General features: G+C 46.2%; 1 protein-coding gene and 1 long non-coding RNA gene across 3 annotated transcripts; one reads left to right on the forward strand and one right to left on the reverse strand.

Moving 5' to 3' along the window:
• Nucleotides 1-2,395: 2,395 nt before the first annotated feature.
• Nucleotides 2,396-20,661, reverse strand: LOC309673447. Its single transcript, XR_014269316.1, has 4 exons — nt 20,451-20,661; nt 12,830-12,878; nt 9,070-9,168; nt 2,396-3,160 (listed from the first exon to the last, which is right to left on the reverse strand). It is a non-coding gene; the product is annotated as an uncharacterized lncRNA (long non-coding RNA).
• A 128-nt stretch (nt 20,662-20,789) lies between these two features.
• On the forward strand, nt 20,790-59,648 carry LCMT2 (leucine carboxyl methyltransferase 2). Of its 2 annotated transcripts, XM_082498699.1 has the most exons (15): nt 20,790-20,847; nt 21,174-21,298; nt 22,873-22,954; nt 23,283-23,463; nt 27,098-27,254; nt 27,978-28,167; nt 28,596-28,703; nt 30,607-30,697; nt 32,892-33,149; nt 37,091-37,321; nt 49,691-49,788; nt 53,780-53,967; nt 54,057-54,192; nt 56,922-57,128; nt 59,626-59,648. In XM_082498699.1, exons 1-14 carry the CDS (start codon nt 20,809-20,811, stop codon nt 57,087-57,089), a joined length of 2,052 nt encoding a protein of 683 aa, XP_082354825.1. In that variant the 5' UTR covers nt 20,790-20,808; the 3' UTR covers nt 57,090-57,128; nt 59,626-59,648. The 2 variants fall into 2 exon arrangements, with proteins under 2 accessions (XP_082354825.1, XP_082354824.1); XM_082498698.1 differs by lacking the exon at nt 59,626-59,648 and having other exon boundaries at nt 56,922-57,306.
• The last annotated feature ends 7,318 nt before the right edge of the window (nt 59,649-66,966 follow it).

Raw genomic sequence — 66,966 nt, forward strand, 5'->3', positions numbered from 1 at the left:
GACTGTTAGAGGGGCACGTTCTGAAGTAATAACTGATGATTCCTCCAGGAAAAAGAAAAATGCAGATGGTCTGACCTTTTTGCCTTTGAGAACTTAAGTTTATCATCCACAACCGATGTACACTGGGATGCAACAAGCTATCCCACAAATACACTATACTCCTGTATGTGCCAGCAGGCAAATTGGCAACAAAGTGCACACCGACCAAACAGTCCATGCTAAATATGCTGCATGCATGTATAAGATCTGAATGGCACTAAATGTACCTGCCACAAATAGACAAAGGAAGCTGTGGTTCTTAAACTAGAGAGGATGACACACAAACACACAGACACCTCAGCTCTCTCTCTGCCCCCAAGGAAGGAAGGAACGAACTCGTATGACATATCTCCATCTAGTGGGAGTTTATGTATTACACAATCTCAATCTCAGGAATATTAGTTATTTGTGTTGTAGCATTGCTTATGAGTTCCAGACACAGACCTGTAAGCATGCTAAACTTACCGTGGATTGTGGATGCCCCATATCTGGAGGTGTTCAAGGTCAGGTTGGATTGGGCTTTGAGCAAGCTGATCTAGTGAAAGATGTTCCTGCCCACGCAAGGGGGATGGGACTAGATGATTTTTAAAGATCCCTTCCAACCCAAACCATTCTGTGATTGTATGACTCGCTGAAAGAGTTGGGGCCGTTCAGCCTGGAGAAGAGATCTTATTGCTGCCTTCCAGTCCCTAAAGGGGGCCTACAGGAGAGCTGGGGAAGGACTTTTTAGTAGGGCATGTAGCGATAGGACAAGGGGGAATGGCTTTAAACTGAAAGAGGGCAGGTTCAGATTGAACATTAGGAAGAAATTTTTCATTTTGAGGGTGGTGCGTCACTGGAACAGGTTGCCCAGAGAGGTTGTTGAGGCCCCATCCCTGGAGGTGTTAAAGGCCATGCTGGATGTGGCCTTGGGCAACCTGGTCTTGTGGGAGGTGTCCCTGACTGTGGCAGGTGGGTTAGAACTCCATGATCTTCAAGGTCCTTTCCAACCTAAACCATTCTAGGATTATATGATTATTTCATTGTTAGCACAAAAATATCTTCCTTAAACTTGACATCAGGTGTCCCTGCCTACGGCCTCATAGGAGAGGTGCTCCAGCCCTTGGATCATCCTCGTGGCTCTCCTCTGGACACGCTTCAGCAGGCCCATGTCCTTCTTATGTTGGGGACTCCAGAGCTGGATGCAGTGTTCCAGGTGGGGTCTCATGAGAGTGGAGTAGAGGGGCAGAATCACCTCCTTTGACCTGCTGGCCACACTTCTTTGGATGCAGCCCAGAATACGGTTGGCCTTCTGGGCTGCAATCGCACATTGCTGGCTCATGTTGAGCTTCTCGTCAATCAGCACCCCCAGATCCTTCTCCTCAGGGCTGATCTCCAGCCATTCCCCACCGAGCCTGTATTTATGCTTGGGATTGCCCCGACCCAGATGGAAGACCTTGCACTTGGCCTTGTTGAACTGCATGAGGTTGGCTTGGGCCCACCTCTCCAGCCTGTCCAGGTCCCTCTGGATGCCATCCCTCCCCTCTAGCGTGTCCACCTCGCCAAAGAGCTCTGTATCCCCTACTTTATATCGGGCCATCAGTTCAGGAAAACCTGAACTGATGGCCCGATATAAAGTAGGGGATACAGACAATCTGGATTGATCTGAAATCCCAGCAGCATTTGCATTTCGCCCTGCATCAATGCAAATTGGTAATACTACCTTGAACTGCTACTTGTGCATGAAGAGCTCTCTCAGAAATCACAGACAAGCTGTCTGTTGCTACTTGGGACAGATAATAGACATGATCATCCCACATAAATCCCATTATCACAATTATCTACATGATGTGTTCTTGATTTCCAGCTTTCTCCTCATCTCACATACCAAATCACTGAAATATCACCACACCACTTACCAACAGCCATATCACACCAATACTGCCCTCCCAAACAATGAAAGCTTTCACATGGTTGGTGGATTCTAGCGCATTGGCTAAGGTGTTTCTTGGTATTCCCTTTGAAGCTAGAGCACTCTCTCATGCAGTGTTACAGTACTTCAGGACTCTGAATCCCATTCCATGTTTTAAGAATCTAAAATTTCAAGCAGGTTTTTTGCTTTGTTTGTTGTCATTGTTGCTGTTGAACTGAGCCCCAGTATGATGCTTTCATTGGCTAAGGCACCAGACTTCCCTGTATGAATAACTGCTTGAAAAAGATAATAAAGATAAACTTAGAATCTATAAAAATGGAAAAGAGGTTCATTTTTACACCTGAGAAGCATGGTTTCAAAAGGACATGTGCTAGTAGTAATAAGGATATGAAAATCCTTATTTCTCATATAGAAACAATTAGCATTTAATTTTAATTTGGTTCTTATATTGCCTCTGCATCCCAGAATGGAAAGAATGGGCATACGTACCTGCATCAATTGATCATGGAAGCAATTTTTAACCAATTCTAGCAGATTAGAGGTGAAACATTTAGTAAATATCTAATCCAACACCTATATTTAGGAAGAGATTTCTTCAAAAGTATTTTGAACAATTACAGGTCTGTTAGCCTGATTGTAACAGAATGCAAAATGGTCCTGGACAGAGTTTTATAGAATAGATCAATTCAACTCAAAAGCAGGATACAAACTTTTAAGAGCCCAAGTAATTAACAATATGAACAATTTAACTAATGATATTGTGAATTTCTGGTCATTGGTAACTCCTGAATCAAAATGTGTGTGTGTGTGGTTTTGCTTTGTTGTTGTTTTTTTTTTTTTTTTTTTTTTCCCCCAAAAGTTTATTAGTAAGTCAAGGAAAATATAAATCAGGGAAGTTCTATAGCATGTATTTTACAAGATGACAGACTGATTCACAGTACTCCTTTGGTGGTTTTATGATTTATGAATGCTAGCAACTGTATCCCAGATTAATTTGAATTGTACTGTTCTGAGGATAAAACCCACGGTTACAATTAGACTATAGATCTTATAATTGCAACACAATATAACAAAAGGGTCGACAAGATTCAAGGCTTTCAAGGATAAGAATATTCAGTGTTACTTTACCATGAATTGCAAAAAAAAAAAAAGCAGCTTTAATTATGGGAACATATCTGCTTATCTGCTTGGCAATGTCAAATCTGTATCCTGCAAATAGAAAAAGAGACAATTGGTAAGGGGAAATAGATAATTTCTAAGTGACATAATTCCTAGGTCACGTAAAACTGAAGCCAAGGGAAAAAGAAAGAATAAAACCCTGACATGAATAAAGATAACAAAAATGGTACACTTTTGTTTTTGAAGAAAACTAAGAACACAAGAAATCCAGCATAGGGCAGACTGTTACCTGGAGACAATAAATAGTTGGTCAAAATTCTCTTTTGTATGTGTGAGACACAAGATGAAAACATTAGGTGACAATAAACAGTAGACTAGCAATAATAAATGTTTTTTAAATCAATGGGCCAAATTGATTTGCACCTATGAGTCTAAAGAAGCTTACTGAGGAGATCTATAGTTCACTGATCCTGCATGAGCATGGGGCTTGGACAAGATGACTTCAAAAGGTCCATTCTGTGCACCATTCGGTGATTCTGTGTTTTTGTGATTATCACAGAATGGTCTGGGTTGAAAGGGACATTTAAAGATCATATAGTTCAACCTCCTTGCCATGGGCAGGAACATCTTTCACTAGATCAGTTTGCTCAAAGTCCCATCCAACCTGACTTTGAACACCTCCAGGGATGGAGCATCCACAATTTCTTGGGGCAATCTGTTCAAGTGTCTCTCCACTCAAAGAATTTCTTGCTTAGATCTAATCTGAATCTACCCTGTTTTAGTTTAAAACCATTACCCCTTGTCCTGTCACTACAGGCCCTTGCAAAAAGTCTCTCTCAGTCTTTCCTATAATCGCCCTCTAAGTATTGAAAGGTCACAATAAGGTGTCCTTGGAGCCTTCTCTTTTCCAGGCTAAGCAGCCCCAACTCCCTCAGCTTTTCTTCATAGGAGAGGTGATTCAGCCCTCTGATCATTTTTGTGGCCCTCCTCTGGATCCACTCTAACACATCCTTGTCTGTGTTGTGCTGGGGAACCCAAAACTGGATGCATTGCTCCAGGTGGGGTCTCACCAGAGCAGAGTAGATGGGAAGAATCACCTTCCTCAACCTGGATATCGTATCCTTGACCAGGATACGATTGGCTTTCCGGGATGCAAGCGCACATTGCTGGCTCATGTGCAATTTTTCATCCACCAGTGTTGCCAAGTCCTCTGCAGGGCTGCTCTCAATCCAGTCATCCCCCGGTCTGTATTGATATTGTGTCCAGTTCTGGGCCCCTCAGTTCAAGAAGGACAGAGAGCTGCTGGAGAGAGTCCAGCGTAGGGCAACTAAGATGATTAAGGGAGTGGAGCATCTCCCTTATGAGGAAAGACTGAGGGAGCTGGGTCTCTTTAGTTTGGAGAAGAGGAGACTGAGGGGTGATCTTATTAGCGTTTATAAATATATAAAGGGGGAATGTCATGAGGATGGAGCCAGGCTCTTCTCAGTAGCGACCAGTGATAGGACAAGGGGTAATGGATTCAAGCTGGAACACAAGAGGTTCCACTTAAATTTGAGAAGAAACTTCTTCTCAGTGAGGGTGACAGAGCACTGGAACAGGCTGCCCAGGGAGGTTGTGGAGTCTCCTTCTCTGGAGACATTCAAAACTCGCCTGGACGCCTTCCTGTGCAACCTCATCTAGGTGTTCCTGCTCCGACAGGGGGATTGGACTAGATGATCTTTTGAGGTCCCTTCCAATCCCTAGCATACTGTGATACTGTGATACTGTGATACTGGGGATTGCCCCAGCTGAGGTTCTGTGGTTCTTTAATAAAGGCAAAATATGATTTAACCAACTTAAGCATTCTCCATTCATCATGGAACTGAAAATCCTGCAAAAGTGTTCAAAGTAAAATCATGTGAACAGGGGTCACAACTGTAGAGGAATCAGAAAACCCCAGATTTTTTTTGGCTCTGTTAGATGATAACTCATCTCTGTAATTCCACTGGCAGTTTGAGTATCATTTCTATCTCTTCAGAAGTGTGTTGCCATAGCAAGTGTAACTCAGTGAAGCTGCACTGATTTCATTAAAACAAACACTTTGTTCAAGAAATGGTTGAAACTTAGCTTTCAGGGGTTCTTTCTCCCCCACCATCCTCAAAAATCAGTATTATTTCAACAGCCTATATTTACACACTAAGCGTCTTTCTATGATTCGATACAGACACCTTTTTTTTTTTCCTGGAAGATGAGATGTCTTATAAAATAAAAACTTCACAATATTTCTCAAGAGCATGAGTGTTTGTGTTATACAAAAAGGAGAGCTGGCAAACTCTTGGAGTGTTGCAAGTCCTTACATCTATCTATTCAGTTCTAAAATTGCAGGCAAAAAAGCCCTCCAGTAAACCAACAATACCCCCCAAAGAGCTGTCATGTTCTCCATCAGTATCCAAAAGAGAAAAAAATGCCTTAGAAAAAGTACTGACAAAGCTAAGAGGTGTGTATGGGGTGGTGGTGTGTATGGGATGGTGGTGTATATATGTATGTTTATATAGAAAAATTATAAATATATGTATACAAATATATATTATCCTAATATATATGTATTGTAACATATACATTAGAATAGTCATGGTATGTTAGGCCAAAGATCCATCTAGCCTAGTGTCCTCTCTTTGACAGCACATACCTAGAAAAACACAAGAAAAGAGGAAGCATATCATGACACTTCCTCAGAATGCCATTAGCAACTTTCTACACAGACTGGAACACCTTTTCTTTGTTTTATGAGAAAGTGAAATATAATTTTCTTCTATCTTAATTTTTGAAAAAAAAAAAAAAATACTGAGGATTTGGGCATAAAATTTCTCACATTAAAAGTTTTTCTTTTATTATTGCCATCAGTTTAAGAAATGCCCACCACATGTATATAGAGGGATATGAAATGCATACCCATAAATGAAGACATCAGTTCAAAAGGTAAAACATCCAATGTGTCTATTCTTGATCTGGAGGCTTTGAGCTGGTATTGTGCAGAGGGAGGGCAAGATTTAATTTTGTGGGTGTATCCTGATCATCACTGAGTAATGCTCAGCTTAACTCTGATGATGCTGCAGGTATTACAGTAGTTTCTTTGCAGCAGGTTACAGAAACATTTGCTAGAGACAGAAGAATGCACATTGGCCAGCGAATGATGCCTACTGTTAATGTAGGGTGTGCTGCTGTTGCTAGTTCAGATGCTTTTGAGCTGCATCATAGAATCCTGTAGCAAGTCACCTTCTAATGCTTCACAGCCCTTCCCCTTGCAAGAGACTCTTTTCTAACACTTCTTGTTTTTCTCTCTATTCTTGTGCCCTAATTCCTCTTGTTATAATTCTATGTGAATCTGAACTGTGTGGGTCTTTTTCTTAGAACAGCAACTCTCCAAAAGTTGCCTGTTAGCATGTTGTAGAGCAAGAATAATTTTTACGTACTCAGGTATTGATCTACCAGGAGGCAGGGCATTTAAGAGCTCTCCTGCTTTCTCTCTCATTAAGGCTGACTTGTGCAGCTGACTTGAATATTACGTGCCACTGTTACAATTGTGAGGCTTTTGATCTAATGTTAGCATGGCTGAGAAAATGGGTGGGTGGTAAGGAGGCAGAATAGTGGATGGCCATCACTGTTCATTTGGAATTCATTCCTGTGTGAAGTATCTCTCTCCAGGCTTGGACACCAAGGGAGAGACCTTGCTTATGCCTTTGCTTCCTGAAGTATGATATGTAAGCTGGGTGCTTCCTGATTTCATCTGGCCCTGGCATGCTCTACTTCTTTCTTTCATGCACATTGAAAGATGTTTGAGACTAGACTGAAGTTTTCAGCACTCTTGTTTCCTATTCTAGATGGGCTGCACCAATTACCTCTAATGCTGAAAGAGGACTTACAGAATGCTTTCCATGATTTTTTTGCCTCAGTCTTTAATGCTAATGATAGACCTTGGGCTGACTGGTCCTCTGAGTTGGAGGAACGCGACTGTAGGAACAGTGACTTTCCATTTGTGGACACTGAAATTGTAAGGGACCGGTTGTATCAGTTGAATGTTCACAACTCTATGGGGCCTGATGGGATTCATCCCAGAGTACTGAAGGAGTTAGTGGCTGTTACAGCAGGACCCCTCTCAATCATCTACCAGAGGTCTTGCGAGCCTGGGGAGGTCCCTGCTGACTGGAAGTTAGCCAACGTAATTCCACTTTAGAAGGATGAGGGAAGACCCAGGAAACTACAGACCTGTTAGTCTAACCTCAGTACCTGGAAAAATTATGGAGAAGATCATACTGGGTGCTACTGAAAGGCATTTAAAGGACAAGGCAATTATCAGGCACAACCAAAATGGGCTCACAAAGTGAAAGTACTGCCTAATTAATTTGATACCCTTCTATGATAAGGTCACCTGCCGAGTGGATGAAGGTGGTGAATGCAGTTTTTCTGGATTTTAGTAAGGCTTTTGATACTGTCCTTCACAGCATCCTTCTGGTCAAGTTGCCCAACTGTGGGATGAGCAAGTACACGGTGCGCTAGATGAAGCACTGGCTGAACAGCAGGGATCAAAGGGTTGTAGTGAATGGAGCTACATCTGGCTGGCAACTGGTCACCAGCGGTGTTCCTCAGGGCTCAGTCCTAGGGCCACTTCTGTTCAATACTTTTATCAACGATCTGGATGCAGGAGTTGAATGCACCGTTAGTAAGTCCGCTGATGATACTAAACTGGGAGGTGCTGTTTACTCTCTTGAGGGAAATGAGGCCTTGCAGAAGGATCTAGATAGATCAGAGCATTGGGCAATCATCAATGGCATGAAATTTAACAAAAACAAATGCTGGATTCTGCCCCTAGGATGGAGTAATGCAGGACACAAGTATAAATTGGGAGAGGAGTGTCTGGAGAGCAGCCCTGCAGAAAGGGACCTGGGACTGCTGGTTGGCAGCAGGGTCAACATGAGTCAGCAGTGTGCCCTGGCACCGGCGGGGCAAACAGCATCCTGGGATGCATCAAGCACAGCATAACCAGAAGGTCAAGAAAGGGGATTATCCCGCTGTATTTACTGATGGTGTGGTCTCACCTCACTGTGTGCAGTTCTGGGCCCTGCAATTTAAGAAGGATGCTAAGGTACTTGAATGCGTCCAGAGGAGGGCATCAAAGCTGACAAAGGAGCTGGAAGGCATGTCCTCTGAGGAGCAGCTAAGGACTCTGTTAAAACTAAGGACTCTGGGTTTGTCTAGTCTGGAGAAAAAGAGACTGAGGAGCAACTTCATTGTTCTCTACAGCTTCCTGAGGAGGGGACATGGAGAGGGAGCTGCTGATCTCTTCTCCCTGGTATCCAGAGACAGGACATTTGGGATTGGCTCAAAGCTGCATCAGGACAGGTTTAGACTGGACATTAGGAAATATTTCTTTACAGAACAGGTGGTCAAACTCTGGAACAGGCTTCCTAGTGAGGTATTTGGACAGTACCCTTAATGCCTTAATGCTTCAACTTTTGGCCAACTCTGAAGTGGTCAGGCAATTGGACTAGATGATCACTGTAGGTCCCTTCCAAGTGGAACTATTCTGTTCTAATCTAGAACAAAAATAATATTTTCTGGTTTTATTACTGTCAAAGGCAAAAGACTCTTCTTAGCACTTTCCCAGGTCTGTTCCATTCAGTGTCCAGATCTGCACTTAGAAAGACAACATATCCAACATCACTCACCTAAGAAACATTGGGATGTGCAGTGGCTTTAGCATCCTCTGCCACAGCCATCTGACAGAATGAACAATATGCAGCTTTTGGAACCCTGTAATTCTGAGAAACATTATCCCTCACCTACACTACACACAACTACAGGTCTTCTGTTTTATGCTTACTATTGCTTCTTTATTTCTCAAATAAATAAAGAAGCAAAATATAAGGTTTAAGTGTAATTTACAGAAAATTAATACATCTCACAGCATTTGCTGTGTGCCTGAGTGATTTTGAGCATCACAGGTTTTATGTCTCACTCACATTGTATACTGTAGCCTTGGAGGTTGACGTCCAGAGCCCATTGTGCTGCAAACTCAATATTCGTTGTAAAAGTACCATCTACAAACTTCATCTTCCTTTCTAGAGCAAAAGATGAGAGTCACATAATTGCATTTGAAATACTCAGAACGTGTTACCTGGGATTATAATAACAGAATAAAGTAGGTAAGAAATTTCAGCATTTGTGATGGGGAGAAGAAAGTGAAGAAGAATGAAAGCAAGGCAAAGAGAAAGAAGAGGTTATTTCTTGTTCCTTTCCTGTGGGAGGAAGCAGAGAGCTCTTACAAAGAAAGAATTGAAAGCAGGCGGAGGAAAGAGTTTGACGAATGAGCTAAGACAAGCTAAAGGAAACTGAAATTGAGGACAAGGGAGTAAGTAAAACTTTGAACCTTCCTATTTTAAACTAGGATGATGGAAAAACAAGACTGGGAGGAAAGGCAGTGAAGTGGCAGAACTCAGCCTATTTATGACAGTTTGTTAGTAACAGTGCAGGAGGTGAAAGACATCCCAGGAGTGTGTAAGGGCTGAGGACTCAACTGACAGTTGAGTTTGTAATGGAAGAGAAGGGGAAAATGAATCAAGGGTAGAGGACAACAGAGCATGAAGAGAATTAGCCAGTGGAGAAGTGTGAGCAATGACTGTGAGCAGAAGAGAAAGAGCAAGAAATTGAAAGAGAGAAAGGCTGGCAGGGTGGACCTGGTGACAGCAACACAAAAGCTGAACACAGCACTGCTCTGAAGAGGAAAAGAGGGAAGGAAGCAGGGTAGGGGAAGAAGCGGCACTAGAAAAGCAGCAGTGCAGCATTCCCTCACAGCACCTGATTCAAGCAATATGATCCATCAGGAGTTTAGACCTTGAGAAATGTCGAATAAAGGCATTGAAGTCTCTGAAGGACTCAGGACATAGGGAGGCCATGAAGATGCCAGGGACAGATGCATTTTTTACACAGGGCATTTTAAAACAGCAGGAGAAGGCAAGGTTGTGTTAAAATCAGCAACATGACCTGATGAGTAAGCAGAATAGATGGAAGGAAATATTAATCAAACTAAGGGTGAGGGAAGGAACTAGCAGCTCTTGCAATAGGGATACAGGATTTAGATTTATACTTACAATCGTAAAGCAAAAACAAGGCAGAGAAAGGATCTAGCAAAGGTAATGTGAACCACTAACAGATAAGAGTAACAAGATGGAGAATTAGCATCAGCAAGACAGGAGGAATAAAAAAGTATGAAGGGCACATAAACAAGAACCCTCCCTCAAAGCATTTGAAAAATGCTCAGCAGATAATTTTCATAGCAGGACCCCAAAGTGCTGGCCTGTACCAGGCTACCCTGGAGGTAAAGAGCATGATTGCAAGGCAAGGCATAAAAACGAAGACAAGAACATATTCCACATTTGCAACATTCCCTGCTAGGTTATGAACAGCAGTAGCCCAAGCTCTACATTAGTCTTTAGGACAGCCTAGAAGGACAAGCCCAGAGTGCCATTCTCCATAGTACAATGTCACCTCAAGCAGAGTTGCGAGATGGGACAAAGGTGACAAAAGCCTGTTGTGCTTCCCTTCCATTTCTAGTTGGTGTTTGCTTTACTCTGTTTCTCTGAGTCTGGCAGAGGGAGCCCTCTCGACTTTGGGAAGAGCTTCATTCTGGATCTTACTAAGAATTGGTCTCATCCTCCAACAAGAACCCCTTTCCTATGGGGTAATAACAGGCTCTATTCCTGCAGTCCTTCTCACTGTAATAGACTGTACTGGGACTGTAGTGTTCATCATCTCCTGCAACTGCAAGCAGCCTGGCCGCTCTGCACTGATGGGACATAATTAAAACCTTCCTTGGTACTGCTTTCTCCATTCAGAATAGAAGGGTGCCTCTCTCTCCATTATGAAACCCAGCCCCAGCCCAAAACAAAGGCTAGAAGTTTCTGGCAAGTACAGATCTCACCACAAGAAAGCCGGGGCCAGCATAATTTATATTGTTTCCTCCCTTGCCATCTATGTGTGGGGCCCCAAAGTGATGACATTGTGGCCCAGATGCTATAAACAAGGCCAAATTCATGGACCAGAGACTCCCTGGAGACTGGTTAGATGTCTGTGTTAGGTTATGAGTTCTTGGGAGCAGAGATAATAGCAAGATGAAGCTGAGAGAATGGGAAGTTGCAGAACTGGGGGTTAGGACACTGGAGAGATACTTTCCCTTTGGTAGTCTTGTTCATCTGAGCCTCCTAGGAAGAAATTGGTGACTGTGATTCTGGTTTTAACATCATGTGCATGGGGAATTCTAGTTTGGGGAAAGCAGCACTATGTCTGTTGGCAAACATGGCGATCTAATACTGGTGATCTTTGAAACATCAGGAAATTGGTAAGAAATAATGTCACCTGCCAGAAGAACACAGAAGGCATCACATACCTGGGACCCTGACTAAATTTACTCACAGTCCAAATACAGACAGGACTTCATTCTTTGAAAGTCCTGTTGTAGTTCCATGCTGGTTAATTTTACAACCATTTTAAAATTTAAGAGACTCTGTGCCTTCAATCACAGAATCACAGAATGGTCAGGATTGGAAGGGACGTCTGGATCATCTAGTCCAACCACCCTGACAGAGCAGGGTCACCTACAGCAGGTTGCACAGGACGGCACCCAGGCGGGTTTTGAATGTCTCCAGAGTGGGAGACTTCACAACCTCTCTGGGCAGCCTGTTCCAGTGCTCTGCCACCCTCAAAGTAAAGAAGTTCCTCCTCATGTTAAGATGGAACTTCCTATATTCAAGTTTGTGCCCTTTACTTGAATAATACTTCAATCTCTGAAGGTAGGAGAGACCTCAGACCAGAACTCCTTTCAACTTGTAACCAGAATGGGTTTGAAATGCTGATCCCAGAACACTGACATTATGCCAGTAATCATTATACTAATGAAATATACATATGTAATACCAATGCTTTTCAGTTGGACTAGATGATTGTTGTAGGATCCTTCCAACTGAACTATTCTATTCTATTCTATTCTATTCTATTCTATTCTATTCTATTCTATGCTATTCTATTCTATTCTGATATTGTCCTTTTTATATACTCTTCAAAATACCTTTTGGTCTAGCTATTTCATCAAACTGAAAACTCATATACTATTGGTCATCTAATGCAACCAATAAATCCTTTCATTCCTGCTTTCCAAGACACAGCCACCAATCTGTAACTGTGATCTGCTCTGTGGAACTCTTCTAGAAACAACCCTGCTGACTGAAAATCATTTATTGTAAAATACAGTGAGTTTAAGTCAAAAGTTGGTGAATTACTGCTCAGTGTTTAATCAGCTCTTCATGTACTGCTGACAAATGCCTTACAGAAATCCCTTATGTCTCTGCGATGTGCTAAAATTCCCTTTTTTTCCTCATGCTTGCCCCCTTGGAGGTATGAAATTTGGTTTTATCCCCATTTTACAGACAGGGAATTGAGACAGAGATTTGAGAAGGAAACAATATAAGAGCCAGGTTTTTGAAGGCTTTGAAGTCACCAAAGAAACTATGAAACAGCCAGTGTATAGTTTTTGCATTTGGAGAGAAGAACAAGGCAGGGTCTTTTTCTCTAAAATGCAATGGGAGCCCTGGGGAGGGAGGCTGGAGTCTGCTGATTAAAGCAGCTTAAGGAGCAGCACCCCCATACATCAGGCCCTTCAACACAGGCAGAAAGGTTACTTTTCAAACTTCCCTCAGTGGAAGTTAAAGGCTCCTATCTTGCTCATACCTCTTTGAAAAAAGTCCACACTGAACAATAACTCAAACTGGAGTTCGACCTGTTCAGAGAGAAAAAGCAAATTGAGATGATATGATAAGGTCTTTGAATAGCACGAACATAAGTGCAATACAGCATGACATGCCATATCAGTTTATCAGAAGTATCACGGGTGCTTTACCCCAACTCGTGCTTATTCACAAAATGCAGAGAATCACTGAATATAAATGCAATGGATACATTTGGTAATGTGTTAAAATGTGGAAAGCAGCAGGTAGTACAGGAACTCTGTAGTGGGTAAGGAGATGAAGAGTGCCTCCCACCAAGCAGGTGAAAGGCAGAATGGGAGTCGGTATCACTTGATGTGAAGCGTATGAGGACCCTCCTGCAAGCAGACTTTAAGATATTTTTCGGAATGCTCTGGTAGTTTTTCAAAAAGAGCTGATCATAGCAGTGCCTAATGTCAAGCTCTTGTTCTTTAACATGGAATGGACAACATTATTTAATGAAGTTCTGAATTATTAACAAGGATATTTTAAAAGACCACAATATTGTGTGGGAATAAAACAGGGAAGCAAACCTCCTAAGATATCAACATATATCCACTGGTGGTGTTCCAAACAGACATATAATTATCTTGCTCAGAAATGTATATTGGTTGTATAGTTAATAGCAATCATCACTCCCTCTTACATCGTGTGGTCAACCCTTCTACTATTTTGCCCCGGGCTGATATTGTATTAAGTGTCCCAACAATTCCACAAGACATATCCTTTTCATCCTATAAATATCAGTGCACTGGTAATTCCCCAAGATCCTTTGGTCCAAGACCTCTGCAAAACAAAAACAAAAGAAAAACAAAACCCCACCTCAACATTCTTTGTCCTCACATCTCCTCAGCTGGTTCTTTTCACCCTCCCTGTTGGTTCACAAATCTAAGTCCATTATAATACCAGTGCAAATGTTATCCCTCCGGGTTAGTATTTTAGCCATATCCTTACCTCAGTTCCCCCTTCTCTACTGCACAGTCTCTACAAGGCAATAAAACAAATAACTTCTTTTACCTTTTAGAAGTCCTTACAACTGTTTCCTGCGCTTCCTAACTTCTGTGATAAGCCACAGGATGATTGTTTCTTCTCTCGACTTCCAATGTCACTGCCACTAGTATCTAAGGATATCTTCTAAAGTTCCTTTCCATCACTCTTTTTGAAGGAGAAAAGATTCCATTGAACACCAAAGAACGAGAAAATCACAGTATCTGCCTTGACAGTGATGGATTTTTTAAGATGTTTACATTCTTACCAATGACCAGGAAGTTGGTTCCCATGGCCGTGTTCAAAGTCAGGTTGGATGGGGCTTTAAGCAACCTGATCCAGTGAAAGATGTCACTGCTCATGGCAGGGAGGTGGAGTAGATGACCATTAAAGGTCTCCTCCAACCCAAACCATTCTATGGTTGTATCTTGTTTTGTCAATTAGAGCCTCTTTAATGGCACAGATGTATTTTGTGAAGTATTTAGGTTGTTCACTCAAGACTTCCATGTTAGCCTGTCAAGGCCTTGCCTTGTCACTGAGGCCTCTCTGTGGTATTACATTACAATAACATTATCGAGATCTGCGACTCATACCATATGTTCTCCTGGATCCAATTCTTACCACATTGTCCTAGATCAGCAGGTGAAACTAGCCCTCCACTCTTGCAATGACTCAGAGCAACAGGACAATATCAGTAGCGTTAGAACCAAATATTTCGGGCAGCAGTATTTTTAAGGCACAGTCCTACTGCTTAGCACAACACAGATCTGTAACCTTCTTATCATTCCTAGAACTGTTTTCCAGGTACAGGCGGATACAGAGACTGTACTGCAACTGATAACCTTCAGCATGCATCCAAGTGGCTAAGAAAGCAGAACAGGTAAGGGAAAATACTTGTAGTAGAACAGAAGCACAGATTTTGTGTTGCTGAGTCAGCCCATAGAAAGATCTAAACTTCTTTGTCCCACCTTGAATTGAAGCCAGAGTCTTGATGCTGTGGATACAGAGTACCCTTCTGTGGGAACAATACCTCCCATTTTATCTCTTCTCTCATTTAGTGATGCTGGTGTCTCACCTTCCATGCTGGGTAGCCTGGCTGTGCTTCTCTCTCTGGAGCACTCCCTGTTATTCATTTGGGGTTCTCTGACGTCAACTCTGAGGTCAGGCAGGCAAGGCCACGCCTGTCCCTTGCCTGCTCCCAAACACAAAAGACTATAGATAGCTGCTGCAGCAAATGCTTTTCATTATGTACTCCCCTCTCCTCAGACCGCCCGCCCAGTTAGGGGTGGGAGCAGCATGGGGCCCCTAGATGCCTGTGCTGCTCTGCTATGTGTTTTCTGTTATTTGGGGTGAGCTGTGCATTCCTCACACGCTTTGAATGTCGTGCAGAGCCCCAGGGGAATCCTCAGAGGAGTGGGAGGAGAGAGCAGGCAGGGGAAGGTTGCCCACGAACACCAGGCAAGAGGCATGCCCTCCCCCATGTCAGCCTGTGAAGATGTCCATACCAGAGAGAAGTGCCAGGTCTGTGACAGCATACCCTCTGCACACAGCATCCATCGCCTCTCAGAAATGTATTTAAAAGCTTTCTACTTCCCACTAGCAGAACTTGCTTAGCTAGCCTTAGTCTGGCAAAACACAGACCAAGAGGTGATAAATCTGTCTGCTTGTACACTTGGAGTCAGTGACAGAAAGGTAAAGGAACAATTTCAGAATAAGACTAACTGTGAATCAAGAATAAATGGATATAAATTGGCCATTAATACATGCAACAAGAAATATGGAGATTTCTAGGTATTACAGCAATCAGGCTCCAAAACATCCTCCCAAACTAAGAAGGATATAGAAGCAAAAATCCCATCTGCTTCTAAACTAGAGCCTGATAAAATTATGAGTGATTACAAGGTTTTCTATCTGTGACAGCTAGGGACTGGACACGCAGACCCAAGAATGGCTGCACACCACCTTCTCATCCTTCACCAAGGAAATCTGATATAAAGACTCCCTTCCTGGAGCACCCATGTGGTGCCTTGCACTGAGGACAGGAAACTAACCTCCCAGCAACCCCACTTCCAAAAAAACCCCAGTTATTTGGGTCTGTTCTTGTGTTAGATCCGAGATGCCTATTTCATGTCTCAGTGTCAGCTCACAGAGTTTGCACAGAAGATTGTTATGGATATAGAAACATAGGACTGGAAAGGACTTCCTGGGACAGCCGGATGCAGTGAGTTCAGTGGCTGCTCCCCAATTTGCTGCCATGTGTTTTCTTCCATCATGATTCTCAGGATGCTAGTGTAATTGGAAATTCTGCAGGATCTGAAGTGCCAGCAGGATGGGCTAGCATTCTCTGTAAGTCTTAACCTGTAACTAAATCAAAACATCATTTCCAGATCCCAGAAATGTGACAAGATCAACAAAATGATGAACAGCAAGGAAAAGGGAGCCTGGAGGAAAAGGAAGCCTTGATCTCTGCAGAAACTGTGCACACATCTAGAATACAAATAGAAATATAGGAGCTACCATAATGTACTGTATCCTGCGCACTAACTGCAGCAGCTAGGACTAGGTACTTCAGGTATGCCAGGAACCACCTTAAAAGGCAACACTAATAAAGTACACCTCAGACAAAAATTTTCATGCTGTTGTTGATAAAATGCTAGCGCTGGTCTGAGGATTGAGCTTTATGGGTCCCAGTTAGAAATATGCATACTGCCTATTCTCTGTAAAAGTGACATTTTGAGATTGTAACTTATTTAATGCACAATATAGTAATTTGTGTCGTGCAAGATGTGTAGAGACACTGAATAGGACAGTAAGTGTAGTACTTGTGACATCTTACATAGTTCAGGCTACCATGGCTCCTCTACAACTCCTAGTACAAATCATACAGAGAAATAACTTGAAACATTCACCTCTTCTACCACAGATACTCCCATGGCCCTGCCTGTTTGTACTCAACACTGCCAGCTTGTCCCAAAACACACGCAGTCACCAGTCCCTGCAGCACAGAGAGCAGAGTATGGGCAGAACTACTGTGGATCCCGCTGCACAGAGTTCTGCATGCCTCCACTGAGCTCTGCACACCACCAGGGAACAGCATCATGCCCTGGAGCAGCTCCACACCCTGGCTGGGAGATGGGCACCCTGTCCCGGGAGATGGGCACTCTGTCCCAGGAGATGGGCATTCTGTCCTGAGAAGATGGGCACCCTGGTCTGGGGGAATGGCACCCTGTCCCAGGAGATGGGCACCCTGGTTGGGAGATGGGTATTCTGTCCCAAGAAGATGGGCACCCTGTCCTGAAAAGATGGGCACCCTGGTCAGGAGATGGACACCCTGCTCAGGGAGATGGACACCCTGTCCTGGGAGATGGGCACCCTGGTCAGGAGATCACGAAATCACGTAGTTTCAGAGTTGGAAGGGACCTCTAGAGATCATCTAGTCCAACTCCCCTGCTAAAGCAAGATTGCCTAGAGCACATTACTCAGGACTGCATCCAGGTGCGTCTTGAAAATCTCCAGAGAAGGGGACTCCACAGCCTCCCTGGGCAGCCTGTGCCAGTGCTCTGTCACCCTCACTGTAAAGAAGTTTTTCCGTGTATTTGAATGGAACTTCCTATGTTCTAACTTGTGCCCATTACCCCTCGTCCTGTCACTGGGAACCACTGAAAAGAGCCTGGCTCCAACCCACCCTTTAGATACTTGTAAGCATTAATAAGGTCTCCCCTCAGCCTTCTCTTCTCCAGGCTAAAGAGTCCCAGCTCTCTCAGCCTTTCCTCATAAGGGAGATGCTCCAATCCCTCCATCATCTTAGTTGCCCTTTGCTGGACTCGCTCCAGCAGTTCCCTGTCCCTCTTGAACTGGGGAGCCCAAAACTGGACACAGTATTCCAGTTGCAGCCTCACCAGTGCAGAGTAGAGGGGGAGAATGACCTCCTTCGACCTACTGGCCACACTCTTCCCTGTGCAGCCCAGGATTCCATTGGCCTTTTTGGCAACAAGGGCACATTGCTGGGTCATGGATAATTTACTGTCTACTAGGACCCCCAGATCCTTCTCTTCAGAACTACTTCCCAGCAGGTCCGCCCCTAACCTATACTGGTGCTTTGCATTCTTCCTCCCCAGGTGCAGGACCTTGCACTTGCTTTTGATGAACCTCATTAGGTTCTTCTCTGCCCAGCTCTCCAGCCTGTCCAGGTCACGCTGGATGGCAGCACGGCCCTCTGGGGTGTCAGCCACCCCACCCAGTTTGGTATCATCAGCGAACTTGCTGGGGATACACTCTGTCCCCTCATCCAGGTCATTAATGAATACATTAAACAAAATTGGACCAAGTATTGACCCCTGGGGGACACCACTGGTTACAGGCCTCCAACTAGACTCCGTGACGCTGATCATAACCCTCTGAGTTCTGTCACACAGCCAACTCTCAATCCACCTCGCCGTTGCCTCATCTAGCCCACACTTCCTCAGCTTCCTAATGAGGGTGTTACGGGAGACAGTGTCAAAAGCCTTGCTAAAGTCAAGGTAGATGACATCTACGACTCTCCCCTCATCCAGCCAACCAGCTATAACATCATAGAAAGCTATCAGATTGGTCAAGCATGATTTACCCTTGGTAAATCCATGTTGACCACTTCCAATAACTTCCTGTTCCTCAACGTGTTTGGAGATGACATCCAGAACGAGTCGCTCCATTACCTTCCCAGGGACAGAGGTGAGACTAACCGGTCTGTAGTTCCCTGGGTCCTCCTTCTTGCCTTTTTTGAAGATCAGAGTGATGTCAGCCTTCCTCCAGTCCTCTGGCACCTCTCCTGTTCTCCATGACCTTTCAAAGACGATGGAGAGTGGTCTAGCAATAACATCTGCCAGCTCTCTCAGCACTCGCGGGTGCATCCCGTCAGGGCCCATGGACTTATGAATGTCCAGCTTGGCCAAGCGGTCTCTGACCCGGTCCTCCTCAACTGAGGGAAAATCTTTCTCTCTCCACACCTTCCCCTTTGCCTCCAGAGTATGGGATTCGTGAGGGACAGCTTTAGCAGTGACGATCGAAGAAAAGAAGGCATTCAGTAACTCTGCCTCCTCTGTGTCTTCCACCACTAGGGCACCCGTCTCATTCATCAGTGGGCCTACATTTTCCCTAGTCTTCCTTTTTCTATTGATATACTGAAAGAATCTCTTCTTATTGTCTTTAACTGCAGTGGCCAAGCTGAGTTCTGACTGAGCTTTGGCCCTTCTAATTTTCCCCCTACATAGCTTTGTTGTATCTTGATAGCCCTCATAAGGTGCCAACCCCCTTTTCCAGAGAATGTAAGCTTTCCTTTTTTTCCTGAGGTCCAGCCAAAGCTCTCTATTTAGCCAGGCTGGTCTTCTTCCCCGTCCGCTCGTTTTTCGAGACATGGGGATGGCCTTCTCCTGTGCTTCTAAGAGCACCTGCTTGAAGTATGCCCAGCCTTCCTGGGCACCTTTGCCCTTCAAAAGTGCCTCCCAAGGGACACTCTTGACCATGCTTCCAAACAGGCTAAAGTCTGCCCTTCGGAAATCCAAGGTGGCAGTTCTGCTGGCTCCCCACCTTGCTTCATCAAGAATTGAAAATTCTATCATTTCATGATCACTCTGCCCAATATGACCTCCAACCTTTACATCCCCCACAAGACCTTCTCTGTTAACAAACAGTAGGTCCAGTAGGGCACTTCCCCTAGTTGGCTCCTTCACCAGCTGTGTTAGGAAGTTGTCTTCCACACACTCCAGGAACCTCCGGGACTGTTCCCTCTCTGCTGCGTAGTATTTCCAGCAGACATCTGGGAAGTTGAAGTCCCCCACAAGAACAAGGGCAGATGATCGTGAGACCTCTGCCAGCTGCTTATAGAATACTTCATCGGTTTCTACATCCTAATTAGGGGGTCTATAACAAACTCCCATCACGATGTCTGCCTTATTGGCCTTCCCCTTAATTCTTATCCATATACACTCAACACTGTCATTCACACTGTTAAGTTCCAGACATTCAAAACTGCCCCTAACATAGAGGGCCACCCCACCACCTCTCCTTCCTTGCCTACCCCTTCTGAAAAGTTGGTAGCCATCGATTACAGCACTCCACTTGTGTGTGTCCTCCCACCACGTTTCTGTGATGGCAACTATATCATAGCTTCCTTGCTGTACAATGGCCTCCAGCTCCTCCTGTTTATTCCCCATGCTGCGTGCATTAGTGTAGATGCACTTCAGCTGGGCTAATTGTCCTGCCACTTTCTTGGGGGGACAAGCTCTAATTCGCACCTGTTCATGCTCGGACATCATGCTGTGTTAGGAAGTTGTCTTCCACACACTCTTCCCTATGCAGCCCAGGATTCCATTGGCCTTTTTGGCAGCAAGGGCACATTACTGGGTCATGGATAATTTACTGTCTACCAGGACCCCCAGATCCTTCTCCTCAGAACTACTGAGAAGATGGGCACCCTGTCCTGAAAAGATGGGCACCCTGGTCAGAAGATAGGCACCCTGTCCCGAGAAGATGGACACCCTGTCCCGGGGAGCGCCGCGCCCTCCGGGCAGCGCCGCAGCCTGCTCCTGACACAGCCCTTCTCCCACCGCCCCTCCGCTTACCGCGCGGAGTCAACCCGTTGCCATGGCGACGGGGTCCTGGTCCTCCCTCGCGACCGGGCCCAGGTACAGGACTGCGCTGGCGGGTCCGCCGGGCCCGGCGGCGGCAGCGATGTCAGCGGTGCCGCCAGGCCGGGACTCCGGGGCCGGGATCCCACGCCGCGGTGGACAGTCAGGGCCCGTCGCCCGGGGGCGTGACCGGCATGGGGGGAGGCGGGGCGGGCCCGGGGGCGCGCTCCACTGGCAGCTCCCCGCCCCTGGCGATGTCGAGCCGGACGTCGCGCGCAGTGCGTCATCGTCTGCGTCCGGCCGTGCCCTCGGCCTTCCCGCCGCTGCCGCGCGGCGTGCCGGTGCGCGCAGGATGGGCCGCGGGCGTCCGGGAGGCCCGCGCCCCGCCGCCGTGAGTGATCCCCGGCCGGGCGCTGGCGCCCCTCCGCTCGGGGGACCCGTCGGGTGTCTCTGCGCAGGCGGGCCCCCGGCCCGGGTGTCGGAGCCTGAACTGGCTTCGGGGAACGAGGGGAGGCAGAGGCGGGGGAGGGAGGCTGGGTCGTGAGCGGTGTTCGGCGGCGCCGGGGGGAGCTGCCCTTCCCTCCCTTCGGGGCGCTCTCCGCGCTACCCGGCCCCGCCGTCCCGCCCCAGTAAGTCCGGGCGCTTCTGGGCCCGCGGTGCCGGTCGAGAGCACTGGCGCCGGGGTCTCGCGCCAGCGCTGTGTCCTTGTTCCGGCAGGTCCAGGGCACCGGCGGCAGCAGCGCCGTCAGCAAGTGCTCGGCGGCGGCGCGGGGCTACATCCAGGACCGGTTCCTGCAGCTCCTGGTGGGGCGGCGGCGGCGGCGAGCCCCTCTTGTCCACCGGTGAGGAGCAGGCGCTGCGCGGGGCTCCGGTGGCTGCCGAGCCCCGGGGTGCCTGCGCCGGCAGGCGGGGCCCGGCACGCGTGGGGGCGCGCGGCCCCCCTCCTGTCGGGCGGCAGAGGGGCCCGAGTCGTTCCCCGGACCTCCGAGTTGTCACTGCTGTTTAAGGCACAGGTGTTTTAAATGCGTTTTAAGGAAAGTATGTGTAGTGACAGAGTAGCACCTTGCAGAGCACAGTCTCTCAGTAATGTCACCTTTTCAGACTGTAGTATAATTTTACGTGGCTTGTGGGCAAAAATTGAAAGCTTTGTCCTGAGTAAAATATGTCACCGGACTGGTTCCTACCTCTAGTATTCAGTGCTGCTGAAAACTACTTCAGATAAGATGTGAAGACTAATGTGCTAAAAATGTTAGTACGTCAGTGCTTTTCGTATTAATTCTCAAGAGCGTTACAATTTCGGTAAGGTATTTGGTGGCTTAGGGAAGCAATATTATCTTTTGAATCAGTGGTGTCTGACCAGTGGGTCTTCTCTGGAGCTTTGCAAGACACAAGCGTGTTTTGAAGTGTGTGTGTAGAGTCTTCTATGCTGATACAGTAGTGGAGTTTATGTAATATGAGGCTAACAGTTTAATGCAATCAAAGTGACTGTGAATTGCCAAAGGAGTTTCATTCAGGGGAAAAAAAAAAAGCAGTATTCAAGCTGAAGCTTGAATGACAAGCGTTGCTTGTCAGGTCAGGAAGCTGAGCCTGTGTTGGCTTGTCCTATGACGTTTGCATGCCAAACTAAATTCATAGAAAGAGTTATGTATTGCTGTTGTCAACATTGTCATAATGAATTTTGGGACATCTTAGAGCATCTAGTGAGATCTTTAGTGACTGGGAGGCATGGGGATGATATCAGCCCTTTTAACAAGCATGTTAGGAACTGGTAAGCCTGATGGCGACACGATGAAACTAACAAAGAGAATGCCAAGGAAAAAGAGGCACCAGTCCGTGCCAGACTAGGCAAATGGTAAACACTTTCCAGAAGTTAGACTTACTTAGTTCCATTCATTCAAAAAACAGAGAATTAAATTCCTTTCCTGATCGTGCTTCTCTTATCTTTTTTGTTCCCCTCTCACTGCATTTGCACACACTGATATTCTTTTTGTTATACCTAATAGCCCCTTGTAAGTAGAGGAGTTAATTTTGTATTGTTACAGCATCTGATTTGGGGCAGGAACTATTGGCCACCCACATTGTAGGGGAGCATCCTAACTGTCTGGATTCATACTTTTTCATCCAGTGAATATTTATGTATGCAAAGCGGAACAGGTTCAGCTAGGGTATGTACACAGTTTCTCTGGGTTATCCATAGTCTTATTGGTTAATACACTTACTGACTACAGGAGTTCTGTATTTATTAGCAAGCTGTTGATATGACAGAATCATCAGACATCTCCCAGTGGAGGTCTGTAAATGTGGGGTTATTGGGTAGAAGCTGAGAGAGAAAAAAAAGTTTTTTTGAAACTGAGGATGCTAGTGCTGCAGAAATAGGATTCCTGGACAGTGATTACAACTGAATTTCATTCCACAGGGGTTATTACATCCGCGCACGTGCTGTAGATCACTGTGTTCAAGACTTCCTGCTGAAAACCCAGACCCACCCTAGGACACAGGTGCATTTTCTTTGTCTGGGTGTACTGGCAGTTTCCACTACATGTGTGAAAAGTCTTTATGGCATCTTGGCACTGCAGTAGCTTATTAGTGCCTCTGTTGTGATCCTTTCCCAGAAGAGCACAGACAGTCTGGCTGGCACTACTGTGGCTGTCTGTCACTTTGACAGAAATATCTGGGAGGGGGGAATGCCTACACAAAATTCTACTTCTTGCAGGAGATTGCCTGATTTTGTCACTCTACAGATGATGTTATTGAATGTTTTTCACACCTAGATGCTCAGGTTGCTTCTAGAGTTGAGTGTAACTTTTTCTGATACTTCCTCTGCAGATCGTGTCTTTAGGTGCTGGCTTTGACTCCTTATACTTCCGTTTGAAGGACATAGGTCTTCTGCGTCACACTGTGGTATATGAGGTGGATTTCCCAAATGTGGCATGCCAAAAAGCTGCTCTGATCAAAAGAATGAAAGAGTTGTCAGCACTGGTGGGAGATATCAAAGGCGAAGGATTAGGTATGATATTTAGGGAAGGTTTTCTAGATACTAAATGTTTAGAAGAAGCAAGCATAACTTCAGCCTTTAAAAAATGATATATGATGATAGAGGAATATGAAGTTGTAGGTGAAAAGCATGCTTATTTCCTGAAAATTTTTGGAACAAATAAATAATTCATAAACATTAGGAGATAACAGGAAGAGACAACTGGGTATGTTCAGCCTTAAGAAGAGGAGCTTGGGAGGGAGGGAAGTGAATCTCACTGCAGTCTTCAACTACCTAATGGGAGAGTGTAGAAAAGGTGGAGCCAGACTTTTCTTGGAGGCACCAAGCAAACAGTCAAGGGGCAATGGTTGTGAGTTGCAACAAAGGATATTCTGGTTACGTATAATGAAAATGTTTGAGTTGGTGGTTTGTTTTTTGGTTGTTTTTGTTGTTGTTGTTTTGTTTTGGTTTTTTTTTTCTGTCACGTGAGTAGTTTAAAAACAGGAACAGATTGCCCAGAAGGGTGGTGGAAACTCCAGCCTTGGTGATAGTTAGAGCTTGACTGGACAGAGCCTTGAGCAACCTGATACAGGTAACTGCTGTGAGCAAGGAGTTGGACCAGATGACCTTCAAAGACCCCTTCCAACCTAAGTTATACTGGGATTTATGGGCTTCATGGGTAGGAGAGAAGGTATGACTGTTAGGTATCTTGACTAATAAAAGATTAGTCATTATGTTACCTGATTTTATTTTTCCTTTTCCAAGGCAGGAAAAAATGAGCCTTATGAAACTACTGTAGAATATAAGCAGAGCTGAAAGGATTATTATTCCAGCTAAGTACTGAGGGGCAGTTCAGTCGTAAAATCATAGAATAGTTTGGGTTGGAAGGGACCTTAAAGATCATCTAGTTCCAACCCCCCTGCCATGGGCAGGGATGCCTTCCACTAGACCAGGTTGCCCAAAGCCCCCGTCCAGCCTGGCCTTGAACATCTCCAAAATTGGAATTTCCCCAACTTCTTGGGGCAACTTGTTCCAGCACCTTACCCCACCCACAGAGTGAAAAATTTCTTCCTCATATCTAATCTAAATCTCCCCTCTTCCAGTTTAAAGCTATTCCCCCTTGTCCTATCACTACACTCCCTGATAAAAAGTCCCTCTCCATCTTTCCTGTAGGTCCCCTTTAAATACTGGAAGGCTGCAGTAAGGTCTCCCCAGAGCCTTCTCTTCTTCAGGCTGAACAACCCCAACTCTGTCAGTATGTCCTCGTAGGAGAGGTACTTCAGCCCTCGGATCATTTTTGTGGCCCTCCCCTGGACTTGCACCAACAGGTTCATGTCAGTCTTGTGTTGGTGGGGCCCAGAGCTGGATGTAGGACTCCAGGTGGGGTCTCACCAGAGCGGAGTAGACGGGCAGAATCCCCTCCCTCGCCCTGCTGGCTGTGCTGCTGGAGATGCAGCCCAGGATGCGGGTGGCTTTCTGGGCTGCGAGCGCACATGGCTGGCTCATGTTGAGCTTGTCATCAAACACCACCCCCAAGTCCTTCTCCTCAGGGCTGCTCTCAATCCATTCTCCACCCAGTCTGGATTTGTGCATGGGATTGCTCCTACCCTATATGCAGAAGCCTGCACTTGGCCTTGTTGAATTTCATGAGGTTTGCACGGGCCCACCTCTCAAGCCTGGCCAGGTCCCTCTTGATGACAAAATGGATGAATGTAAAGTATGAGGTTCACTAGAGGTTTCTCCAGCATCTGATTTCCTTCAAGGTTTCCATTAATGTTCTAGATGATAGGCTATAGAAGGTGAAAATGTAATAAACCAGCAGGAAACAGGGAGAGTTGCAATATGGTGGATGAGACTAGCATTTTGACAAAGTACATGAGTGGTCTGGAAAACATGGAATGAAATACAATAGGGACATATGTAAGTTGCTATGTTTAGACTGTAATAATGAATTTAAATGCCGATGGAAGACAGCTACAGAGCTGGGTGCAGAACATAAGTCCCTGGCTCCTGTGAGCCATTGAACATGTCTTTGTGAGTAGCTCTTCCATGAGCTTGTTCAGTTTCCTCTTGTATCCGTTTTTAATATTGGCGGCATCCTGTGGCAAAGAATTCTGTCCATACCAATAATCTTCAAGTACTTCAACTGAAAGGCAGGTGTCAAAAGTGTTGGGAATACCCTGTTCTCTGTGTTCAGAGTGCAGGAAGCAATGGATAGACAAGTGAGTTAGGAAAAATTAACAGGGAACGCTGGCATGGGCTTGTGAAGTCCCCAGTAATGGATGCCTTTGATAACAGTGTAGATTAACAGTTTTCAGGACAGGTATAATTGTTGGACTGCACTGGTGCAGAGACAGACTAGGAGATTTCTAAAGGTATTTTTGCTTTTTTATGATTTGGTTTTCCTTGAAACAGGTCAACAAGCTATATCTTGTGATATTCTTATGGACTACAGAGGTATGCCATGATAATGCTTGCAAATCATAAATTGGAACTTATTTATGAGAACAGTGATCTGTGAGACTAGTCCTGGTCTTTGCAGAGAGTTAGAAGTGCCATTTTACAGAAATCTATTTAAAAAATAAACAAACAAGCGAGCCCCCCAAAACTTGAAAATGGTTTTATGGTTGTGAGGCAAACCATTCAAATTCTATCAAAGCAATGGTAGCTTCTTAGCCTAAACTGAAAGGTCTATAAATGACAGCCCTTAGGATTTGATTCTGAATTATAGTAGTTCTATTAAAATGTTGTTAAAGTAAATATGATAAAGTTTTGTTGTTATAGTACATGTGATAATTGTATGAGAAATCTGTAGGTGATATTTGGATTAAGAATAATGGTGTTTCAGACCTGCATTTAATGGATCACTTCTTGACACTATCCCTTTATGGTTCATTTAGTGATGGGGATTTTCTTGTATGTTTCCTGGAGAAATTGAGTTGATGGGAACAGCCTTGTGAGCGATTACCTGTGGGGTTGATTTTCCTGTTTGTCCCTTTTGGTCTCAGTATTGCCAGTATTTTGGTTTTAGGTGGCCAAGAAGACCAACAGCATCCTGGCCTGTATTAGGAACAGTGTGGCCAGCAGGACTGGGGCAGTGACCGTCCCCCTGTACTTGGCACTGGTGAGGCCCCACCTCAAACACTGTGTCCAGTTTTGGGCCGCTCACAACAAGAAAGACATTGAGGGGCTGGAGCGTGTCCAGAGAAGGGCAATGGAGCTGGTGAGGTGTCTGGAGCACAAGTTTTGTGAGGAGCGGCTGAAGGAACTGGGGTTGTTCAGCCTGGAGAATAAATAGGAGGCTGAGCGGAGACCTTCTCGCTCTCGACAGCTCCCTGAAAGGAGGGTGTAGCGAGGAGGGGTCGGTCTCTTCTTCCAGGTCGCAAGTGATAGTACAAGAGGGAACGTCCTCATGTTGCACCAGGAGAGGTTTAGATTGGATATTAGGAAAAGTTTCTTCACCAAAAGGGTTGTCAAGCATTGGAACAGGCTCCCCAGGGAAGTGGCGGAGTGTAGATGTAGTGCTGAGGGACATGGTTTAGTGGTAACGTGGCAGTGCTAGGTTAATGGTCGGATTTAATGATCTTAAAGGTCTCTTCCGACCATAACGATTCTATGATTCTGTGCATCAGCACTGTAGTGAGGTTTTGTCGTTTTTGTCTCCCAGGAGTCATTACCTTTTCTGGAGAGGATTACAAATTACTGGGAGTGGATTTATCAGAGCTGTCTGAGCTGGAGAGAGCCCTGGAAGAAGCAGGACTGGACAATGAAATCCCCACCCTCTTCATGGCAGAGGTGGTGCTCACCTACATGGAAAATAGCAGGTCAGTTTAGTTATTCTGTTAGCTAGGTGGTAGAATGAAAAGAACAAGCTTCTTTGTAGGAGGATGGAGCCATACTCTTTTCAGTGGTTCCCAGTGACAGGATGAGGGGCAACGGGCACAAGTTGGAACATAGGAAGTTCCGTTCAAGTACAAGTTAAAACTCTATGGTGAGGGTGACAGAGCACTGGCACAGGCTGCCCAGGGAGGTTGTGGAGTCCCCTTCTCTGGAGATTTTCAAGACCTGCCTGGATGCAGTCCTGAGTAATGTGCTCTGGGCAATCCTGCTTTAGCAGGGGAGTTGGACTAGATGATCTCTAGAGGTCCCTTCCAACTCTGAAAGTTGCGTGATTCCGTATGTCACCTGGGGCTGGGAAGACCTGCTGTCTTATAACTGAAGCCTCAGAAATTCTGTGGAAGTCCGAAACAGCTCCTTACATCATTATTGGGGCGGGGTAGTTGATGTTCACAGGACATCCTAAAAGGGAGGAAAAAAAAGAAGAACCTCGAACAAGTGTTTTTGAGTTTTTTGTTCTTCTCATCCCCTGATTTCTCTGCACAGATGGTGGAGGAGGTGTTCATAAGTCCCCAGCACAGGATTCTCTTTTGTGTTTTACCTCAGGATGCCTTAGTGGCATGCTTTATGGTGTTGCAGGAAGATATATTGCCTCTGCCGTATGATAGGTGGGCCCTCGTTTAATTTCTTATGCACAATCTGCCTGACAGGTCAGATGCCTTGATTCAGTGGGCAGCAGAGCATTTCTCTCAGGCATGCTTTCTGCTGTATGAGCAGATGCACCCAGAAGACCCCTTTGGACGTGTCATGCAGCAGCATTTTAGCCAGCTGAACTCTGCACTTAATTCTTTGGCACAGTACCCTGATTGTGAGGCACAGCAGAGGCGCTTTTTTGAAAAGGTAAGTACCTGCAGCTCTAGGACACACAATGAAGCATGATTTACCTGGGAAAGATGGTAACATTAAATAGTTTTGGAAGTCATGAGCTGTGTCAGTTATGGGTTGAAGCAGACAGGGCCAAGGCTGAGACACTGCCTTCTATAGTAGCATGACTAGTCATTTGAAGGTCCTTCCAACCAACTTGCAGCCTACTTTCTGGTGTGGGATTAAGGCAAGATGGGTTCTTCTGAGAATTTTGATATAATAAATTAAGTTCTTAAGAGCTTTACATATAAGAGACCTATTTTCACCATATTCTGGGCTGCTGCTGTTCCAGCTAGACAGTCTTAAAGGCTCATGCAGGTGTTTAATTTAGGGTCTTTGTTTTCTTGTGGGAAGTGAGTCTCTATTATTCCAGAGATAATAATTTTGAGGGACTTCTGTTTTAGGGCTGGACTGGGTGCAGCGTCATGGATATGAATGACTTTTTCATCTGTTGTACGCCAGAAGATGAGCAGCGAAGAGTGCAGGCTCTGGAGCCTTTTGATGAATATGAGGTAAACCTTCTTTATTCTGAACACCAGTGACCTGGCTTTGGTATGATAAGGTGTCTGCAATTTCTTATGGTCACAGTTCTGTACAAGAGCTGCTGAGGTGTTCATGCAGGCAGAAAGGATTTTGAATAAAACTTAGTTAATGCAGAGCCCACAGGAAACTATGTGAAGTATCATTGGAAGAAGGCTCTCTTTGGTGTAGAAAAGCTTTCTGGTCCTTCCTCAGTGAGCTGTCTCTCAGGGAGACAGTCTTAGCATAGCAAACTAGCTGGTAGTATAAAAGACGTTGTAAATGCTAAAAGTTTGCATGGGTTCAAGGGGCAATTATTTTAATGAAAGAGAAATCTATTGAGGATTACTGAATACCTAAAAATACACCTGATGTGAGATTTCTGACTGCAAATGGTTGGGAGCACTCCCAGGGGAGTGGATGTGTGTGTCCTGCTCTATTGTATTTCTGTAGGCTATGACTGTTTGTCATGGTTGGATACAGTTTCAGATATTTTTTGATCTGACTTTGTACAGCCATTCCTGTATTAACAATTGAAATTTAACTATGACTCTGCTCTTTGCCATTTTTATGTTAACTGCTGGCAAAGTTTACAACTATTTAAAGTCTAGAAGAGAAGTCAAAGATACTGAGTAATTTTGAGATAAATATTCTGTAGGATACTTACTAGAAGTTTCCCTTTCAACTTTGTCATTCTCTGTTTATAATTCTCTCTAGAAATCTAACAGTCTGCAGTGTGAAAACAATTTAATGTGCTTGCGTTTATTTTGCCAATATGCAGGATCTGCTCTACTACATGAATACAAAAGTGATGACTGAAGGATGCTGGCAGATTTGCAAAGTGGTGTAGAAATGTAGAATTATTGTAGGTCAGAGCAATTCCTCGTACTGTGGGAAAGTAAAGGCTTTTTATCATTTTCCTTATAGAGGAGGTTAACATGTACACAAGTCCAGGCTGAAAAATGTGCATAGAAGTAGGATATGTGATAGCAGATAGCTCCACAATTAGCCTTTGAGACAGAGATAAAGTAAGATCCAGGTCTTACTGGAAACAAGCTTGATCCACAAATAGTGGATTTTTCCATTTTCAGTATTTACATTAATTTTTGGATATCCTTTTTCAAAAGGTGCTTTTTGCTTCTGGTAGAAGTTGGGACAATAATGCTAATATTGTGGTTTCCTGTGCCTTTTAGATTCATATTTATGCCTTCTAGTCATGTAGTTGGCTGAATATATCCCACCCTATGAGAATGAACATACTCAATTCCCTAATGTCCATAAAAGCCAGGGTGGACTCTAGTATTGCTATTGACTTTCTGTACAGTCCTCTTGCCTGTGCTTCTGCCTCCGAGTGATTCCAGGGCCAGACTGGAAATCATATTTATGTATTATCGGCCAGTGGAGACCGAGTTGCACCTTTGAACATTTGTGATTTCTTTGGGATCACTTATATTCCTTTGCCTTTAAGAAACCTTAATCCCTCTTTTCTATGATCAGAACTGGGAAGCATAAAGGGAAGCAACATATAATTAAACTATGGAATTCATTGCCACAGCATGTTACAGATGATAAAAGTTTATGTGAGTTCTAAGAGCAACTGGATAGCTTTATGGATGAGAAATCCATCAAGGATTGTTCAGTACAAAGACACAGCTTCTTGCTTAGAAAAATCCCTGAGCTGTAAATTTTTGAAGGTTGGGGTGAAGAAGGTATTTACACACTTGCTCTTTCTCCAGTTCAACTTGTCTTCTGATTTTGGCCACTGTTGGAAACAGTGCTAGGCTAGGTTGGTCTTTGATTTGATCACTCTGACCATTCTGAGATCCTTACTACTGCTTGTTCTAAGATTTTGAGGAAGATTGTTTGCTTTTGTTTTTTCCTTTTGGCTTGCTACAGGAATGGCATCTGAAATGTTCTCATTACTTTGTCTTGACTGCATCAAAGGGGTTGGAACCTTCCTGGACTCCATTGTTATCCAATATGACAGGTACATACTGACGAGTTTTCATAGTATTCTTTTATCTCATGCGGGCTTCTCTGAGAGATTTTAGGAGACAGTAAAACCCTGGAAGGATCAGATGGGATACTGCCATCTGAATAGCTTTCTCCATCCTTCTAACAATGGTTCTGCTGTCCATAGCAAGGCCAGGGCCATGTTCTGACTGTGGTGGTTCTGATCAGTTTAATTCTTTCAGTTTATTGAACCTTCCGGTCTGAACAGCACTTCCTTCTGTTTACATATGTTTACACTCCAGTGTATGGCTGCAATGCCAGTCTACCTTTCTCCTCCTCCTATATTTGGGATCCCACAGACTCTCCCTCTTCAATTTATTCCTACTTGCCTGCATACATGGCTTTCTTAAGCCGTTCTATCTTTCCAGCTCCCCAAAAGTTATGTTTTACTTAACACTTATTGCACTATCAAAGTACTGTTCAGCAGAGTACTCAGCGTGTCACAAAGTTTGTGCTTCATTTTGTTATCCGCTGTGTGTGGAATTGTACATGTAGTATTTGTTCCTGAAATGCTTTTAAATCTGTATGTTGCTTTTTTTAGATGGGGAAAAAAGTGGTACAGCTGGGGAAAAGCCAAGACCAAGACTATGTTTCCATGATCAAAAAGGTCATGCTTGGCAGCAGTAGCAGTCTGAGAAATTCCTGCTTTTGGCTGCTTGCTTCCTTTTTCAGGGTGGAAAACAGAAGGTTATTTTTAACCTGTTTCAAATCATTAGACTTGTTCACAGTATAGCACCACAAGTAGTTCTATCTGCAACTGAAAGTCAAAATCTGCATTCTAGGGAGCAGAAAAAACAGCTGGAAAAGGATAAGGCAAGATGGCATTCTTTAAACCAACAAGGCCGCTGAATCCATTGTGTTGTGTCTTGATTAGGTCTGAAAATATGTAGTGAAATCGAAGCTAAATGAGTGTGCGGGTTAAATATACTGTGTGATTGTCACTGGTCCTTATGTTAAAACCTTAAAGGCTTCTAAACACGTAGGATCTATCCTTAAGTTAAGAATAAATTTGACATTTGCTTAACTGACAGTAACACAGTGAAGACAGTTCATTAGAGACAGAAATAGGATTTTTTAGCTGCTGACTCTTGTGTTCAAAACTGCTATCAAGAGCCTTCAAAGTCTGGTAAATTATCCATTCTTAGATATTTTTTACTGGGAATGGCAAAAGGTATGTCTCAAATACCAGTAGGTGCCCCCAACTATCTTCTCAAATAGATTTGGGTCCCTGTTCAAGAGAGTGCAAGTACTAAATCTTACAAACAGAGTATGGTAAGTGTATTATCTGTAATGAAAAAAAAACTCAGTCTTAAAAAGGCCCATCTGTAAAAAGACATTTAAGCGTAAGGAGATGAAATTGTTTACTTCCTCAAACAATAGAAAGTAGGATCTTGTACTAAACAACATTCAGTACGGGCAATTTTTCTCAGTATGGCATACAAAAAATAGACTGAGAACTGCTTCTCTTACACCTCATCATCTCTTATAGCACAAGAATAAGGTACTTGATTAAAACAAGACACAAATTCAAAAGTGATTGAAAGAAAACAACTTGTACAATGTGTAGGTGAGCTAGAGTCCTTTGTTGAAAGCTTGTTTCATACCAAGGGATATAGAACTTAGAGAGAAGATATTTAGATAATGGAAAATACTCTTATAATAGGACCATTGGAATTAACAAAGATTATTCATTATGCTTTAGAACTTTATTTCAATGCTTTTGTGATGGAAGGATCAAAATCTAGCAAGAAACTGAAATCCAACTGCCAGATGTTTGTCCTTTTTCTGCTGTTTGCTATTTAAGTAGCTAAAAACCATCTTCATCGGAAAGGTACTCCTTTTGAAGGTATTGCAATGATTCCTATCTTGCCACAGCAGTCTAAGACACTGTAGTCTCTTAGTCAGTCTTACCTCCACTCCATGAAAGCAGTCTCAGAACTGTGTCAGGAGTTGGGGAATAGTAAGCAGAAGTTGAAAGTTGGCACAATGGTAGTTTAAACCATTACAGCTTGATTTTTAGGGCATGCGAGATTGTCTGCGTGCTCTGTCAGCTTGCTTCACCATTTTTTCTTCTTGAAAAGCTGAACAGACTTGTTTAATCTGTCATTTGAAATGTAGTCCTTGGTTTTTGCTTGTGCATAAGTTTTTTCATTCTCTTTGGCCTACAGTTCCTCTTCATGATGGTCCTGTCAGGTTATCTGGGAGTATCACTGCAGCTGTGTGTGCAAGGCACTCCGAAATTTTTGGCCTGAGACGTTATGGTCACCGCTCTGTTCTTTTAAAACCCAATGTGATTCTCACCACTGGAGGCTTTGGGGAGGAGGATGGACATCACTGCCGTATGAGAAATTTTCATGTGCTAATTAAACATGCAGGCTACTGGAAAGCTGGCTATGTGAAAAAGGAAAATCCTCATAAAAGATGGGGTGAGTTCCCATAATGATGTCAAGTTTAAGGAAGATATTTTTTGTGCTAACAATGAAATAATCATATAATCCTAGAATGGTTTAGGTTGGAGAGGACCTTGAAGATCATCGAGTTCCAACCCCCCTACCATAGGCAGGGACACCTCCCACTAGACAAGGTTGCGCAAGGCCACGTCCAGCCTGGCCTTGAACACCTCCAGGGATGGGGCCTCAACAGCCTCTCTGGGCAACCTGTTCCAGTGCCGCACCACCCTCAAAGTGAAAAACTTCTTCCTGATGTTTAATCTGAACCTGCCCTCTTCTAGTTTAAAGCCATTCCCCTTCGTCCTATCGCTACATGCCTTACTAAAAGTCCTTCCCCAGCCCTCCTGTAGGCCCCCTTTAGGGACTTGAAGGCTGCAATAAGTTCTCCCCAGAGCCTTCTCCTCTCCAGGCTGAACAGCCCCAACTCTTTCAGCCTCTCTTCATAGGAGAGGTGCTCCAGCCCTCGCATCATCCTCATGGCTCTCCTCTGGACACGCTCCAGCAGGCCCATGTCCTTCTTATGTTGGGGACTCCAGAGCTGGATGCAGTGTTCCGGGTGGGGTCTCACGAGAGTGGAGTAGAGGGGCAGAATCACCTCCTTTGACCTGCTGGCCACACTTCTTTGGATGCAGCCCAGGATACGGTTGGCCTTCTGGGCTGCAGTTGCACATTGCTGGCTCATGTTGAGCTTCTTGTCAATCAGCATCCCCCAGGTCCTTCTCCTCAGGGCTACTCTCCAGCCATTCCCCACCGAGCCTGTATTTGTGCTTGGGATTGCCCCGACCCAGATGGAAGACCTTGCACTTGGCCTTGTTGAACTGCATGAGGTTGGCTTGGGCCCACCTCTCCAGCCTGTCCAGGTCCCTCTGGATGCCATCCCTCCCCTCCAGCGTGTCTACCTCACCAAACAGCTTGGTGTCATCGGCAAACTTGCTGAGGGTGCACTCAACCCCACTGTCCATGTCACTGACGAAGATGTTGAACAGTACAGGCCCCAGTACCGACCCCTGAGGAACACCACTTGTCACTGCTCTCCACTTGGATATCGAGCCGTTGACCGCAACTCTTTGAGTGTGACTGTCCAGCCAGTTCTTTATCCACCGAGTGGTCCATTTGTCGAATCCATGTCTCTTCAATTTCGAGACCAGGATATCGTGTGGGACAGTGTCAAAACGCTTTGCACAAGTCCAAGTAGATGACATCAGTTGGTCTTCCCTTGTCCACTGCCGCTGTAACCCCTTCATAGAAGGCCACCAAATTTGTCAGGCATGACTTGCCCTTGGTGAACCATGCTGGTTGTCACCAATCACCTCCTTGTTTTCTATGTGCCTCAGCAGAGTTTCCAGGAGGATCTGCTCCATGATCTTGCCAGGCACAGAGGTGAGACTGACTGGCCGGTAGTTCCCTGGGTCTTCCTTGTTTCCCTTTTTGAAAATAAGGGTTATGTTTCCCCTTTTCCAGTCAGCAGGAACCTCGCCAGACCGCCACGACTTCTCAAATATGATGGCTAGTGGCTTAGCGACCTCATCTGCTAGCTCCCTCAGGACCCGTGGATGTATCTCATCAGGTCCCATGGACTTGTGCACCTTCAGATTCCTCAGGTGGTCTCGTACTTGATCTTCATCTACAGTGGGCGGTTCTCCATTTTCCCAATCCTCGTTTTTGCATTCTGCTTCAAGGGTAGTGTGGCTGCATCTTTTGTCCTTGCCAGTGAAGACTGAGGCAAAAAAAGTCATTGAGTACCTCAGCTCTGTCTCTGTCCTGGGTAACCGGTTCTTGCGTTTCCTTCGGGAGAGGGCCCACAGTTTCCCTAGTCTTTCTTTTCTCGCTGACATACTTAAAGAAGGATTTGTTGTTTGTCTTAATGTCCCTGGCCAGATTTAGTTCTATCTGGGCTTTAGCTTGTCTAACCCAATCCCTGGCTGCTCGAACTATTCCTCTGTATACCTCCCAGGCTACCCGCCCCTGTTTCCACTCCCTATAGGCCTCCTTTGTCCTTTTGGTCATGTCCAGGAGCTCCTTGTTCATCCATGCAGGCCTCCTGCCTTTTCTGCCTGCCTTCCTCTTTGTAGGGATGCATTGTTCCTGAGCTTGGAGGAGGTGGTCCTTGAATATTAACCAACTTTTTTGGACCCCCTTTCCCTCCAGTGCTTCATCCCATGGCACCACACCAAGCAGATTCTTCAAGAGGCCAAAGTCAGCTCTCCCAAAGTCAAGGGTGGTCAGCCTGCTGCGCGCCTTCCTCACTGCCTCGAGGATCTCAAACTCGACCATTTCATGGTCACTACAGCCCAGGCTACCCTTGAGTTTGACACTGTCTACCAGCCCCTCCTTGTTGGTAAGAACAAGGTCCAGCATAGCTCCTCTCCTCGTTGACTCCTCAACCGCTTGGAGAAGGAAGTTGTCCTCAATGAAATCCAAGAACCTCCTGGATTGCCTATGCCTGGCTGTGTTACCCTTCCAACAGATGTTGGGGTGGTTGAAGTCACCCATGAGAACCAGGGTCTGTGAACATGATGCTGTCCCTATCTGTCTGTAGAGGGCTTCATCCACTCAGTCTTCTTGGTCGGGTGGTCTGTAGCAGACCCCCACTGTAATGTCCTCTGCTCCCGGTTTCCCTTTAATCCTGACCCATAGACTCTCGGTTGGCTCTTTATCCATCCTTAGGCTGAGCTCCATGCCTTCCAGCTGCTCCTTCACATATAAGGCAACACCACCTCCTCGTTTCCCTTGCCTGTCTCTCCTGAAGAGCCTGTAGCCCTCCATGGCAACACTCCAGTCATAGGAGTCATCCCACCAAGTTTCTACAATGCCAATGAGATCGTAGTCTTGGAGGTGTGCACACATCTCTAGCTCCTCCTGTTTGTTCCCCATGCTCCGTGCGCTTGCAGAGGCACTTCAGCCATGTCTTCATTGAGGCTGACTTGGCTGGAGCAGCTGTAATTACTTTGCGCTGCTCTCCAGGTGGCATTCCTACGCCATGTAGCATTCCTATGCCGTGTATCATTCCTATGCCATGTAGGCATTTCCATAATGTCTCATGGAAAAGCGATGTCACAACGCAATTGTGCTGGCAGTCAAAGATATCTGACGGTTCTGAATGCTAAGTGTCAGGTCCTGCACTTGGGTCATAAGAACCGTGTGCAGTGCTACAGGCTTGGGACAGAGTGGCTGAAAACTGACCGGCGGGAAAGGACCTGGGGCTGTTGACAGCCAGCTGAATGTGAGCCAGCAGTGTGCCCAGATGGCCAAGAAGGCAAATAGCATCCTGGCCTGTATCAGGAACAGCGTGGCCAGCAGGACTGGGGCAGTGATCGTCCCCCTGTACTTGGCACTGGTGAGGCCCCACCTCAAACTCTGTGTCCAGTTTTGGGCCGCTCACAACAAGAAAGACATTGAGGGGCTGGAGCGTGTCCAGAGAAGGGCAATGGAGCTGGTGAGGTGTCTGGAGCACAAGTTTTATGAGGAGCAGCTGAGGGAACTGGGGTTGTTCAGCCTGGAGAATAGGAGGCTGAGCGGAGACCTTCTCGCTCTCGACAGCTCCCTGAAAGGAGGGTGTAGCGAGGAGGGGTTGGTCTCTTCTTCCAGGTCGCAAGTGATAGTACAAGAGGGAACGTCCTCATGTTGCACCAGGAGAGGTTTAGATTGGATATTAGGAAAAATTTCTTCACCAAAAGGGTTGTCAAGTATTGGAACAGGCTCCCCAGGGAAGTGCTGGAGTCACCATCCCTGGAGGTATTTAAAAGATGCGTAGATGTGTTGCTGAGGGACATATTTGAGTGGTGGGCTTTGCAGTGTTAGGCTAACAGTTGCACTCGATGATCTTGAAGGTCTTTTCCAACCTAAATGATTCTATGATTCTCTAAATTTCATGGGAGGAATATTGGTGTGAACCGTGGTGTTTTGTATCTCTACAGATGAGCGGTTGTACCATACTGTGTCATGTCTCTCGAATAGTCTGGCCCTGGTGGTAGGAGGACGAAAATCCCCATCAAGTGCAGGCTTGGGAATGTTGTGGCTGAAGTTCCCTGAAACCAGTAATGCCTCAGAGCCAGATGACATTACAGTGGAGCTTGTAAGTCTGCATCCTGCTGCTGAACCAGCTGCTTTGCGTTGGAGGCACAGTACAACTGAAGTAACATTCAAAGGTAAAAAGCCTGGAAAGAGTGGAAACGGCTGTAGGTTTGTGGAGGTATAAAATTCCAGAATATATGGGGCAGTCCTGTCTAGACAGTGAGGTCTAAAAGGCAAATTGTCATGATGTAGTGTTACTTTTTATGTAGTGTAGGCTATACAGTTAATGTTGGTGTGTTGTATTCCTTTGTCTGAAATGACAGCTTTTTGCTGAACATTTTTGAAAGAATGTGATATTGATGGATTCATCACCACTTTAGAGAATCCAATTACATTACATTAAGATTTTGTTCCAGTGGTGATTCTCCACCCCCCCAACCCACCCCCAGCTTAAAGACTTAAGGCTTAAACTTCATTTCAATGTATTTTTCTTATTGTATCTACACAGTTGTTGTGCCTTTTTTGTTTGTCAAGTCCAAAAGCCTTATGAGAGGCTTTACTAAATCTGACAAAAGGAAAAGACTGAGCAGTCTCAGCTGAGTTTCCTGAACTGAGTAATTGAATTGGTTTATCTAACAGGATTTCAGTTATCTATGCCATTAATGCATAGTCATAGAATCATAGGGTTGGAAGGGACCTCTGGAGATCATCTAGTTCACCCCCCCTGCCAGAGCAGGGACACCTTAGAGCAGGTTGCACAGGAACGCATCCAGGCGGGTTTTGAATGTCTCCAGAGATGGAGACTCCACCACCTCCCTGGGCAGCCTGTGCCAGTGCTCTACCACCCTCAAGGTAAAGAAGTTCTTCCTCATGTTTAGGTGGAACTTCCTATACTCAAGTTTGTGCGTGTTACCTCTTGTCCTGTCACTGGGCACCACCAAAAAGAGCCTGGCCCCATCCTCCTGGCACCCACCCTTTAAGTATTTATAAGCATGGATCAGGTCCCCCCTCAACCGTCTTTTTTCCAGACTAAAGAGACCCAATTCCCTCAGTCTTTCTTCATAAGAGAGGTGTTCCAGTCCCCTAATCATCTTGGTAGCCCTTTGCTGTACCCTCTCCAGCAGTTCCCTGTCCTTCTTGAGCTGGGGAGCCCAGAACTGGACACAGTACTCCAGGTGCGGCCTCACCAAGGCAGAGTAGAGGGGGAGGATGACCTCCCTTGACCTGCTGGCCACACTCTTCTTGATGCACCCCAGGATGCCATTGGCCTTCTTGGCCACCAGGGCACATTGCTGGCTCATGGTCATTCTCTTGTCCACCAGGACTCCCAGGTCTCTTTCTACAGAGCTGCTCTCCAGCAGGTCAGCCCCCAACCTGTACTGCTGCATGGGGTTATTCCTCCCCAGGTGCAGCACCCTACCCTTGCCCTTATTGAATTTCATAAGATTCCTCTCCGCCCAACTCTCCAGCCTGTCCAGGTCTCTCTGTATGGCAGCACAACCTTCTGGTGTGTCAGCCACCCCTCTCAGCTTTGTATCATCAGCAAACTTGCTGAGAGTGCACTCTATCCCCTCATTCAAGTCGTTGATGAATATATTGAACAGGACCGGACCCAGTACTGACCCCTGGGGAACACCACTCGTCACTGACCTCCAACTAGACTCTGCACCCCTAACCACAACCCTCTGAGCTCTGTCTTGCAACCAGTTTTCTATCCACCTTACTGTCCATTCATCTAACCCACTCTTCCTAAGCTTCCCTATGAGGATGCTGTGGGAGACCGTGTCGAACGCCTTGCTGAAGTCAAGGTAGACCACATCTACCGCTCTTCCCTCATCTCTCCATCCTGTCACACCATCATAGAAGGCTATCAGATTAGTCAGGCATGATTTCCCCTTGGTGAATCCATGCTGAGTACTTCTGATAGCCTTCTCTTCCTCCACGTGCCTTGAGATGACACCCAGAACAAGCTGTTCCATCATCTTTCCAGGGATGGGGGTGAGGCTGACTGGCCTGTAGTTCCCCGGGTCCTCCTTCTTGCCCTTTTTGAAGACCGGAGTGACACTGGCTTTCCTCCAGTCCTCACGCACCTCGCCTGTTCTCCAGGACCTTTCAAAGATGGTGGAGAGTGGCCCAGCAATGACCTCTGCCAGCTCCCTCAGCACTCTCGGGTGCATCCCATCAGGGCCCATGGACTTGTGAATATCTAATTGACCTAATTGGTCCCTCACTTGGTCCTCCTCAACCCAGGGGAAGTCTTCCTCGTTCCCTGTTACTTTCTCCAAGGCCTGGGACTCCTGAGGGCTCGGCCGGGTAGTAAAGACCGACACAAAGAAGGCATTCAATAACTCCGCCTTCTCTGCATCCTCCATCACCATGGCTCCTGTCTCATTGAACAGTGGGCCCACAGCTTCTCTGGTCATCTTTTTGCCTCCAATATACCTGAAGAAGCCCTTCCTGTTGAGCTTGACATCCCTTGCCAGGTTTAGTTCCAAGGCGGCCTTGGCTTTCCTTGTTTCATCCCTGCACACTCTGGCAGCATTCTTGTAATCTTCCCAAGGGGTTAGGCCATTCTTCCACTGAGTGTAAACTTCCTTCTTCCACTTGAGCTTGAGGTCCTCCACCAGTCCCTCTGTGTTGGTTAATACTAGGTCCAGGAGTGCTCCTCTCCTTGTTGGCTCCTGCACCACCTGTGTTAAAAAGTTATCATCAATACACTGGAGGAGCCTCCTGGACTGTGCGTGACAGGCCGTGTGGTCTACCCAGCAGATATCTGGGTGATTGAAGTCCCCCATAAGAACCAAGGCCTGAGATTGGGAGGCTATCTTTAGCTGTCTGTAAAAAGCCTCGTCAACTACCTCATCCTGATCAGGTGGTCTGTAATAAACTCCCACAACAGTGTCCCTCATATTTGCCTGGCCCTTAATCCTTACCCATAAGCTTTCAACCCTCTCTACATCTGCCCCTAGTGAGAGCTCGATGCATTCCAGTTGCTCTCTCACATAGAGCGCAACTCCACCACCATGTCTCGTTGGCCTATCTTTCCTGAAAAGGACATAGCCATCCATGACAGTATTCCAGTCATGTGAGCTGTCCCACCACGTCTCAGTAATTGCAATGAGATCGTGGCCTTGCAATCGTGCACAGATCTCCAGCTCCTCCTGCTTATTCCCCATGCTGCGTGCATTGGTGTATAAGCATTTCAGAGCGGGAGTTGTGTGTGGTTTGGACCCTTGAGATGTGGTGGGCCTTCTGGCTCTCAGGAGTACTGGCAGACTTTGCTACAAGTGCTGAGTGACTACGCCCTGGCACCTCACCAGCTAGCCCAGTACCATCCCCACCCCCCTTCAAATCTGGTTTAAAGACCTATTAATGAGCCCTGATAACGCTTGCCCTAGATCCCTTTTCCCCCTGTGGGACAAGGTATGTCTGCCTGTTGCCAGCAGTCGATTCATTACAGATCCTATACAACAGATACCTTGTGGCAATAACTTTTATTATAGAAGAGCTGCAATCTTGTTGGTTTTCTAGATGCAGGGCAGGAGTCAAAAAATATTTGTGACTGTATAGTGCCGAAAAAAGCTCATAATGCACTTTTGAAAGTGCTACAGTATATACTTGAAACTGTAATTTAGTTGTTTCCCCTCTCACAAACACACCTACCTACGTATGAAAAGACTAATTTTCAGCTGTTCCTGATTAAGGTGCAGGATGTGGCCAGACAGGCATACTGACAGGAACCTGTTTACATGCTGTTGTGGTTTGGCCTCAGCCAGCAACAGAGAACCACGCAGCCGCTTGCTCGACTCCTGCAGCCGTGGAAAAAATCAGCAGAAAAGGGCAAAACTCGTGGGTTGAAATATTATAATTTAACAGAACAGACAAAGGGAAGAACAAAGAAAAACAATAACAGCAGTAAAGGAATATAAGAACGCGATTACAGTACTGCCACGAAGCGCACCGACTGGACTGCACTGCAGCAGCTAGCCCCCGAGTGGCGACTGACTCCCGCTCCCTGGCTAGCTCCTTTTATAGCTGGGCATGGTTCACGTGGTATGGAATACTTGCCTCCCCTGCCGGCTCCTTGGGGAAATTAACCCCATCCTTGCCGGAACCAGGACATTATCCACCCCTTATTCCATACCATCTGTGTCATGCCCAGATCTTTCAGTTCCCATAGTCTATGAGCCATCCCTTAAAAATGTCCATTAAGCTCACATACTCCATAACAGTAGGCTCCAGTGGTGAGAACAGTCTCTCAGGGCACATAAGATGATGTGTAGTGCTGAACTGGTGGGTGCTGTATTTGAAGCTCATGACTGGGGAATCCAATACAGTCCATGCCCACGGTCCACAGATTGAAGATGTTGATCTTAAGGAAAATTGCTGGGTGCCAGATACTGAGATCAGTTCTTACTACATCATCACGCCCTTTACTCAGTCTCATCAAAGTCCATCTGTCATTGATTTGGGTGATTCTTCTGTAATACCATTGATAGTAATAATAATGATAACATACACCAGCAAGGTTATTTAACATTTAACATCATAAAATTATTCATTGGCTATTCTCACCCAAAATCAAATCCCCATGAGGTACACATCGGACCTCCCCATCCTCTCGCATCATCCACCAAGTGCACCCAGGTCCTTGTGCAAAAGCAATCCCACGGATGGGTTTGCCTTTGCCTGAGGCAGGGCTAACCCAGACTGTCTTTCCTAACATATTCTTCATATGCACTACAGGGACTTTATCCCCTTCTACTGTACGTGGAAGTTTTGATGGGGCAGGGCCAGCTCGATTGGCAGATCCCCTAGTGTTAACTAACCAGGTGGCTTTTGCTAAATGGGTATCCCAATGTTTGAAGGTCCCACCCCCCATGGCTCTCAGGGTAGTCTTTAGCAGTCCATTATATCGTTCTATCTTACCCGAGGCTGGTGCGTGATAAGGAATGTGATATACCCACTCAATGCCATGCTCTTTGGCCCAGGTGTCTATGAGGCTGTTTCGGAAGTGAGTCCCGTTGTCCAACTCAATTCTTTCTGGGGTGCCATGTCGCCATAAGATTTGCTTTTCAAGGCCCAGGATAGTGTTAAGGGCGGTGGCATGGGGCACAGGGTATGTCTCCAGCCATCCAGTGGTTGCTTCCACCATTGTGAGCACGTGGCGCTTGCCTTGGCGAGTTTGTGGGAGTGTGATATAATCAATCTGCCAGGCCTCCCCATATTTATATTTTAGCCATTGTCCTCCGTACCAAAGAGGCTTTAACCGCTTGGCTTGCTTAATGGCAGCACACGTTTCACATTCGTGGATAACCTGTGCAATAGTGTCCATGGTCAAGTCCACCTCTCGGTCACGAGCCCATCTATATGTCGCATCTCTTCCTTGATGGCCTGAGGCATCGTGGGCCCACCGAGCTATGAATAGTTCACCCTTACATTGCCAGTCCAGATCCATCTCAGCCACTTCAATTTTAGCAGCCTGATCTACCTGCTGGTTGTTTTGATGTTCCTCAGTGGCCCGATTCTTGGGGACGTGGGCATCTACATGACGTACTTCACAACCAGATTCTCAATCCGGGCAGCAATATCTTGCCACAGTTCAGCAGCCCAGATGGGCTTACCTCTGTGCTGCCAGTTGTTCTGCTTCCACTGCTGTAACCACCCCCACAGAGCATTTGCCACCATCCATGAATCAGTATAGAGGTAAAGTACCGGCCATTTCTCTCGCTCAGCAATGTCCAAAGCCAGCTGGATGGCTTTTACCTCTGCAAACTGGCTCGACTCACCTTGTCCTTCGGTGGCTTCTGCAACTAGTCGTGTCGGACTCCACACAGCAGCCTTCCACTTTCAATGCTTTCCCACAATACGGCAGGACCCATCAGTGAACAGGGCACGTTTCTTCTCATTTTCTGGCAGTTCATTATATGGTGGGGCCTCTTCCGCACGCGTCACCTCTTCCTCTAGTGATATTCCGAAATCTTTGCCTTCTGGCCAGTCCATGATCACTTCTAGTATTCCTGGACGACTGGGGTTTCCCATTCGAGTTCGCTGTGTGATCAGTGCAATCCACTTACTCCACGTAGCATCAGTTGCATGATGTGTGGCAGGGACCCTTTCTTTGAACATCCAGCCCAGCACTGGCAGTCGAGGTGCTAAGAGGAGCTGTGCTTCAGTGCCAACCACCTCCGAAGCAGCTCGAACCCCCTCGTATGCTGCCAATATCTCCTTTTCCGTTGGGGTATAGCGGGCTTCGGATCCTTTGTATCCCCGACTCCAGAACCCCCGGGGTCGACCTTGAGTCTCCCCTGGTGCTTTTTGCCAGAGGCTCCAGGTAGGGCCATTCTCCCCGGCTGCAGTGTAGAGCACATTTTTAACATCTTGTCCCGCTCTGACTGGCCCCAGGGCTACTGCATGAACTATTTCCTGCTTAATTTGTTCGAAAGCTTGTCATTGCTCAGGACTCCACTTAAAATCATTCTTTTTCCGCGTCACTTGATATAGAGGGCTCACAATCAAACTGTAATTTAGAATATGCATCCTCCAAAAACCCACAACACCTAAGAAAGCTTGTGTTTCCTTTTTACTAGTCGGTGGGGACATAGCTGCTATTTTGTTGATCACATCCATTGGGATCTGACGGCGTCCATCTTGCCATTTTATTCCTAAAAATTGGATCTCCTGTGCAGGTCCCTTAACCTTACTTCGTTTTATGGCAAAGCCAGCTTTCAGAAGGATTTGAACTATTTTATTCCCTTTCTCAAAAACTTCTTCTGCTGTGTCGCCCCATACAATGATGTCATCAATGTACTGCAAATGTTCTGGAGCTTCACCCTGTTCCAGTGTGGTCTGGATCAGTCCATGACAAATGGTGGGGCTGTGTTTCCACCCCTGGGGCAGTCGATTCCAGGTGTACTGGATGCCCTTCCAAGTGAAAGCAAACTGTGGCCTGCACTCTGCTGCCAAAGGGATTGAGAAGAATGCATTGGCGATATCAATCGTTGCATACCACTTGGCTGCCTTCGACTCCAGTTCGTATTGAAGCTCTAGCATGTCTGGCACGGCAGCGCTCAGCAGTGGTGAGACTTCATTCAGGCCACGATAATCCACTGTTAATCTCCACTCTCCATTAGATTTTTGCACTGGCCATATGGGACTATTAAAAGGTGAGCGAGTCTTGCTAATCACTCCTTGAGTCTCTAGTTGACGAATCAATTTAGGGATGGGAATCACAGAGTCTCGGTTAGTGCGATATTGCCGTCGATGCACCGTTGTGGTAGCAATACGCACCTGTTGTTCTTTGACCCTCAACAACCCCACCACAGAGGGGTCCTCTGAGAGACCAGGCAAGGTGGATAACTGTTCAATTTCTTCTGTCTCCAAGGCAGCTATGCCAAAAGCCTACCGGTATCCTTTTGGGTCCTTGAAGTATCCTCTCCTGAGATAGTCTATGCCAAGGATGCATGGAGCCTCTGGGCCAGTCACAATGGGATGCTTTTGCCACTCATTTCCAGTTAGGCTTACTTCAGCTTCCAGTACAGTCAACTCTTGGGATCCCCCTGTCACTCCAGAAATACAAATGGGTTCTGCTCCTCTGTAATTTGATGGTATTAAAGTGCATTGTGCACCAGTGTCCACCAGAGCCTTATACTCCTGTGGCTCAGATGTGCCAGGCCATCGAATCCACGCAGTCCAATAAACCCGGTTGTCCCTTTCCCCCACCTGGCTGGAGGCAGGGCCCCTCTAATCCTGATCATAATATACGTTACTCACTTGTTGCAAAAATGATTTGGAAGTCCCTTCAAGAGGATCGGAGGTAAGATCAGGCCTTCCATTCTGTCTGGGGAACTGTCTGCTGGAAACAGGAGCTGCACTTTTCCTGGAGGGATCCCCTTTTGTGATTGTTCTTCCTTGCAGCTCACGTACCCGTGTCCGTAGGGTTGAGGTAGGTTGTCCATCCCACCTCCTCATGTCCTCTCCGTGGTCATGCAGGTAAAACCACAAGGTGCCTCGTGGTGTGTACCCCCTATACTCTCCCTCTTGAGTAGGGAAACGCCTGCTCCTAATAGCTGAGATGCTGGCCTGTACAGATGGGGAGTAGGACATACTCTCTTCAAGTTGCTGGACCTTCTGGGACAGTTTCTCCACAGCTGAAACGAGGGGGGAAGATAGGCTTTCTTCATATTGACGGAGTCGTCCAGCCACCTCATCCACCGTTGGTCCCTCTTCACCTCTCCACTCCATCACTGCCAAGGAGTTGGCATATGATGATGGTGCGCTCCGTACAAACTTCCGCCATATGGGCCTTGTGCACTGGACTTCATCAGGATCTGTGGGTAACTGCGCGTTATCTGGGTTGAAGTAAATCATCTCTCGTACGGCTAATTCCCTTAGGTACTGGATACCTTTTTCCATGGTGGTCCACTTGCTTGGACGACATACAACACCTTCACTGAAAGGATACCTTTCCCTTACACCTGCCAGGAGTCGCCTCCAGAGGCTGAGGGCTTGTGTCTTTTTCCCAATTGCCTTGTCAATGCCTGCCTCCCTAGACAGGGATCCCAGCTGCTTAGCTTCCCTGCCCTCTAATTCCAAGCTACTGGCGCCGTTATCCCAGCATCGAAACAGCCAGGCGACAATGTGCTCACCAGGAAGTCGACTGAAATCTTTTCGCCTATCTTGCAGCTCACTCAGGGATAGGGATTGGGTGATTATCTCTGGTTCTGTCTCTTCCTCCTGTTCCTTTGATGGCCCTGGTTCATCATCATCCTTTACTATGCGAACTGATTTCTTGGTGTATTTCTTCTTCTGTATAGGAACAACTGATACTGGCACAGGTTGGTTATCCGGTTCAGCTGCAGTGCCTGCCGCTGGGGTTTGAGTGGCTGCATTGCCTGTCACCAGGGTTTGAGTAGCCACAGTGCCTGCCACCGGGGTTGGAGTAGCTTCATTGTCTGCTGGTCTGGCTTTCCCCTCTTTCCCCTGAGGGTCCTGCATAGTACTGAGCAGTGTTTGGTAGATACTGGCCAGGGCCCAACACAGTGCCATAAGTTGTGCCTCTCTGGAATAGCCACAGCATTTTCCTTTCAAATATTCTATTACTTTATCAGGGTCGTGTAGTTGTTCAAGGGTGAAGTTCCAAGCCATTGGAGGTGACAAGTTCTCTAGATACCTGCCCATGTTCTCCCACATCCCATGCCACCCCTGACTATCTGGCCTTGGGACAGATTTCTGAGTGGTAGTCTTAAACAGCTGTTTTACCCTAAACAAGATTTGAAAAACATTCAGGAGACATAGCAATAGGAACACGCTGGTTTGAGCATCCCAAGGATATTCAAAATTCTCAAGAGGTGTTATACCTGGCCCAAAGAGAAAAAGGAGGCAAAAGAGGTGGGGAAAGTATCTCCCCCTGTTTCTCCCGTAGATTGGGTGTGATTATTGATAACTTCTGAGACGATAACCAAGGTATGGACAGGACAGCAATACTGCATAGAAACCCCAACAAAGCCACTTGAATAGTGATGTTACCATATCATAAGCTGATATTGCACAGGACAGCAAAATGATAGTCCTGATCCCTCTCCCTGAGATAACAAACAGCATCACAGGGAGTACATACAGCATATAAGAATTTACATAACACAGCCATGTAAACAAACGAAGCAACATTGTAACCGGGGACTATTTAACTAATAGGAGAAATGCATATAAGAAATCCGTTTTAGCAAGCTCTGGTCGGATCTGTCGTTATTACAACCCTTTGTGCCCCACGTTGGGCGCCACAAAGGACTGTCGTGGTTTGGCCTCAGCCAGCAACAGAGAACCACGCAGCCGCTCGCTCGACTCCCACAGCCGTGGAAAAAATCAGCAGAAAAGGGCAAAACTCGTGGGTTGAAATATTATCATTTAACAGAACAGACAAAGGGAAGAAAAAAGAAAAACAATAACAGCGGTAAAGGAATATAAGAACGCGATTACAGTACCGCCGCAAAGCACACCGACCAGACCACACCGCCGCAGACCACACCGCCGCAGCCCGCCCCCGAGAGTGGCGACTGACTCCCGCTCCCTGGCTAGCTCCTTTTATAGCGGGGCATGGTTCACTGGTATGGAGGCTCCTTGGGGAAATTAACCCCATCCTTGCCGGAACCAGGACACATGCGACTATCCCTTTTTATCCTTTCATCCCTCTGTCTTCCTATGTTTGTCCCTCCCCAAATCACCTAAATCCATCCCTTTTCCTGCCTCTGGTTCCTCTCTTGAGCGTCCTGTCTTATGCTACCCCAAATGCTCTTCTCCTACATCTTATTATGTGTCCCATACCCCATGGCAGTACCCTCTCAAAGGTGCTACAGAGAGTTGCTCCTGTTCACTCATTTTGATGGGTTTCACAGCTGGACAACAGGGCTGATAGTTCTCTGGGGACAGCCCTGGGAGGAGCTGGGACTGATTGTCTGATTCTGTAAGCATGTAATTGGGGTTCTCGTGCCTGCAGACCTGCACTGTCTCTCTGTGCTCCTCTTGTGCCTGAGGAAACGAGGCTTTTATGGCTTGATTGCTCTCCTGGGATGGGTCTGGAAGTAGTTGAGTCAGGTTATTATTTGGGTTTCCCCACCTTGTTTTGCCTCTATGCTCCTCTGGGGGCGCACAGGTATGCTTTTTAGCAAGTAACATAGCAGTGCTAGTGAGTGAGGCTTTGTAATGATAAACAGATGCTTAAAAGAAAAGCAAAGCAAATGTTAAGAATTCTTAGTGTTAAGAAGTAAAGGAACTAGTAAAGGAACAAAAAACCAGAATGGAGAATACTGTTCTGCCATTATGTAAATAGTAGAATCATAGAATAGTTTGGGTTGGAAGGGACCTTAAAGATCATCCAGTAAAGATCATCAGATTGCCCCGACCCAGGTGTAGGACCCTGCGCTTGGCCTTGTTTAAGTTCATGAGGTTCATACTGGCCTACTTCTCAAGCTTGCCAATGGAAAAGAAATTAAAAGAGGCTTTGAGATCTCTTCTTGACACTTGAAATACAGTAATTTCCTTTTTTATATACCACATAATCGCCAGTGGTAAGTAGAATTGAAACCTAGGGATGTAATGTGTTCTGGAAGACTGATTCTTTGAGACCATTTATGGCTAAAGTTATTCATGCTTATTCACACCAGAAAGGAGTTTCAGAACTTCATCTCTGAAGGATAATATGTTAATTCTGGAGTATTATGGAGCAGGATTCCTAGCTCTCCATACAGGAGAAGCGCCTCAGAAGAAATGTTACTCTCAATTGACAAATGTTACTCAATTGACAAATATAGTTCTGAATAGGTCTAGAATGAAGCCCTGCAACGGCATGCTGAAGGTTTGTCTATTAAAAGGTATTGACTGTAAGGGGCAAAAACTTCAGCAGTTGTTAGCAAGTCAGTGGTGGACTTAGTGGAATTCAGGAGGTGAAAGCTGTCCGTCCTTGAGCTGTTTCATTCTCTGCTAGCTGGCAGGGAGCTGTTGAAGGGGAACACCAGGGAAATTGTTAAGCAGTTCTAAGTCTAGTCTGGAGCACACTTTGAATTTGTGAACTGGTGTTTAATTAACACCATAATGTAGTTTAGAATTCAGCCTTCCAGTCAAAATTTTATATCAAAGAAGCAAATGCTAAATGGGTAAATAAAATTTTATAAATAATACATTGGTCTTTGTCTTGGTCAGGCTGTATTGAATCATCTTATTTTTGCCTTGATTTCGCTTTGTAGCTGAAGTAAGTGACCAACACTAGTGTTATTTGGGCAGTGAGCTGATAGGGCATAGTGCAGTTAACGCTCATCCTGGACATCTACCCAAAGTACTCTTGCACCTTTTGTACCTCCTTTTGAGGCTTCTCCAGATTAACTCCTACACGCGTAAATTATCATTATCTCCCTTTTGCATGAACAAATGCACATTCTTGTTGTCTTATGAGGATTTGTCTGTTTGCTTGGGATAAATAGATGTCATTGTGTTGCTATGATTTTCTGTACTTAGGGTTTTCTAATTTTATGAGTTCTACAGGTGTAATCTTTCTATTGCCTAAATTTTCATTCCTTGAGTACATTAAGTATTTTTAAAAAGCACATTTTCTTCTTTTGGTTTTGAGACTGTAGTGTGTGATTTCCATTCAGACCTTGAGCATTCAGAAACTACGTAATATAAGTGGATGATGGGGGTCTTCTGAATGACCACAAATGTGAAGAATACAGCTTCTTAGTAAAAATATTCAGTCTTCCATATATCTTATAAAATATCTATATACAGGAATGATTTCTCTATCTGTGAAACAATTTCTTGCATTTATTGCTGAGGACTGGAAATGTTTGTCAGGTTGTAGGATGTCTTAATATAAATAGCGTATAAAACTTCTGCCTGACTCCATTAATTTCTGTCTCTGGTCAGCTTCCCTTCTATGCAAACACAATTTTTTGTTTTTGTGACATATCAAATTCTAACTTCTCTTTCCATCTGGTTGTCTTTCTCCGTAGGTGAGAAGTACTTGTTTCTGTATGGTGGCCGCTCTGCTATAGAGCCTGTGCTAGGGGACTGGTATTTCCTGCACACTCAAGAACTTTCCTGCACTGTGGTAAGAACTTAGGGAGCCTCTGGGGAATAGAAATTGCCTTCACTTCATAGGTGCATGCTGCAGTATTTAGCCCAACTAAATCACAGTGGTATTACTATACTGAAGCAGATAGCATTGGCAGTACTGTCATGCTCCACCATGATTAGAGTTAGAGCTAACTTCTAAACACCTTGCTATTTAGTGGAATACAGTGTTTACAGAATACTTAAGGCTGGAAGGGACATCTGGAGATCATCTAGTCCAGCACCCTTGCTTAAAGCAGGTCTAACTAGAACAGGTTGCTCAGGATATTGTCCAGCTGAGTTTTGATTATCTCCAAAGCTGTAGACTCCACAACCTCTTCGAGCAACCTATTCCAGCACTTGACCACACTTATAGTAAAATATGAAGGGTTTTTATGTTTAAGTGGATTTTTTTTGTATTTCAATTTGTGCCCATTGCCTCTTGCTCTGTCACTGGATACTACTGAGAACATGCTGTCTCTGTCTTCTTTCATCTACCTCATTAGGCATTTATAAATGTTAATAAGATTTCCCTGTGAGTGTTCTCAGTCACCAAGGCAAGCAGCTCCGGTGCCAGCACAATCCGCAGCGGACATTGTAGCATGGTATGCAGAGTGGTTTCCTGAAGCGGGGAGACCTCAGGCAAGCCCTAGGGAGGGCTGTGACCAGGGCAGGCAAACAGGGTGTGGGGCGACAGTTTGCATGGAAGGGCTCTGTAACTTTGCCTGCTCAAACAGGGAGCAATGGTATCTACTGGGCAGAAGGCTGTGTTCGCAACTGATGGACCTTCCCAGGCAGAGCTCCGATGGGAACATGCTGCTACCTGGGTGTCAGGCTGCAGACTGTGCCCTAGTCCTACACCAGTACTGGGTGGCAGCAGTGAGCACACCTGTGGGAGGTGCGCCCAGGTAGGGGAACTCCTCAGCTTAGTGGCAGAGCTCCAGGAGGAGGTGAGTAGGTTGAGGGGTATCAGGGAGTCTAATAAGGAGATTGTCTACTAGAACCACATCCTGCCTTTCTTGGGACAGACCTGTCAGACAGACAGGACACATACAGAGGATTCCCTATCCTTTCTCTGCCCAGCAGGATGTGATGACTTAAGGGATAGCGAAGAATGGCGATAAATTCCTGCCTGGTGCAGTAACCACATCTCTGTGACTACCTCACCTTCCCAGGTGCCTTTTACAATAGGTATGAGGCTCTGGAAGTGGAACCAAACAGTGATGAGGATCATGGTCCATCTTGATGACACCAAGCTGAGTGGTGTGGTTGACACACCTGAGGAACAGGATGCCATCCAGAGGGACCTGGGCAGGCTCAAGAAGTGGGCCTGTGTGAACCTCATGAAGTTCAACAAGGCCAAGTGCAGGGTCAGGGCAACCCCTGGTATCAATGCAGGCTAGGGGATGAAGTGATTGAGAGCAGCCCAGCGAGAAGGACTTCGGGTACTGGTGGGTGAAAAGCTGGACATGAGCTGACAATGTGCGCTTGCAGCCCAGAAAGCCAACTGTATCCTGCGCTGCATCCATAGAAGCAGCGTGGCCAGCAGGGCGAGAGGTGAGTCTGCCCCTCTGCTCTGGTGAGACCCCTCCTTCAGTGCTGCGTCCAGCTCTGGGGCCTCAGCACAGGAGAGACATGGACCTTACAGGGGAAGATTTCAAAGGACTTGTAGCTATTGTGTCTGGAGAAGATTCAAGATAGCACTAAATCTCCAAATGTGTAAAAAAAAAAAAAAAAAAGAGGACAAACAAATTGTTCTCCATTTTTACTTTGAGTACAAGGAATCTATAGAAAAGGAAACTTCAATTGCCCACTAAGAAAAGCTATTAATTGTGAAGATAGTAAAGTCCTGAAAAAGACTTCCTAAAGAGGTGAGAAATTCTTGTCACTGCAGACTTTCAGAAACTATTAAATAACCATCTCTCCAGATGTTAACAGATATAGTAGAATTTGCTTTAGGAGAAAGGGATGGACCAGATGGCCTCTGAAATTTTCTCCACAGATTTACTATGATATTGTGGCGGTCTGGTGAGGTTCTTGCCGACTGGAAAAGGGGAAACATAACCCCTATTTTCAAAAAGGGAAACAAGGAAGACCCAGGGAACTACCGGCCAGTCAGTCTCACCTCTGTGCCTGGCAAGATCATGGAGCAGATCTTCCTGGAAACTCTGCTGAGGCACATAGAAAACAAGGAGGTGATTGGTGACAGCCAGCATGGTTCACCAAGGGCAAGTCATGCCTGACAAATTTGGTGGCCTTCTATGAAGGGGTTACAGCGGCAGTGGACAAGGGAAGACCAACTGATGTCATCTACTTGGACTTGTGCAAAGCGTTTTGACACTGTCCCACACGATATCCTGGTCTCGAAATTGAAGAGACATGGATTCGACAAATGGACCACTCGGTGGATAAAGAACTGGCTGGACAGTTGCACTCAAAGAGTTGCGGTCAACGGCTCGATATCCAAGTGGAGAGCAGTGACAAGTGGTGTTCCTCAGGGGTCGGTACTGGGGCCTGTACTGTTCAACATCTTCGTCAGTGACATGGACAGTGGGGTTGAGTGCACCCTCAGCAAGTTTGCCGATGACACCAAGCTGTTCGGTGAGGTAGACACACTGGAGGGGAGGGATGGCATCCAGAGGGACCTGGACAGGCTGGAGAGGTGGGCCCAAGCCAACCTCATGCAGTTCAACAAGGCCAAGTACAAGGTCTTCCATCTGGGTCGGGGCAATCCCAAGCACAAATACAGGCTCGGTGGGGAATGGCTGGAGAGTAGCCCTGAGGAGAAGGACCTGGGGGGTGCTGATTGACAAGAAGCTCAACATGAGCCAGCAATGTGCAATTGCAGCCCAGAAGGCCAACCGTATCCTGGGCTGCATCCAAAGAAGTGTGGCCAGCAGGTCAAAGGAGGTGATTCTGCCCCTCTACTCCACTCTCGTGAGACCCCACCTGGAACACTGCATCCAGCTCTGGAGTCCCTAACATAAGAAGGACATGGGCCTGCTGGAGCGTGTCCAGAGGAGAGCCACGAGGATGATGCGAGGGCTGGAGCACCTCTCCTATGAGGAGAGGCTGAAAGAGTTGGGGCTGTTCAGCCTGGAGAGGAGAAGGCTCTGGGGAGATCTTATTGCGGCCTTCCAGTCCCTAAAGGGGGCCTACAGGAGAGCTGGGGAAGGACTTTTTAGTAGGGCATGTAGCGATAGGACAAGGCGGAATGGCTTTAAACTAGAAGAGGGCAGGTTCAGATTGAACATTAGGAAGAAGTTTTTCACTTTGAGGGTGGTGCGGCACTGGAACAGGTTGCCCAGAGAGGCTGTTGAGGCCCCATCCCTGGAGGCGTTCAAGGCCAGGCTGGATGTGGCCTTGCGCAACCTGGTCTTGTGGGAGGTGTCCCTGCCTATGGCAAGTGGGTTGGAACTCGATGATCTTCAAGGTCCTTTCCAACCTAAACTATTCTATGATGTTTCTATGATATTCCATTAAACCCGTCATCTTACATTTGTTCTTTTAGTGCTTGCACTAAAGGTTTTCTTTCTGCATATTAGTACTGCAATTCAGCATTTTATCTTGCTCTGTCATTTGAGCCACTAATCACCTGCTTTGCTTATCACTGCATTAGTCCAAGTGTTTGTAAACTTGTGGTTCTCAGCTTATTTTCTTGAGCAGAAAGCAGCATGCAAGAAGCAGATAAAGTTACCTCTAACAAATGTGTAGATGTGAACAATATTAAATGTACTGAGGGGCAGATAAATATCGGAGATAGTGTAAACAGAAACACTTTTACTTAGCTATCCCTGGAGGAACATGTGTAGATTAGGCTTTTTTTTTATTGTTCCCTATTATGCTTACTCTGTTCCCCTCCAGCAACCGTTCCTGTCCTATAGCAGGAAAGAATTTTACATCCCACAGGGCATGAGATCATTTAAGAGTCCAGACATGAAGACACTTAGTTTGGCAAAAACTTCAGCCTTGGACTTACGTTTTCCTAGATTCCTGTTGAGGGTCCAGTACCAGAAAGCCGTCACTCTCACAGTGCCTGTAGCTGGAAAGGAGGAGTACTAATTGCAGGAGGTCTGGGAGCAGCTGAGCAGCCCTTAGGTTCAATTTTCTTTCTGAGGGAGTTTGAACATGGCTTTCGGTGGCAGACAGTAGAGACACACCCTCCTCTCATCCCTAGGTAAGTAGAAGGCATCCAGCAGTAAATCTTGGGCCTGTCTCTACCTACCTCTTTTACTAATGGAGTTCAATCTCATTTTGAACTCACAGGTATTCACACACTGCACATGTGCATGACGGAAAACTTCTGCTTGTTGGTGGAGTGTGGTTTCACTCATCCTCTGTGCCAGGCGTTACTGTCATTGACTTAATAACTGGTCTCTGCTTGGACTATACAATTAATGTGGTAAGCACTGAAATTTTTCTTTCAGGGTAAAGTGTGTAGTGTGAAGGAATGTGAACTTTAGGGCTATTCCCTGAAATGGATTAGGGAATGCAAAGTAGGCAAATTTGTGAGTGGAATAAACATTCCCTGTTTGAGGTGGAATCTAATTTTGAAGTGCTTTTACCAGCCCAGAGAACATAGTAGTGTTAAGAAGGGGAGAGTCTGAGTGTGCAGAAGACTGGAAGGCACAGAGCTGCTCTTTTCCAGACAGGGGGAGCAGAACTGAGATGGGCACAAGGATAGTAATTTCAGGATGTCTATGGAAGAAGAGAACAGATCAAAACAGAGCCTCAGTCTTTATGGAGGTCTGTGATATAATTTCATTAAAAATTTCATTGTGGAAATTGCTGTGTGTGTGCTATAGCTGCTGCCTGAAGTACAAGAAGAAAACAGCATGGAAATACTGGAAACTTCACTTAAACATAAGCAAACTTTTTACTGTAAGGGTGATTGAACACTGAACCAGTCGCTCAGAGAGGCTGTGGTGTCTCCATCATTGGAGGTATTCAAAAACTGACTGGGCAAGGTACTGAGCAACCTACCCAGCCTGAGCCTGCTTTGAACAGGGGTTGATGATACTCAGAGGTCCCTTCCAACCTGAACTATTCTGTGATTCTACTCTGATTCAGTGAAGAACAATCATACAGGTGATGTCACATAGCAGAACTTTGGCATACTTTGGGCAAAATTTAGTCTAAATCTGTGAGTAGCCCTCATCTGTGATAACACTCCCTTGAATACAGGAAAGACATGGGCCTGTTGGAGGAGGTCCAGAGGAGGGCCACAAAAACGATTAGAGTCTTGGGACACCTCTCCTGTGAGGACAGGCTGAGCTGGAGTTATTCAGCCCAGAGAAGAAAAAGTTCTGGGGGACCTTACAAGAAAGATGGGGACAAACTTTTTAGCAGGGCCTGTTGCAATAGGACAAGGGGTAATGGCTTTAAATTACAAGAGGGTAGATTTAGACTAGATATAAGAAAGACTTCTTTTACAATAAGGGTGGTGAGACGCTGGGACAGGTAGGCCAAAGAGGTGGGAGGTGCCCCATTCCTGGACACATTCAAGGTCAGGTTGGACAGGGCTGTGAGCAACCTGTTCTAGTTGAAGGTGTCCCTGCTCATTGCAGGGGGGGGTTAGACTAGCTGATGTTTAAAGGTCCCTTCCAACCCGAACAACTCTGTGCTTCTATGAGAAGGCTTCTGTTGCTTGCCAAGTTTTTCTTTATCTTTTACATAAAGAAACAAATTTCTTTAGATAGCTGTACATATGGATCCTGTCTTTGGTGAACGTGGAATTCATGACTAGTCTTTTTCAGAATAGGCAGTATGTGTGCATCTGACTGACCTCGCAGCATTTTTCTGAGGGCATAAAGCATGAAGTATGCTTAAATGTAGTTTATTTTTTTCTTACTCTCTATAGCAGAAGTTATAAGTGGCATAGTATCCTTTATATAAAATAGGCTACTCTTGTTGGATAGTGGTGAGGATGGGTACAGTGATAATAAAGTGGTATGTAAAAGAATAGAACTTTCTTTATTTACATTGAATAAGTGGATGCAAATGGTTTGGTAGCTGCCTTTGCTTATGAGCTGTTTGCTTTGACTTAGACGAAAGTCTGTAGGCTTTTGAACCTACTACAACTGTGCTAAAGTATTGATAGTACTGTACAGTGTGTGTGGATTGGTCCCAAATGCTGAAAGACTGGAATTGTCAGTGATTTTCTGTGCAGTACTGGATACTATTTGTATTACTGCTTTGATACATGTATTAAAGGGGGTAGCACCAAAAACATTGGCTGGCAGCTTTCTCTGTGCTTGAAAAAGCCATGGAACGGTTCCCATGGGCAAATCTCTCTCTTTCAATCTCTATCCATTAACCTTTCTCCAAGAATATAGACAAGGGTACCCTCATAAAAGTTGCCTTCTGTCTTGAGCATTTTACAAGGAAAGCCTCTACAACCTGTCCTCTTCAGATTCCAGTGGCCCCAACAATAACTGAATTGCCAACACAGCATTTTTTGTTACTGCTACAGTCTGTTATCTGCAACAAGTGTCTCCAAGGTTCATTTTCCTGAGCTTTTGAATATTGGAGATCATCATGAAAGAGCTTCTCTTCAGATTGTCAAATATACAGGTTATAAATCAGATGTTTCTTGGACCTCAGATGTATAACTATATACTAGGACAGCTGTCTCCTTTGTAGTGAAGAGGGCATGACTGTTCATTGCTGCTTCTGATATAAGGACTAGGAGACATCAAAAGAAACTGCCAGACAATATGCTTTGAAAGAGTGCTTCATATGAAAGTTAGCTAAGCTCTGGAACTCCTCGCAACAGGACATGAATGCCAAAGGTTTACATGGATTCAAAAAGTGACTGGCTATATTCTTGGAAGGAAGAACATTAAGGTTCAGGGAGTACAAAGACATTCTCTCTCATTAAAAATCAACAGAACTGCAAGTTGTTGGATGGGTGGAATATACTAGAGGAATAGTTTCCTTGTTCCTGTGTTCTCTAGCTGTCTATTTTGCCCACATTTGTGGGTGGTTTAGTGGACTAAATGGTACTAGGTGGGATCCAGTGTGGCTGTTCTTAACTTTCTAATGAAGGTACCATATGAAATATCTACAGCATTGTATGAGGTACACATCTGTTGAAGTCCTGTACGTTCAAAATCACCTTTCCTTTTTTAGGAGCATCTGGAGTGGCCATTAATGCTACATAATCATAGTAGTGTTTTTCTGCCAAATGAGAAGGAGTTGTTGCTTATTGGCGGTGGTGGGAACTGCTTCTCCTTTGGGACACATCTGAACCCAGAGCCTGTCTTGTTGAGCCTCAGCAATATCCTGGCCAGCCACTGACTGGGACCAAACAGGACTGAACCATGCTGCTACACTGTGGTGAGACAGCTATTCACTTGTAGATCCAAGAGCAGCAAAATGTTTACACAAGGGTTTTGTATCCAGAATGTATTTGTGAAAGTGGGATTAGGAGGGACAGTTATGACAAGGGGTTGCATGCCTCATCTGTCTTTTTTTTTTGTACTGCTCTTTGTGTTGCTGTAAATAAAGTATCTCAAAGGTAGCTCGGTGGTGATAGCAGTAGTCCTTGGAGGCAAAATAAGGAACAGTGCTGTGTTCAAAAGGGACATGACTGCACAATGCTGACTTGGGGGTACAGTGAGGTCACTGAGTCAAAAAGCCATTGGAAATGTTCAGTCAAGCATAATTAAATAAGTGAAATGAAGTGTATCATAGGTCATACTTGAATGTTTCAAAAGGTCATGTCTAATCTAGATATAACAAACTCGTGCTCCTCTGATTCTTGTTGCCAGCAGCTCAGACCCTGCTAGGTGTAGCTCTTGCTTGTTTCCTTGGAGGGGAATCACATACCAAAGAGGGGTGGGGGGGATGCTATGTGAAATCACAACTCAGCCTCATTGCTAACATTTGAATAATTCTTCTGTGCTTGGGAAGGTGCATGGTGAGGAGACTGTGCTTGGAGGTGTTTGAGCACAAGGTTCAAACTAGGATGATGTTCTTAAGAAGAGATATACACTTCTGTCTTTAAGTATTTTATACAGCATGAACAAATTAGTTCAGGGAGGTTTCTGTTTTGGGGAAAGCCCCCTGGAAAACTACTTGACAGAGACTCCTTCCTATAAAGCAGAAAATGAGAAAGGGAGATCTCTAAAGTAGTACCAAAATTGGTTGAGGCTGCTGATTGGGATCACATCTGTAGGCATGCAAAAATCAGATTGCCTTCTGAATTCTTCACTGAGAAGAGGTGTCTATAAACATGTGAAATCAAGGAGAAGGTGGAATAACTTCAGTGGCTCTTCATGGCTTCTACTGGCTGCGATAAGGAAAGGGGCACACAAAGCAAAGTGGCACACAAAGCAAAGTACCTTTAAGAGCCCCTGCTGGGCCTGGAGCATATCTAAGGAGCTGGCAGACACTGGAGCAGGAGCAGCCCTACAGTCACTTGGCTCCCTCTCCCATCAAGCTCCCTCCTCCTGCGGTTGTGAATGGCCAGTGTCCAGGACCTGGGCTGCATCAAAAGAAGCGCGGCCAGTAGGTGACGCATTGTGGGGATCAGGCGATGCCTCCTGTTCCTGCTGTGCTCCAGCTGTGGACCGGGGCTGGGGGAGGACCAGGTGCCGGCAGTGAGGCTGATGGTGACGGCCCCTCCCTGCGGAGGGGTGGCTGCCGGGGGAGGGGCTGGTGCTGCCCTGTCCCGGGTGGCTGTGAAGGGGCTGGTGTGAGCCGAGGGAGGAGCTTCGCGTTGTGTCGCTGGGCGCGGCTGCACCGAGAAAGAAGGTGAGCGGGGGCCGGCCAACCGACAGGCGGGTCCTGGGGAGAGCCCCGAGGAGGGCGGCGGTGCTGGTGTCAGAAGCACCGGGCTGCTGCGGCGGGGCCGCGGGGGGCCCGCGCCATGTGGGAGCCGGCAGCGAGGTCTGACCGGAGCCGGAGCCGAGCAGCGGGGGCTCCCCGCAGTGGCGTTGGGGAGCCCGGGGCTACGCCAGGGACTCGGCAGGGCGCCCGGGTCCCTCGGGCGGGGGACAGTATCCCCGCAGGGCCAGGGAGCGGGAAAGGCAGCCTCGTGGTGTGTACTCCTGGGACACGAACCAGAGACACCCCCTTGGCTGGACCAATGCTGGAACCAGGACTGGTGATCTCTTCATCTCTCTCTCTCCCCTTCTGTTTTCTTTTTTCTCCTAGAGTTGTTAAGTAATGCAAGGCATACCTTACCATTTGCCGTAATTTCTTATATACCTAACCAATCATCATGGACCTAGTTAAGACATATATTAATCACTGTGGGAATCTAATAAACATATATGGATCTTGAGAGTTGTTTCACCTTAGTCCACACCACCGGGGATTTGTGAATCTGAGTCACTCCCCTCCCTCCCCTCTTCAGTGGGGCATGACACCATCTATTTTCTCTTCCTGAAAGCCTAATCTTCTCTTTTTGTGTACTATCTATTAAATGATACTGTGAAAATAATGTACTAAAAGACAGAATAAACTGTTCATAAGAGTTCAGATGTTAAGAAGAAGCAGACTTTCTTTTCGTTCTAAAAGCTTTATGCTTTTTTGGTCAACAAGTTTTTAAAATATCTTGTAGTAGTACTTGAAAACCTTACTGAGATACTAGCATCTGTACTAAAAGCAATCGAGGTCAAGAAGAGAGATGGGCAAAACAGGACAAATTGGTGTGGCTTCTGTGTGTTTGCTAGGCTTTTCTGAGAAGCATTAGCAGCCTTGTAACCATCCTGATGTGTTTTTTGTGAGTTATTGCTTCCATAATGTCCTTCTTCTGTAACCTACAGTGTGTAATTTTGACTTCAGTTGGAAAGAGATTTTCCAAAGTGGAAATGTTTCTCATTCATAGCAGTTGCATTTTATGAACTTCCCATCAGAGCAGATCTTCAGAGATGATGCACTTGACAGTAGAAGCCATTGGCAGCAAGACTTTGTACTCTCTTTAAAAAAAAAAAAAAAAAGTCAAGGCCCAAGCACAGCAAGTCTTCCAAAAGTTGATGGCATCTGTGTTCTTTGGGTTCTCGGTTGTAACAGGTGAGATATCCTAAAGACGTTCCTCTGCATGTTTGACACAGCCAAAAGCATTAGCTAATCTGCTAGTCCTTTCTGGTAGCCTTATGGATTGCAGCACTGGGGATTTGATTTCCCCTCCTCCCCACCCCCCAAAGTAAAACTGTATGGGGGATCTCTTATCTCGCTGATTTTTCTATGCTAAATGAAACTTTAAAAAATAGTTAAAATTGTATAATTTACGATCTGACTTGCATTGTTTAAACTGCAAATGCCAAATAGCTGTAGCATACAATTTATTAGGTGTACTTAAGCAGTTAACTATTTGTTGTAAATGTTTAAAAAGAGGCAACTGAATGTTACGGGTTTTTTTCTGCGATATTTTGACGGAGTGCTCTGAAGTACTTTTTTTCTGTCACGCTTTCAGTGGTGTGTTTCCCTGGCAGTTCTTGGGCAGGGCAGCTGGCCAGATGTCCCTCCTAATTGTGCAACACACACAAAAAACCTTAGTCAAATTATAGCTGTGTATTTTGGAGATCGATAGTTTAATGCTATCGATTGGCAGCTGTGCAAGTTCAATTAATGCCAAAGGAAAGTCAAATACTTCTATGGTATAAGTGGTTTTATTGGAGAGAGAGATCTATAAGCATAGACACACCTTTTTGGCATAAAGTGAATGACTGAGCTTTGTTCTTTATTGTTCATTGTACTCTTCAGAGTTTTACCCTTCCCTTCAGCTGTATTAACCAAGCAAGGTATACAGCAGCAGCAGCAGCATAAGGGCTGTAGCTGTTGGGGTGGGTCTGTAGCGTTGATACTGGTTACGACACAGCCTTGTGCATCAGCCTGGCAGGGTGATCTCCCTGCAGCAGTGCCGTGAGGAAGGGAGGAGGTGTTTCACATCACCAGCGAGAGGTTTTACTGTTATGCTAAGAATGTGTTCAAAATTGCATCTATTAATCTAAGAGTTCAAATTACTCTGGCTTTTAAAGGATGCACTGTATTTCGAGCTGAGCTGTTTCCCTAAAATCCTCCTGTAGCTCAGCTCCTGTCCTGTCTCTCACTCTGAGGAAATTCCTCTACTGTATTTTTAATATGCTGAAATATTTGGGGATTTTTGTTTTTTCAGGTGTCCCCTTGTACGTGTCTGGCAATGCTCAGGAGATCCCCCTGCCCAGGTTTGCCTGCTGGTGGTTGAGCACCCTGAGGGGAAGGGACCGGCCCTAGGTCTGGTCACTTTGTGCCTTTTTTTGGGGTGAATAAAAAGGGTATGTGTGTCTGTGTGGGTGATGATGTCATTTGGGGCACCTGAAGGTCACCAGGGGGAAAATGATGCAGCAGAGGAGCAGGTGAGTGTGGGATGGGGGATCACGTGGGTGTCACCCCCAAAAGAGGCGGGTCACAGCCCAAAAAATGAAAATTCATGGGGGGATTAAAAAACATTAAAACCTGTAAATATGGGTGTGAGGCATTGAAATAGAGAAAAATCTCTCATTTTTATATATATTGAAAAACCATTTATGTATATAAAAGGAGTTCCAAATAAAAAACATTTAGCTCTAACCATTCTATCATTCTATATTACATAAAGGATTTTAGAATATAAAAAGATTTTAGAGAGCTATTAAAGTGTCAAAATATATGTCCAAATAGATGTTTTACATAATAACTGTTATAATATGTAAGTCTAAATAGATCAAAGTCTAAACAGGTATTCTGTAGAAGTGTAAATAAATAATATATATTCCCTAAATACATATATATGTCAATAGATACGTAAGTGTAAATGTCTATGCTATATATATGCTGTTAATACACGGCATAGGAATGCCGCCTGGAGAGCAGCGCAAAGTAATTACAGCTGCTCCAGCCAAGTCAGCCTCAATGAAGACATGGCTGAAGTGCCTCTGCAAGCGCACGGAGCATGGGGAACAAACAGGAGGAGCTAGAGATGTGTGCACACCTCCAAGACTACGATCTCATTGGCATTGTAGAAACTTGGTGGGATGACTCCTATGACTGGAGTGTTGCCATGGAGGGCTACAGGCTCTTCAGGAGAGACAGGCAAGGGAAACGAGGAGGTGGTGTTGCCTTATATGTGAAGGAGCAGCTGGAAGGCATGGAGCTCAGCCTAGGGATGGATAAAGAGCCAACCGAGAGTCTATGGGTCAGGATTAAAGGGAAACCGGGAGCAGGGGACATTACAGTGGGGGTCTGCTACAGACCACCCGACCAAGAAGACTGAGTGGATGAAGCCCTCTACAGACAGATAGGGACAGCATCATGTTCACAGACCCTGGTTCTCATGGGTGACTTCAACCACCCCAACATCTGTTGGAAGGGTAACACAGCCAGGCATAGGCAATCCAGGAGGTTCTTGGATTGCATTGAGGACAACTTCCTTCTCCAAGCGGTTGAGGAGTCAACGAGGAGAGGAGCTATGCTGGACCTTGTTCTTACCAACAAGGAGGGGCTGGTAGACAGTGTCAAACTCAAGGGTAGCCTGGGCTGTAGTGACCATGAAATGGTCGAGTTTGAGATCCTCGAGGCAGTGAGGAAGGCGCGCAGCAGGCTGACCACCCTTGACTTTGGGAGAGCTGACTTTGGCCTCTTGAAGAATCTGCTTGGTGTGGTGCCATGGGATGAAGCACTGGAGGGAAAGGGGGTCCAAAAAAGTTGGTTAATATTCAAGGACCACCTCCTCCAAGCTCAGGAACAATGCATCCCTACAAAGAGGAAGGCAGGCAGAAAAGGCAGGAGGCCTGCATGGATGAACAAGGAGCTCCTGGACATGACCAAAAGGACAAAGGAGGCCTATAGGGAGTGGAAACAGGGGCGGGTAGCCTGGGAGGTATACAGAGGAATAGTTCGAGCAGCCAGGGATTGGGTTAGACAAGCTAAAGCCCAGATAGAACTAAATCTGGCCAGGGACATTAAGACAAACAACAAATCCTTCTTTAAGTATGTCAGCGAGAAAAGAAAGACTAGGGAAACTGTGGGCCCTCTCCCGAAGGAAACGCAAGAACCGGTTACCCAGGACAGAGACAGAGCTGAGGTACTCAATGACTTTTTTTGCCTCAGTCTTCACTGGCAAGGACAAAAGATGCAGCCACACTACCCTTGAAGCAGAATGCAAAAACGAGGATTGGGAAAATGGAGAACCGCCCACTGTAGATGAAGATCAAGTACGAGACCACCTGAGGAATCTGAAGGTGCACAAGTCCATGGGACCTGATGAGATACATCCACGGGTCCTGAGGGAGCTAGCAGATGAGGTCGCTAAGCCACTAGCCATCATATTTGAGAAGTCGTGGCGGTCTGGCGAGGTTCCTGCTGACTGGAAAAGGGGAAACATAACCCTTATTTTCAAAAAGGGAAACAAGGAAGACCCAGGGAACTACCGGCCAGTCAGTCTCACCTCTGTGCCTGGCAAGATCATGGAGCAGATCCTCCTGGAAACTCTGCTGAGGCACATAGAAAACAAGGAGGTGATTGGTGACAACCAGCATGGTTCACCAAGGGCAAGTCATGCCTGACAAATTTGGTGGCCTTCTATGAAGGGGTTACAGCGGCAGTGGACAAGGGAAGACCAACTGATGTCATCTACTTGGACTTGTGCAAAGCGTTTTGACACTGTCCCACACGATATCCTGGTCTCGAAATTGAAGAGACATGGATTCGACAAATGGACCACTCGGTGGATAAAGAACTGGCTGGACAGTCACACTCAAAGAGTTGCGGTCAACGGCTCGATATCCAAGTGGAGAGCAGTGACAAGTGGTGTTCCTCAGGGGTCGGTACTGGGGCCTGTACTGTTCAACATCTTCGTCAGTGACATGGACAGTGGGGTTGAGTGCACCCTCAGCAAGTTTGCCGATGACACCAAGCTGTTTGGTGAGGTAGACACGCTGGAGGGGAGGGATGGCATCCAGAGGGACCTGGACAGGCTGGAGAGGTGGGCCCAAGCCAACCTCATGCAGTTCAACAAGGCCAAGTGCAAGGTCTTCCATCTGGGTCGGGGCAATCCCAAGCACAAATACAGGCTCGGTGGGGAATGGCTGGAGAGTAGCCCTGAGGAGAAGGACCTGGGGGATGCTGATTGACAAGAAGCTCAACATGAGCCAGCAATGTGCAATTGCAGCCCAGAAGGCCAACCGTATCCTGGGCTGCATCCAAAGAAGTGTGGCCAGCAGGTCAAAGGAGGTGATTCTGCCCCTCTACTCCACTCTCGTGAGACCCCACCCGGAACACTGCATCCAGCTCTGGAGTCCCCAACATAAGAAGGACATGGGCCTGCTGGAGCGTGTCCAGAGGAGAGCCATGAGGATGATGCGAGGGCTGGAGCACCTCTCCTATGAAGAGAGGCTGAAAGAGTTGGGGCTGTTCAGCCTGGAGAGGAGAAGGCTCTGGGGAGAACTTATTGCAGCCTTCAAGTCCCTAAAGGGGGCCTACAGGAGGGCTGGGGAAGGACTTTTAGTAAGGCATGTAGCGATAGGACGAAGGGGAATGGCTTTAAACTAGAAGAGGGCAGGTTCAGATTAAACATCAGGAAGAAGTTTTTCACTTTGAGGGTGGTGCGGCACTGGAACAGGTTGCCCAGAGAGGCTGTTGAGGCCCCATCCCTGGAGGTGTTCAAGGCCAGGCTGGACGTGGCCTTGCGCAACCTTGTCTAGTGGGAGGTGTCCCTGCCTATGGTAGGGGGGTTGGAACTCGATGATCTTCAAGGTCCTTTCCAACCTAAACTATTCTAGGATTCTATGGTATAAGGTTTCTGAAATGCAAAGAAAGCCTGTTTATAGAAAGGATTTTAAATCTTGCCCCCCTCTAATCTCTACTGAAGATGTAAAAGCGCTTTCAAAAGCTGCCCCTTCCCTTTTTACCCCTTTTCCCATCCCAGTTTGGGGCTCATTCCCCCAAATGGGGACATTCCCCTGTGAGGCTATATGCACAGAATGGGAGCCACTGCCTCGGCCCCAAAATACCCCAAACTCCCCAATTCAGGGTCTGCATGGAATAAACTGGCCTGAGACCGGTCACTGCTCATCACTGTAATGAGCACCCAGGGACGAATAACAAAGGGGGTGCTGCCACCCGCTGTACATGCGTAGTGGTGCTCGCTGTGCCCCCTCGGCCCAGCCCCCCCCCTCCCCCCCCGGCGCACTTTGCCTCGTTCGCCACTGCTGCCCTGCCGCCAAGAGTCGGTTCTGCAGTGCGTGGCCTTGCAGAGGCCGAGCCGGCACCGAGAGAGAGGTGGCCGAGGGCGAACCGGCACCGGGCTCCCCGCCACCTGGAGCGGGCTTTGTGCCACCCACCCGCAGCGACGTCCGCCCCGCCTGGCCCCGAGAGCCGCCGTCTGCGCTCCGGTACGACCTCTGACCGCGCTCCGGAGCCGCACGGAAGTGCCCGTTAGTCCTCCGGAAATCGTTCTCTACAGTCCCGCAATCCTCCAGGAAACCGTAAGTGCCCGCTGGTCCTCAGGAAATCGTTCTCTATGGCACGGCGAGCCTCCAGGAAACCGGAAGTACCGTTAGTCATCCAGAGGTCGATCTCTATTGTCCCGCGGTCCTCCAGGACACCGGAAGTGCTCATCAGTATTCCGGATATCGATTTTTATTGTCCCGCTGTCCTCCAGCACACCGGAAGTGCCCGTCAGTCCTCAGAAGGTCTATCTCTATGGCCCCATAGTCATTCAGAGTCAGCAGTGAAGATGAGCCCAGGAAAAGAGAGGGGGTGGCGGGAAGGTGTTTTTTAGATTTGGTCTTATTTCTCATTATTTGATTGACAAGAAGTTAAATTAATATCCCCAAGTTGAGTCTGGTTTGCCTGTGACAGTAATCGGTGGCTGATCTCTTTGTCCTTATCTTGACCTATAAGCCATTTTGCTGTATTTTCTCCCCCTCTCTTGCTGAGGAGGGGGAGTGACAGAGCAGCTTGGTGGGCACCCGGTGGCAGCCAAGGTCAACCCACCACAGATTATTTCTATTAGGCTCCTTGTCCCTATTTTTAAATTCTTGACTATGTTTCTTGTACCCTGTCGCTTTTGAAACTTTCTTGCTACCTCTCCATCCCTTTCTCTTTAATTCTTGCATATATTTCTTGAACCCAGTCACTTTTTAAAGTTTCTCTCTACCTTTCCTTTTGTCTCCCCAACCTAATTTTAATTTGCCTGTGTTTCTTGTACTGTCACTTTTCAAATTGTCTTCCTACATCTCCCTCTATGCAGCGCTGTGTATCTGTGTTTTAATTCTGTGTATGATTCTTGTATCCCGTTGCTTTCAAAGTTTTCTGTCCACATCTCCCTCTAGCCATCTCCCTGCCTATAATTCCCAATCCTTCCCTCTCTGTCCTGCACCCAATCACTTTTTTCACTTTTCTTTTTACATCTCCCCATCCCTATTTGCTAGTTCTTGCCTATGTTTCTTGTACCCTGATGCTTTTCAAAATTTTCTTTCAATGCCTACCTCTGTCCGGCTCCCTGTTTCTATTTTTTTATTTCTTGTTGATGTTTCTTTCCCCCATCACTGTAGAATTTTTTCCCATACCTTATGCTTTCTCTGTCTTCTTGTCACGCTGGTCCCTTTGGCCTCTCTCTCCCGCTCCCTGTCACTCTTATTTATTCCTCCATCTCTCTGTCCCTGTCTTTTTGTGCAGTCTCTCTGTTTTCTGGCTTCCTGTCCCAGAGCTCTTCTCTATGTCCCTCTGTCCTTCCTCCTGCTTTTCTCTTGCCTTTTCTCCCTCTGTCCTGCTGCGTTTGGGCATTGAGCCTTGTAGCCAACTCACTGACAGGATTTCTTATGAACATTAACGAATAAATTTTTCTTGCCTCCTCTGTGCCCCGGATGTGTTTGCATCCCCTGAGCGCAGAGCTCATGGCTGGGGACAGGTGCAGGGGAGGGGGTGATGTGCTGTGGGGCTTTGGCAATGGTCCCTGGTCCTGACGGGCTCCAGCTGTGGGCTGGTGCAGCCCAGGAGGGACCAGTGAGGTGATGGTGGGGCTGGGCCAAGGGTTTAAAAAGGCTGCAGGTGGGGATGGGTCAGGGCAGCCTCAGGTGCAGCCAGTGAGGCTGAGGATGGGGCTAGCCATGGTGTGCCAAGGGTTGGGGTCTGCCTGGGCATGCCTGCCTGCTGGAGCTGGCTGAGGAGTGAGAAGAAGGGGGTTCCACAGGCAGCTGCCTCCAGC

This window comes from Vanellus vanellus, assembly GCF_965231255.1.
Source record: "Vanellus vanellus genome assembly, chromosome: 1".
In the NCBI taxonomy this organism is placed as follows: Eukaryota; Metazoa; Chordata; class Aves; order Charadriiformes; family Charadriidae; genus Vanellus; species Vanellus vanellus.

Excerpts from the sequence above, each read along its gene's own strand:
- LCMT2 (XM_082498699.1), top strand. The coding sequence starts at position 20,809 with ATGGGCCGCGGGCGTCCGGGAGGCCCGCGCCCCGCCGCC. Across the intron at positions 49,789-53,779 it reads AAGAACTTTCCTGCACTGTG|ATTCCTGTTGAGGGTCCAGT; the intron begins GTAAGAACTTAG and ends ACGTTTTCCTAG. Across the intron at positions 53,968-54,056 it reads CACCCTCCTCTCATCCCTAG|GTATTCACACACTGCACATG; the intron begins GTAAGTAGAAGG and ends TTGAACTCACAG.